General features: G+C 41.4%; 1 protein-coding gene across 1 annotated transcript; it reads right to left on the bottom strand.

Annotated features, from left to right (window-relative positions):
- Positions 1-38,150: 38,150 nt before the first annotated feature.
- RND3 (Rho family GTPase 3) lies at positions 38,151-59,490 on the bottom strand. The gene is made up of 5 exons (XM_075180912.1): positions 59,181-59,490; positions 58,501-58,588; positions 42,489-42,598; positions 41,589-41,723; positions 38,151-39,978 (listed from the first exon to the last, which is right to left on the bottom strand). The coding sequence occupies exons 1-5, from the start codon at positions 59,328-59,330 to the stop codon at positions 39,727-39,729; spliced, it is 735 nt and encodes a 244-aa protein (XP_075037013.1). The 5' UTR covers positions 59,331-59,490; the 3' UTR covers positions 38,151-39,726.
- Between the last annotated feature and the right edge of the window lie 12,599 nt (positions 59,491-72,089).

Below are 72,089 nucleotides of genomic sequence, written 5' to 3'. Positions count from 1 at the left end.
CAATAGGGTTTTGCTTGCTGATAAAAAACAATCTGTGATATCACTGAGAGTATGAAGAAGTTTCCCAGTAGATGATCCATGCATCCACAAAAAGATAACACTGTTTAGTGTTTCACCTTCAGATGACCTTCATTTATTATCTTGTGCTCTCCTTGTGCAATACTTACTAAATACTTTGCTTTGGTTTCTTTAGGTGCATTCAGTTCCTTTGTTTATGTCCGTTGTTCAGAGATGTAAAACTTTCATTTGCTTTGTGTCACAATCCCAGGGCTAAGGGCAATTTGCAAAGCATCAAGTACACCTTATTTTCTGCCCACTTTCCAGTCATCAGAAATTACCCCTGTATACCGGATCTATGTCTACATCTGCAAAGTTGTGGATACTCTGGAACACGTGTATGGTGGAAACCATAAGACATTTGCAACAAAGTCCAATCTACTTACACTTTAGGACCACCCACTTTTGTGTCTTTGAATGTTTGACCAAGAAATGTGCAAGTATAACTGGAAGCTGCAAAACGCGTGGGGTTGGTTTGGTGTCTGTCACCTTAGACCAACCAATGAATTGAAGTCTTTTTGTAGAGAGGAAAAGGCTGTGCACTTACTAGTAAAATGGGGAACATCTTCCTTAATGGACCTTCGAAGCTCATATTGCTAAATAGGCCCCTTAGTATTCAAAAGGAACCTCAGATAAAGATATACTGCATTGGTCAGCTCCACTGCTACTTGTTGTGGTGGGGTCAATACCTGGTTATGTTTTGTAGGTTAGAGCCCATCTGGCTCTGGAGTTTCTCATGGATCATAGGCTGATAAAAATGTTCCCCAGTGGTTTTGTCCAGATACTCATCAAATTGCCTGCAAGATTTGAGGAAAGTTTATGCATTGCAGCTATCTGTATGTGACACATTCCTGACATGTAATGCAAAAGTTTGAAACTTCCTTTACTGTTAGGAGTTTGTATCAGGCAACAACCCAAAGTGTTTAACAAGACAGTTTTGACATTTTAGTCCCAGTAGCCTGTCCAGCGATGTATGCTGCGCTACATTCCCACAATACATGGCCACTAATCAGTACACCTATGTGAAACTGGGATTGTTTGTTATCATCATCATTTATTTAGATGTATTGTACATTATGCTTGTCAGGTGCCGTCTCCGCACTGATACCAGGTGCCGGAGATGGTCACCTGTGCTCTGCCGACAGCTGTGACCCGTTGCCTAGCAAGGGGACGCTTCCTTGTTTCTCCTGCATGCGCAGTAGACCGCGTGTCCTGTTGTTGGGCAACGGGGCGCTTTGCACTTACCTGTCGGCAGTCAGCGTCTCTGTCCACCAAGATCCTTTCACCCAATCAGGGTGCTTCTTGTTGCTTAAATAGAAGCCTCTGGCACCACTAGGATGCCAGAGTATTAGTTCACTACCTTGGTCCAGGACTTACCTGTGGTCCCTGTATCCTTCATACCTTGGTTCTGACTGGACTTGGTTTCTCCTACTATTCTCCTGGTTAACGTTCTGGTGCCTCATTGCTTGTTTGGTTCTGACCTCTACTGACCTCTACCTGTACAAGCCTCTACTGGCTTGTCCTGACAATTCTCTGGATCCTTCCTGTGTACTGTTCTCCTTGGCTGGTTCTGACCCGGATTGTTCGACTACACTTGACTTCTCCCGTCACTATGCCGGTGACTGTCTCGAAGAACCGCCACCTGCGTGTATCCCTTGCAACAAAGCCCAAACTCCCTTGCCGGGGTCCCTGCTGAATATCGAGGGTACGTTAGAGTCTGCACCTCTCTGTTCAGTTGTGACAATACCGGCTAATGGTCACCTCTGCAAATTCCATGACAATGCTTATATTACTAATTAGAAAATCAGGGCACCCAAACCCCATCCATCCAGAAAAGACCAGACCCCTTGAGGAATAAGTACATTGGGACTGTTCCATGAAAATCAGGGCCCATGGCAGATATGTTATTGTACCTTCAAGGGTGCACTACTGCATTTGAGAAGAATAAATATTTGGATGAGTCTTGTGGTTCGCTACCCTTATAAATGCAATGTCCACACAATTTTAGCGTTATATTCTCTCATTAATATCGATAGTCAGTGATTAGCTTACCTTAAACAATTAACAAACAACTTGCAACAGTTCTATTGTGTTGAATAGGGAAGAGAGGAGAGCTCAGACTGATAATTCTTTCAACTGAACTGATACATGTCTCCAAATCACAAGTAGATAAGCCATAAACAGCTGTAATATATTCTTGTTTTTCTACTAGAATGTAAAAGTTCAAGAAATAATTTGAAAATCATCGAATTAGCAACTGAAGGATATAAATTGAATAACATGTATGAAGTACCCTTTAAATAACTAAATCTACAAAACGTGAAATGCAATCTTGTTATCGAACAACTTTCAAATATCATACATTTTTAAACATGGAGAAGGAAATAGTTTTAGACACAGGCTACATTCTTTCCTATAAGCACTGTACCACATCTGTTATTTCTGGAATTGAAATAAAGCAGAACAAACTGTGATATCACAATAACAACTTCCGCTGAATGCTGCACAGATGTGATTAAATTGGCTCACAGAATGGTTTTGCATCGGAGACTGCAGCATTACCCAGGAGTGAGCCGCTCTCCGTCGCTGTCCTATTCTGCTCTCCAAACATGAAGTTATGTCTCTGTTTTCACTTCTAATGGAGACATATTGATTGGTGGCTCTCCACAGGACATTAAAAGGCTGGATTGCTAAACAACAAACAGATCTCTGACCGTTCCTCTGGGTCATATGTTCTTGACAGTATTCTTCATAATGACTTGTGTTATGTCAAACACATTTCCGTCTTCTCTCTTATACTTAAACTAAGCCGGTTTGCAAATAATTACTGTTAACTTTATGCTGCCTTTGTTGGAAAAATAAGAGTATTATACGGGAGTATATGAAACTATAGAGGTATTTTGGTCATGTGGAGCATGTTGGATTGTGGCACAAAACCCCCCAAAACAGTGACTCACTGTGGGACAATAAGAGTTGGCAAGTCTGTAGGCCCCATCCATCATATCAAACAGCCCCCATAGAGATTTGGAGCAACTACCCCCATGTCAGTTACACCTTTTTTATAAGTAAAAAGTCTGGTCATTAATTTAGCACAGACATTTATAAAAAGGATTTGTAAAGAGTAACACTCAATGTTCCACCACTGTTTTTATATAATTGCATAGGGCACTTCTGACAGTGAAAAGTGGAGGTGTTGCCCATAGCAACCAATCAGGTTCTAGCTGTCATTTTGTAGACTGTACTAGATAAAAGCTAGCTAGAATCTGATTGGTTGTAGGCAACCTCTCCAGTTTTTCAAAGCCGCAGCTTGATAAATTTACCTCCAAGTGTCTTTTTCCCCCCTACACTTGTGATTTCCTTGAATGTCAAACTATCTGACAATTGAAAGTATGGGACAATAACCACTGATCGAGACTAAGATAACGTCAGTTTCTTAACGGTCAGATTTTCTGGATATATTTGGTATACAAAACTGGACATATATTTGTTCTTCAACATCCATCGTTCATAAATCTTAATTCACCATAATCATTGAAAATGTATTGAACCAGGCAGACATTAGCAAAATACCAGGGACATCTGATACTCCAATATCATATAACTAATAGTCACACAATCAGGTTCCTCTTCCTCTGCTCTGTAATACACCCAGGCAGCCAAAATACACACATAGCCACGTAACTATTATGTAGCTACATATCCAGTATGCCTCCACACAGCCAATATGTTCTCACTTATCCAATATGTCACATAGTCAATATGCCCAAATAGTTTAATATGTCCCCGAACAGTATATGGAGGCGTATGAGATTACCGCTCACACTTTCCCCTCCCCATGACTCATTGTGCTGTGGGGTCTCCTGGGGAGAAATGGAGGTGACTGTCATAGCTCCTCTCTTCTTCCCCCGATTATACCTCTGCTTATTTAAAAATACGTGAGGGACACATAGAGGATGGGTGACACCATAGGAGACTTGTCCGACTTGGCCAATGGGTGACAAGGTTAATAAATAGTTAACGAGTGGGTACAAATTACTGGGGCTCGGCCTGCCTGGGGGGCCCGAGCCCTGCAGCCAGGTAGTTAAAAATATATTTTTTAATTACTTTCTTTTGTTTTGTTCGCCCAGCGAATAGGGGGGAAAGGGGTGTTAAGGGGGAGGGAGGGATTTGACAGCTGTCAGCAGTTCCCAGGTCCCAGACAGTGTGTGACAGCACAAACTTACCCGGCAGCCTGCAGAGCAAGGAGGAGGAGTTCCTGGAGTTCCTGCTCAGCTTAGGTAGGTATGTGTCGGGATTGGGGTGGGGTATGCTGTGCCTGGAGGCTGGGATGTATAATGTGTCAGGGGGGGGCATGTACTGTGTTCACTTATTATTTTCTATATTTCATGTACCTATATATTTTCCAAAACAGGCCCAACATTCCAGGATCCAGACAAGAATCCAGTACCAGGTTATGAAATCTACAATACCAGGTAGGTGAGAATAACACCATTTTAGTACATAATGGGGGGGATTTAATTGTCCGCGATGTGGCCCATGGACATCGCGCCGCGCACATTACGGTAGAAATCTCCACAAACAGGCGGAGATTTCTGTTAAAATCTCTGTCACAACGTGTCTTACGGACCTTACGGAGACACTTTGTGGCTGATTGAATTCCCCCCATAATGTAATGTGTAAAGAGGCGCAGCCTTAAAAAGTAATAACTGGAAGGGTGCCCAAATGTTTGTGTAAGGAACAGTCACTCTTTTACTTGTTTGCAATATGTTAGGATTATTAGCAAATAAAAAGTAATTGTGTATAATATACAGAGATATGTTATGTTTAAGGTTACTCCCTGTAGAGGTTGTATTAGAATTAGAGATGCTCATGCTTGGCTCCCCGAGAACCAAACACACCCAAACTTTCGCGCGCCCTCGGAATTGAAAACGAGGCAAAACATCATTATTACGCCGTTGGATCTCGGATCTCGCGAGTTTTGGATTCCTTTATAAGATCCAACTTAACAGTGGTGGTGAGGGAGAGCGGTCCCAAGGACAATTCCATCTTGAGAGGAACGGCCGTGTGTTTGAGTCATTGCTCTGTAGCTTACCATCCAGCCAGGTCGCTGCAGTATTTGTTTGAAACTGTATGAAAATAATATTGTGACCTGTGAGGTGGTCAAAATTTACTTCAAATGACTTGAAATTAGTGTTATTGAGTTTAATAATAATGTAGGAACAAAAAAAAAAAGCAAAATTATGTCATTTTAACATATTATATGTTTTTTTTCTAAAAAAAAATACAGATCCAAAACCAAAACACAAAGCTAATCCAGATCCAAAACCAGTTCACGGGGGTCAGTGAGCATCTCTAATTAGAATCTCTTCACTTATAGATTACATAAAGCCTCCGATTAGACCACAGTTGCCCCAACCTTTTGCATATATATATTTTTGCATATATATATATATATATATATATATATATATATATATATATATATATATATATATATATATATATCTTTGTCAGCGCTATTTTAAATGTAAGAGGAGTCCGGCTGTGTGAATCTGATCTGCATTATTACAGATGGAGGACAGAGTGTCTTGCAGTGAATGGTGCATTATGGGTAAGGATGAAGTGTTGTGATGAAAAACAGGTGGCCCTAGGGCCATCAGCGGCCCTCGGCGTCTTCACCTGCAGCCCCCAGCTCCTGCTATATCGATACAGATTTCTTTGTTACATATTGTAATACTTGTTTTAAATGACTGCTCAAATGTTATTACAGATAGGTGTCTCCTTCTTGGATTAAACGTGTTGTTTTAAGCTATTACTGAGATTGAGGGCAATGTCCGGCCTTATTGAAGGTTAGAGAGACGCCCATCAGGCCACTGAAACATCAGTCTGTCTTGTGGTTAACTATAGAATGCAGAGTGAGTATTATAATTTTGCTCTGTTCCGAAAGGATATCTCCTGGGTGTGGCATCGGTAGGTCGGCCAAACCATTGGAAATGTAAATTAAAGTCATAACTTCAGCATCAAACTTTAATGTAACAGATCATAATCATAAGAGTATTGTTTATATTATAATGGTGCATTTAATTCATAACAGCTTCGGTCAATTCCAGCTTCTGCGCCTCTTTTATCCTTCCTAAGACGGGATTAATGCAGATATTTTTTTATATATATATATACAGTATATATGTTTTATTCAGATCCCCCTGTTTGCAAATCATTGTTAGTCATGATGTGCTGTGTTATTGTTAAAAAATAGCATTTCAACTTTCCAGTTTCTCTGCATTACTAAAGTAAAAAGATGTCCATATACAGGAATATCTGGTCACTTGTCCCGAATAGCGAGCGATTGGACCTGTCACCATTTATAGTGGTCACTATAAATTTAATATGCATGGATTGCAAACAGAGACTGGGGAAAACATTGCCTATAGCTTGCACCATTCCCTATTAAGAAAATCAGGAAATTTTAGTCCTGCCCTTGATCAGGGCAATACACAATACAGGGCCGAGCCGTTCCAATTGTAAAAAGAGTCTGTGCAAATGATTTTCAACAGCCCTCAACATCCGCAAATTGAAAATCAAGACATTGAGGCCGCACCCCTGCTCAAAAATGGCCACTCCCCTGATCAGTATAGGTCACTCCCCTGATTAGAAGAGGCCACTCAAACCAAACACCCCAAAATGATGAGGCCAGGCCTACAAACAGCAAAGTCACCCAACGTATAGCAGAAAATGTGACTGTCCCATGAAAAAAACTGTTTTGTTATATTTATGGCTTTATGTATACATTTTAAATACACTTAAATGTGGTGAATTATGCACTTGCTTTAAATTTTTCAGCTTAAGTAAACAGCATGACAAAAATCAGGATCATTTCTACTTTACCTTACTTTGATTTCTTTTAATATCTTGCTGGTTAATTGTAATATTGTGTTAGCAATTTAGATCATACTTGCCTACTCTTCTGGAATGTCCGGGAGACTCCCTTTTTTCAGATAGTTCCCCCAGGACTCCCGGGAGAGCAGAAACTTCCCACAAACTTCCACCGCAAATTGCATCATTTTGGCCCCGATTTGTGGCACCATGCCCCCACCCCCCTCTGTACTTGCCACTTAACCCCCCCCCCCTCAAAGTTGGCATGTATGATTTAGACTTAAAAAAAAACCGCCCATGAAAATTGACATTTCCTTTAACTTTCAGTGTTATCTCTTTTTAATGAGAATCATAAGAATAATTCCAACATCGTAAAAGAAAGTTTGTTAGCTCATTAATAGAACATACATTACACCCAGCGTAGTTGATCTATTATTGATAAATGATGCTTATTATTAAGAGCTGTGTGTCATCAGAGCATTTATTTTTGAAAGCTGAAATTAAAACGTTCTTTTATAAATGAATCAAGCATTAAAAAATGAATTAATTTGACAGAAGGATGCAAGTTGAAAAATGTGGCACATTAGCCTTGGGCCTATGGAAATCTGGGAAGCAATTAAGATCAATTAATTTAAAATGAGTTTGGAAGAAAAGAAACACACTTGTATTATTTGCAAGAAACTTTAACTTTTTTAATTTGTGTGTATATGTCTAGTATATGTACTGATCACATGCTGATCTTACACCTTATTTCCTAAATGCTAACCTCTGAGCTATGTGTCATTGTGTGCTCTCCCCAGATTTAGGGCCTGATCATCTAACAAACTGATTAGACTTTTGGACTAGCACAACATTTTTTAGGGTGCAAAATTGTGACAGGGAGAGATATTAACTGAAATTAAATTTTAAATATAAGAGAATAGTTGTTCTACAAATTAAAAAGAGAATATAAAAGAAAAATGTAGTAAGGTTCTAATCTTGACAAATACCCATGGTAAAGGCTGAAGACAATGAGTCATCCTATGGCGGGCATTGGTGATAAGCAGTAGGGGCTAGATTTACTAAACTGCGGGTTTGGAAAAGTGGAGATGTTGCCTATAGCAACCAATCAGAGTCTAGTTATCATTTATTAAGTGCGTTCTACAAAATTACAGCTAGTATCTGATTGGTTGCTATAGGCAACATCTCCACTTTTCCAAACCCGCAGTTTAATAAATATACCTCTAGAAGTGGGAGAGATAAGGATGGTGATAGATTCGGACAACCCCCTCTATCTACACCCTCAGTGCCGCTCATTCATGAATCTGTTCTGCTACACAGTTCTGACTTCAATGAAAATAAAATGAATGACTAAGATTGCCATGACCCTTGTAAAACCCAAGTGAAGTTGAGTTTCACAAACAAGCGAAGATAAATATTGGGGGTAAGAAGGGGTTGAAGGAAGCCGGATTTTAAATTAAGGACAAGTTTATTTTTATCTATCCCATATAGGCCCGGAGTGGGAGGCGAAGGGGCGCTACGAGTATATTAGCCTAGGGCAGCTGCTAATCAAGCCCTGGCGGCACTCCCTCAACAGGGGTTGGCTGGTAAATTTTAGCCTGGGGCAAAACTCGTTGTCACGGTTCCACACGGGGATCATGGCTTTACGATGCGGATCCTAGGGTTCGTACAGTTTAGGGCTACTCCAGCAGGGCGCGGAGTCTAACGAGGAGACGGTGTTCACCAGGAACCGCCGCAAAGCAGCATGGTCTTAGCTGCGTCTGGCTCGCAGGTCGCGGCCCCTGCTAGAGTACTGAGCGAGACCCTTTGGGGAAGTCAGGAGATAAGGAACAGTCAGCAGCGGTGAAGAATAGATGAAACACCGGAACAGCCCATGGAGCGTCAGCTCCGTAGACAAATAGATAGATATGCAGGTACTTGGATGGAGCGTCAGCTCTGCAGACAAGTAGATAGGTCTGCAGGTACTTGGATGGAGCGTCAGCTCCGTAGACAAATAGATAGATATGCAGGTACTTGGATGGAGCGTCAGCTCTGTAGACAAGTAGATAGGTCTGCAGGTACTTGGATGGAGCGTCAGCTCTGTAGACAAGTAGATAGATCTGCAGGCACTTGGAAGGTGCGTCAGCTCTGCAGACAAGTAGAAATATATGCAGGTACTTGGATGGAGCGTCAGCTCTGTAGACAAGTAGATAGATCTGCAGGCACTTGGATGGAGTGTGATCTCAGCTCAGATTTTGCATTCGATCCCGGGGCCTTTAGCTATGTCACTGGTGCAAATATAATATGAGAGTAACTACTAATCAGATATCATATTTCATGACGGCACTAGTCTGTCAAAACTGATATTTACCTGCTATTGTGTACAGCACATTGCTGCTCTGTGTATTGTGACATATATAATAAAGGCAGTGCCAGTTGTCACCACTCTCATGTCTAATTTAGGATATAAAAGGGCATAAACAGAGCAGTATTCTAGGAGAATAATGGAAAAGCTGAAGATATTGATCAGTGCTGTCCTACAGTGGTCGTAGGATTCTATTGAAAGTAACGAGTTTCACCGTGAACATTATCACTCAGATCTGTAAACCCACGAAAAAGTGGCACAAAGTGCTCTTATGCACTCATCCCAACATTATCCTTGTGTAAATAGGCATATAGAGGCAACCTCTCACAGATGAAGGCAAATTAATATTTTAGGTTAATTTTGTGAACCTAAAATGTCAAGTTACGGCTCTGGTGGCTGCACGCACACAAAGGGGGCATGTTCACACCATTGGGGGGGTGCTGTCCCCCCCAGGGGAGTGTCTAGTCCTTCCGAAAGTGTCAGGCAGCCCCCAACTTCTTGACAGTCAAAACAAAGGCGCAGACTGTCTGAAGCACCAGGGATCGGGCCCATGTCAGTACCCGCCCGTCAATTGCCCCGCTCTTTTATCAGAAGGAGAGGCAGGACCTGGGTGGGAGGCTTACTCCCCCAGGAGGCTGGCAGGACTCCTCAAAAATTGGGTGTCTCCTTGGCGTTCCCGGGGGAGTAGACAAGCATGCACCTGTCCCTAACCTGAACAGTGTCCTTCCCTTCCTGTAAGGACCCTTCTGTGCAAGAGGGAACCCTGATGAAATATGGTCTCCACAAAGACAGAAGTGAATTGTAGAGAACGCGGCAATGGAGCCTAATATCAGACTCATTCCCAGCCAGTTTATTCCACCACATTATCCCGCTGACGTCCCTACATTTCACTTCCTCCGACATCCTCTGTGCCTGTCGTCTGTCTACCCTCCCTATAGGATGTAAGCTCGTATGAGCAGGGACCTCCTCCCTCCTGTCTCGCTACCTTCTCTTCTGCTCCAACCTCCATACACTTGCCTTGCCTGGAGCCTCTGAAGTCTTGGTACTACTTGTTTATTGTATTGTACTGTTATTCCCTGTACTGTCCATTGTTTGTATTGTGTACGGCGCTGCGGAAACCTTGTGGCGCCTTATAAATAAACGATAATAATAATAATTTAATATTCTCAGAGTGTTAACTATTGGTGCCAAAATGTAATTACATAGACAACATACCTCCCAACATCTGCGATCTGCCCTCCGGGAAATACTGGAGGGGAGATCATGCTGCCAAGCCCCAGAGGCCATGGTGCGTGAATTGTGTCATTAAATCATGACCCCCACTTTTTAATGCCTATAACAGTGGGGAGCAGGGCCAGGATGACACGACACCTTGTGAATGACATCATTAAGCACCTCTCCGCCCCCACCCACCCACTTCACTAGGGAAGTGACCAGATGCAGGAGGTTGCACTGGTCTCCCGGGAGTCCGGGAGAACTCCTAGAAATTTGGGGGTCTCCCGGAGAGTTGGGGAGAGCAGGCAACTATGATATACAGGCAGAAGCAGTGAAATAATGAGGCAGGTAGTAGACCTGAACTTACGCTTTATCCTACAAAGCTGTGTGATAATCCCTATTTAGCTTTAGGGCTTTTTATTTAATTTTTTTCTACTGACCATTATTTATTATTATTATTATTATTATTATCACCATTTATTTATATAGCGCCACTAATTCCACAGCGCTGTACAGAGAACTCACTCACATCAGTCCCTGCCCCATTGGGGGTTACATTCTAAATTCCTTAACACCCACACACAGACAGACAGACAAACTAGGGTCAATTTGTTAGCAGCCAATTAACCTACCAGTATGTTTTTGGAGTGTGGGAGGAAACCGGAGCACCCAGAGGAAACCCATACAAACACGGGGAGAACATACAAACTCCTCACAGATAAGGCCATGGTTGGGAATTGAACTCATGACCCCAGTGCTCTAAAGCAGAAGTGATAACCACTGAGCCACCGCGCTGCCTACATATGCTACATATGCACATATGTTAATGTTGTACATCTGGACGCTGCCTACATATGCTACATATGCACATATGTTAATGTTGTACATCTGGACGTATCTTGATATTCATTTGACTGAACCTATGCATGTAAATGTGCATTTTCATGCAATGCCATGGTTGGAAATTGAACTCATGACCCCAGTGTTATAAGGCAGAAGTGCTAACCACTAAGCCACTGTGCTGCCCATTATCAATTACCCAGGATCCAATAGCATTTGCAGGAATAGCATGCAATGACCACGGAAGCATAGGGTGGGTATATTATACTGAACATAGTGACCCAATTTATAACATAAAAAAAAAAAAAGCTGTGTTTGCAATAAATGTGTTTTTAGCAATTCACTGTTTATTTGCATAAAATATCTAGTTCCCCACAATGCTGAGCTAAAGTTGGGGCTATAAGGTCATCCCAAACAATGATTCATTGTGCTGAAGGGTCTCATTGTGTCAGCATGCAAATAACTCCGTCCATAACCTCACTTCAGTCAAATATAAAGGAGTAGGAAATGTTTTTGTGTGCAGGAGTGCACACCTCACCCTCACAATTAATACAATCAGAGAAGTTTCTTGCAGATGAGGATGAGGAATAGTTCCACTCTGAGCTGTCATGCCTGGCGTGCTACATCTGTTATGGAAATGGCTGGTAGTTGGGTGACTTTTTTCAGGCTCATCCCTCCCAACAGGGATTTGACTGCAGAACATTTTCATGTTATTAAACATGATTTCAAGCTAGGAGAGAGCAGATGCTGCCGCTGCAGCTTTTTGGAAGCAATAACCCCATCTTCTAGTATAGGGAGCTCGCAGAGAGGCGGGTCCTGTCTGACAGTCATTTTATATCAAAGATAATGTGTCGGATCGCTTTGCATATACTGTCGATAGATAGAGCTGGCACTGGGCGAAGCTAAGGAGCAATTCAAAAACATACTAGCAGGTTAATTGGCTGCTATTAAATTGCCCTTAGTTTTTCTCAGTCTGTGTGTAAGAGTGTGTGACTTCTCTGTACAGCGCTACGGAAGTAGTGGCGCTATACAAATAAATGCTGATGATGTTGACAGTGTTCCCAGTAACTATCCAGCTCAGTGTCAGTCTGAGATCACTAAGAACAAGGGGCCTGATTCATTAAGGATCTTAAATGAAGAGGTATCTTATTTCAGTCTCCTGGACAAAACCATGTTACAATGCAAGGGGTGCAAACTAGTTTTCTGTTTTGCACATAAGATAAATACTGACTGTTTTTTCATGTAGCACACAAATACCCGATAGCTTATTTGTACACTGAAATTTAAAGATGATATTTGTGTGCTACATGAAAAAACAGTCAGTATTTAACTTATGTGCAAAACAGAAAACTAGTTTGCACCCCTTACATTGTAACATGGTTTTGTCCAGGAGACTGAAATAAGATACCTCTTCATTTAAGATCCTTAATGAATCAGGCCCCAGGATCCTATGTATAGATATAAAATATATATATATTTATGTCGCACTCATATTTTATATCATAAACACAAAATAATCTATAATATGGAAGCATTTTACCAATAATGTTGTGATATTGTATCAGAGAACAATTAAGTCACAATTCTGCTCTCCTAGTACTACATATTTATAGTAGGGGAGCTACAAAAGGTCACTGAGCCAAGGATGCAAAATATGAGCCACAACATCCTAACGTCGTACACAAACACCGCTCACATTACGCTGACTTCATCCACGTATGTTACACCTACAACTTCCATCCTTACTGTTAGCTCTAGAAAATCTGCTCCCACCCCCCATGTATTTTCTTCCACCCCCATGTACCCCCCCACCCCTCATGACGTTACCCCCCCCCCCCTTCCTTTTCTCCTTCATGCCTTCCGTGGGTCGTTGTAGCATGTAGGGATTACAGATCAGTTACAGTGTGTGACAGAACGGAACAGCAGCAGAAGTGAGGACTGTTACTCAATTGATATCAACGTTGGTCTGCAGAGTAAGGAATATTTCACAGAAGTCGCTGATACCGGTCCCTGTTGTCCTCTAGCCGTGATAGTGTTATGCTGCCCAGACTTTCGGGAATGAAATGTTATATTTTTAGGAGAATGCGTTGTGTGCTCTCCCTGACGAGATGATGCTGAGGGCTTCCATAGTGACAGCAGCTCACAGTAATACACTAGAGGCTGCAATCCAGGTTGCCATGGCGACCTGCTAGGTATTTGCTTTAAGCACTTCGGCTATGTGCCGATGTTAAATGCTTATAAATAATATGAGATATAATGGGACTGCCAAGGTCAATATTTTTTTTTTTTACCAGCGTATATAAATTGGATAATTTAATATACTGATACAATCTAATTAAATAGCTGATTACTGTGAATAATAATTGGCCCATGATATAAAAGTTCAAAACAAGCTTTGATCTTAGGGATGTATTAGAGGCAATGTGACAGGGTATAGTTATGCCAAAAATACAGCTATAACGTTGTAACAAGCAGCTAAAAATAGGACTGCGCCCATAAAAAAGAAGCTCTTGGACAGAAGATGCAAATTCATTATAAAATATAGTAAACTAGCGCCTCATATATTCAATTGAGGAATTGTTACACAGGTAATTCTAGCGATGAAACATTTAATTTTATTTAATAATCACATAGGCAGGGCTGCCAAGAAGAATTCAGGGCCCGGGTACAACAAATTCATGGGGCCCCCCTCATAGTGAAGTAAGCCCCAAAATTTTTTTGCGCCGCCTTACGGCGGCGCAAAAAAGATTAGGTATATGGTCATATATTCAGGGGCGTGGCTAGCCAAACGGCAGTGCAAAAATTTTGGGAGGTGCGGTCATGCATTTGGGGGCGTGGCAAACGTGCCATTGGGGCGTGGCTAACATAAAAACCACTAGGCTCTCAATTCGCCGGAGCGTCACATATGTTTAAGCACTCCTGACTTTCAGGACATCTACCACCACAGGGTAGTATACAAACAATGCAGTGTGTACACAAACAGTTCAGTCTTGGCCTACACCTTACATTGGACACAACATTCACCAAAAATTGGTATTGTCCCTACTAGAATCACAACATTTCACACACTGTGCTGCTCTCTCCTACCTGTTCTTCTCACTTTCTCCACCTGTGGCTGCTGCTTTCTTTAGTTGTGGCTTGTCCGGATCCAGAAATGTTGAAGGACCTATTTTGAAAAAAAAATGGCTACATTTAGAAAATTACAGCCAGCCCCAGCGTTAAATCAATAGCACCCACGATTAATAATTAGGCCTTCCTCCAGCTCCAATATTACAATAATGTGCCCCTTCATCATCGCCATGCCTTATGATCACACTGTGCCCTCCATGCTGTTTTTGCCCCCTTCATCTGGCTCCCCTTCATCAGACTATACTATGCTGCTCCCCCCCTTTTTCAATCCCACTGTGCCATGCCTCCCCCCCCCCTTTGTAACCCCACTGTGTCATGCTGCCCACCATTTTTTAACCCCACTGTGCCATGCTGACCCCTGTTTATTAACCCCACTGTGCCATACTGCCCCGTTTTTTAACCCATCTGTGCCCCTCTCATTTTTTCACCCCCTCTGTCATGCTGCTTTCCCATTTTTTAACCCCTCTGTGCTCCCCCCTCAATTTTTAACCCCTCTGACATGCTGCTTTCCCATTTTTTAACCCATCTGTGCCCCTCTCATTTTTTAACCCCTCTGACATGCTGCTTTCCCGTTTTTTAACCCCTCTGTGCTCCCCCCTCAATTTTTAACCCCTCTGACATGCTGCTTTCCCATTTTTTAACCCCTCTGTGCCCCCACTCATTTTTTAACCCCTCTGACATGCTGCTTTCCCATTTTTTAACCCCTCTGTGCTCCCCCTCAATTTTTAACCCCTCTGACATGCTGCTTTCCCATTTTTTAACCCATCTGTGCCCCTCTCATTTTTTAACCCCTCTGACATGCTGCTTTCCCGTTTTTTAACCCCTCTGTGCTCCCCCCTCAATTTTTAACCCCTCTGACATGCTGCTTTCCCATTTTTTAACCCCTCTGTGCCCCCACTCATTTTTTAACCCCTCTGACATGCTGCTTTCCCATTTTTTAACCCCTCTGTGCTCCCCCTCATTTTTTAACCCCTCTGACATGCTGCTTCCCCGTTTTTAACCCCTTTGACATGCTGCTTCCCCGTTTTTTAACCCCTCTGTGCCCCCCCTTATTTTTTAACCCCTCTGTCATGCTGCCCCCCCGTTTTTTAACCCCTTTGTGCCCCCTCATTTTTTAACCCCTCTGTCATGCTGCCCCCCCGTTTTTTAACCCCTTTGTGCTCCCCCTCATTTTTTAACCCCTCTGTCATGTTGCCCCCCCCCCCGTTTTTTAACCCCTCTGTGCCCCCCTCGTTTTCCTCCCTTCACTTACCTTTTCTCCTCTCTTGGTCTTCTCTGCTGCTCTGTGCTCCATTGCTCCAGACTGACTGAATGCTGGGCATGACATGATGACATCACACCCAGCATTCAGACAGTCTGAATAGAGCACAGAGCAGCAGAGAGGAGGGATGCCGGCTCCGCGATCAGGTGAGTATGTTTTTTTTTTTTTTTAAACTAGCCTGCTCCCCCCACCAACGACCGAGCCCCCCCCCCCCCCCCCTGCCAAAAAAAAAAAAAAAAAGGAAAGGAAAAAAAACGTTTTCAAAAAAAAAATTAAAAAATTTAAAAAAATCAGCAGCGCAAGGGCCCGGGCCGGGCCCCCTGACATGCCGGGCCCGGGTAATTAGTACCCGCTCCCCCCCCCTCTCGGCGGCCCTGCACATAGGTACAGAGAACACATGGCCTGTCTAGGCCAGTGGTGCGTGAACCTATAACTTTGTCAACTGCTGTGGGACTACAAGTCCCAGCATGCCCTGCCAGGCAGGGACAACTGTCCTGCCTGTCAGAGGCTGTGCATGTTCCAGAGGCTGACAGAACATGAACATGCTGATCCTTGTAATTCCATAGCAGTTGGGGAGCCGCAGGTTTGCTTATAGGTGGACAAGGCTAGCAAGCGTACAAAATAATTTACGTACAAATAATGAAACAATACAAATGGCAATGCATGTTTAATATATAGCTGACTACTCTCCCGGAATGCCCGGGAGACTCCCGAATTTCTGGGAGAGCAGGGCAATCTACAGGAACCTGACAACTTCATTGGTGAAGTGGGTGGGGGCGGGGCTTAGTGACGCGATTCATGTGTCATCATGGCTCCCCCTTATAATAGGTTAACTTGGTGATGTCCGTATAGGGGGCGGGGCCAAAATTATGCATTGTTCCCCCACGCATCCACCTCCCCGTGGATCTCCCGGAGGCCATTAGAAAAAAGTTGGCAACAATGATTTAATGTCAGTATTTTGTATTAACAAAAACAGACATAGAGCCTCTGCACTCACCATGTACAGACTGGGGTGCAAGAGGGGGTTGCCCACATTGTATAGACAGAAAAACAGGGATACTCTGCACTCTCCAAACACATAATTAATGCTGTACTAAATACTGTTCTATATTAAAAGCAGGGAATGTTAGTTCCACATATTGCAATATATGTTAAGCTGACCAACTCACGCCAAAGTCTTCCCAATCTAGTCAGTCCTAACATGATCAAATGCTATGCTATTTTATCTGGGCTTAAGGCTTACCTGCACACAGCTTTTAAAGGCAAGTCTTTCCCAAGCACTAGCAGCCATGGGAGACCTGGGACTCACCTGACACAAGTTGGAAGTATTTTGTATTAGTTTTGTTTATTTGCGAGGTACTACAGTGCTCCGCAGCGACAAAACAAAGCATATACATAACAAGGACATTCTATGGGTACCGATGCATGCTGGCACCCATAGCTTGCGGATCACCAAGTGCCAGTATGTCCTTGTTAAGTCAGTTCAGTGACATGCAAGGTGGACAAAATAAAATACTTGCCAAATTTTTTATTGCTCCTCCCCCCATCCAAGCTCCTGGGGGGGAATACAATTGTGGAGGGGGCGGAGCATTATTTTGGACCCACCCTCCACCACGCAATGTCATAACCCCATCATTTCATCGTGGGGACAGGGCTAAAATGATGTTATGGATGCCGCCATATCTCCCACTTTATTAGGAAGTGGGCGGCCAGATGCAGGAGAATGTCCTGCTCTCTCGGGGAGAAGTGCAATGTTAGTAGTAATAATAATAATAATAGTAATAGAATAAGACAAGGTTAAACGTTTATGTTACAAACGGGCATAGAGAAGTGTGGCAGCCCGGGGAGTGGAGTGATTACTATTCATACTAGTCTTTCTTGTGCACCAAACTTCACTTAAATATTTTACTTCCACTTTGTTACATTATATCACCCCGCAGTCGTATTAAAGTGAGCCGCCCATGTACTGACAGGTGCATGCTAAGCGTATCACCCTGGATACACAAACATGCGTCTCTAGAACACTATGTTCCGGCCAAGTTTCTTGGAAAAGTCAGCATTTCCCTGCCTGCAGTATACACATAACATCACACACTTCCTGCTACACGCAGAAAGCAGAAGCTTTCCTGAGCCTTGCTGACATTAGAGCAGAGTCGCTCGATAAGTCAGTCACTCAGCGCAACAGTCGCTTCCTGCGGGAAAAGAGGTCGCTCGTGATTCAGCTCAATAACAGAGAAGAAAAAAATAAACACTCTTCAAAGTCTCCCAAATAGGTTGTGATGTTGGATCCTCTTTGCTAAAACACATATCACAATATTGCTAACAATTATATAACTGTAATAGACGTCAATAGACTTTGTCAATTTAATTTTCACTCAATAATATCTGTTTAAACGGTGCATTGTGACGTAAGAACTCGCTGATTATCTTTGTACTGACTTCCTTGGCTGCTTCCCATGATAAATCTTCCTATCAAACATGTGACTTTGCTGTGAATAGAGCCAACGAGTTTTTTTCTTTCAGGGCAGCGTGAAAACAAAATTTAGCAATCAGTAGAAATATCTAACCCAACTGATGATACTAACAAATAACATAATTCACCCCGGCAGTGGTTTAGTGTTGTTAAAATGTGCTTATCACCTAAACACAACTGCGCATTATACATACACGCGCCTCTCGATTTAGTTGGGACAGTCCCGATTTTCGAAGACTGTCGTGCTGTCTTAATTGTTGTGAATGTTGGGTGATATGTCCCGCTCACCATTATGCAGGCAGACAAATTCAATACACATCTTTGCCATTTCAGACATATGCAATATACATATATAGTAAACAAAGCTACGTGTTTCTATTGCAGACTGTACTGACAAAGACGTATGATTAAACAAGCAAACATGCTATACACGTCAATGCAGTAAACAGCTACTCTTGGTTTATCGAAGCACCTAATTACCAATAGAGTGACGTGCGGACTCCGCACCACGTGGGAGAGGTACAGGCATCAGAAATTTACATACACACACCCCCAAAGTAGTCGCAGCTCGGGGAACTATTGCCAGTTGGTCGTGGATCGATCGGAAATTTATTAAAATTACATGATCGCAAGGTGATTGGAACGAGATTATTGAACAGTACGACCAACCAAATGAACCGACAATCTGCATTTTGGGGCGACTTTCAACCATCATGTAATTATACACACTAAGCCAACATACGAACGAACGGTCGTATGTCGGCTGTTTTGCACGACGATTGGACGAAAAAGCTCCAGTGTGTACCTAGCCTTAGTCCTTAACTAAAACGTAGTCCGTTAGATTAAATACCAGGGCTAGCTGCCTAACAGACACCTCCTGCGCTTACAGCACTAAGCATCTATACATTCATATCTCGCAGCTCTCATCTTTGTATTTTTAAGATTTATTTTATAAGGCATCACGGTGCTCAGGAAATATAACTTCCTTCTATTAGACGCTCCTCTCCCCATTAACAAATGTCTTTGGATTCCTGTTTAATGTTGATGCCAGAGGAGGTACATATAAGGAGACTAATCTACCCAGAAGTGACTGGGGTTTCCTGCCTGTCTTCACTGTTCTCCTGACACATTTCACGGATCGAGGGATATTTATAGATATCTTACCGCATCGTTCTGTGACTCATCTACCAGTAATTATAGAGCGAGAGCTAAGCTTTAGTAAACAATAGCTTGGGGGATGCCACAGATAAGATCTATTTCTATGTGTTAATATTTTATACTATGTGATCGCCTGGATACCTACACTAATAACCAAGTATAGGCAAAGTATAATTAAAGACATTTTAAAAATTGACACTGTTTAAACTGAGTTTGAAGCGCGTTATTTTTGCCCACTCCCCACTTTTGACCCTCACCCATTTCCAGGGGGTGCCAGAGCTGGTCATCCATGGAAAGGGAATGCTGTGTTACATGACATGTTATTTGTATCTGCTGACATCTATAAAGTAAAGGTTGGGGGATAGGAATCTGTGCTGATCTCCAGATCTCTAGTCTCACCTGATCCTGTGTCTGCTGATATCTATGAAGTAAAGGTTGGGGGATAGGAATCTCTGCTGCCATCCAGATCTTCTCCACTCATAACTGATCCTGTCTCTGCTGATATCTATGTAGTAAAGGTTGGGGGATAGAGATCTCTGCTGTCATCCAGATCCTCTGCAGTCTCACCTGATCCTGTCTCTGCTGATATCTATGAAGTAAAGGTTGGGGGATAGGAATCTCTGCTGTCATCCAGATCTTCTCCAGTCTCACCTGATCCTGTCTCTGCTGATATCTATGAAGTAAAGGTTGGGGGATAGGAATCTCTGCTGCCATCCAGATCCTCTCCAGTCTCACCCGATCCTGTCTCTGCTGATATCTATGTAGTAAAGGTTGGGGGATAGGAATCCCTGCTACCATCCAGATCTTCTCCACTCATAACTGATCCTGCGTCTGCTGATATCTTTGAAGTAAAGGTTGGGGGATAGGAATCTCTGCTGCCATCCAGATCTTCTCCACTCATAACTGATCCTGCGTCTGCTGATATCTATGAAGTAAAGGTTGGGGGATAGGAATCTCTGCTGCCATCCAGACCTCCTCCAGTCTCACCTGATCCTGTCTCTGCTGATATATATGAAGTAAAGGTTAGGGGATAGGAATCCCTGCTGCCATCCAGATCTTCTCCAGTCTCACCTGATCCTGTCTCTGCTGATATCTATGAAGTAAAGGTTGGGGGATAGGAATCTCTGCTGCCATCCAGACCTTCTCCAGTCTCACCTGATCCTGTCTCTACTGATATCTATGAAGTAAAGGTTGGGGGATAGGAATCTCTGCTGCCATCCAGACCTTCTCCAGTCTCACCTGATCCTGTCTCTGCTGATATCTATGAAGTAAAGGTTGGAGATAGGAATCTCTGCTGCCATCCAGACCCTCTCCAGTCTCACCTGATCCTGTCTCTGCTGATATCTATGAAGTAAAGGTTGGGGGATAGGAATCTCTGCTGCCATCCAGACCTTCTCCAGTCTAACCTGATCCTGTCTCTACTGATATCTATGATGTAAAGGTTGGAGATAGGAATCTATGCTGACCTTCAGGACTTCTCCAGTCTCACCTGATCCCATGACAGATATTGCTAAGGGAGGTCACCCAGGACAGATGTTGCTACCTAGCTGTGATGGTCACAACCTAGCTGTAAATTGGCAACAACAGTGTGTTTCTCAGTTTTCAACACGCAATTTTGTGCATCAGGGGACTCCAGAAAATTGTATTTCTCAGCATAATGACTTTAATTAAGTGAAATCATTTTTTTGGGAATTGTTTTTGAAAATTTAGTATGTTCTCTCTGCATTAAATCAGACCATATTTTCACTGAATTCATTAGTCGTTCTTCCAGGGACTTTAACTGATCCAACATCCTACTTGCTCAAGTCACATTTTCATTCCACGCTTATAATTATGTAATGTGATTAATAATTGAAGTGATATTGCTGATGCCAGCTGCTGAAAAATCATATTAGCATTTTATCCCATGGATATTGGAGTAGTTCCAGAGATGAGATCCGTCCTTGTGACAACTGCTGCAGAGGATTTTATATCTCAGGTCACCTCTCCACATGTATTATACCAGGATGGAAACAGACCTACTTCTCTTATTAGGGCCAGTGAACATGCAACCAAAGACTCAAAGATGAAGCACAAAACTATAGTATTAATATGTAATATAATATAATATACTACTAATATACATAGTCAGGGCTGGTGGAGCATGGTAAGCAACACAGGAGGGCACCACACTTTTCCTTTTTTGGGCACAGGCAATGTGCCACCTGAACTTCTGTGTCCCTGCTCTGTGGTATCGCAACAAGAATCGGGGTATGTAGAGGGGCTTCACGGCACATGCACCAACACTGGCCAGGTGGGGACAGGAGATCCCTGCCCCGGCCCTGTACAAAGCACTACTATGTAATATAAATATATATTTGGAATTTTTCACATTTTCCTTTCTTGGAATCAAGATGGACTTATTTGGGAATTTTCGGGAATTGTCAAACAAGAGCTTCATCACGAATGCCAAAGAATATTCAAAGTGTAACTGAAGTTTATGTGAGTGAATGTCACATCCCTTGTGACAAAAGTATGTATGCTGCCTCCAAGGATGTATATGAGGACATTCATAGGACCCAGGAGTTTAAAAAAGAACAATTTAGGTGCCTGGAAAAAAGAAACCTTGTGCCCAACTAACTGGGCAGAGGAGAATAAGCTGGAGTAAGTGTGAGGCTTAAGTGTGAGCTATGTCACAACCTAAGTGAGTGTCGAAGGAGTGATGTCCAATAACCCCGACTGCTGTGTGATCACCGGGTGATTGTGATGCTGATGGCGATGTGTGTCTGAGTACCGAGAGGGAGGCTCCGGAATGAAGAAATAGAACCAGTGAGGCTTTGAAAAGTCAAGAGTACCACCAGGGTAGAAGGCTGTTCTGGCAGAAAGTTGAGTGATGTGAGCGTGGGTGTTCACTCTGAGAAATACCCGTCAGGTCAAAGACAGCACTCTACAGTGTCTGGAGTGTAGCTTAGCATGAGAGAAGGTGAACCAGTACCCAGTGTAAATGATACAGGATTGGGTAACAAACAGAGGACTAAGACAGCTTCACTACAAGACAATATCAGCTCTTGTGCCAAGAACTGTACTGCCTAATGTAACTACGCTAACGCTGCTGGGGCGTGAAGTCGTAAGATGTAAATAAAGTCTATATTGTTTATTTTCATTGATAGACATGGCCTGGAATTAATATATTTCGACTTGCTGCATCCGCGCTACATGTATAGAGGGCAGGGACACCTGTTTGCTGGCTCACCCAATGAAGCCTGAGGTCAGAGGCTTAGAAGAACTACAGTTGGATGTCTGACCCAGGAATGTTACATAATTAGGTGACATTCTCCACCAGGCAATCATGGGGATAGAATAGCAAATCCAGGAAAAGTTATTGCACAGCACCAATAAGGAATAGGGATACAAGAAGATTTCAAAGACCTTTTAAATCCTCTGGAACCGAGTCAAGTCCATCATAAAGAGATAGAGAGACTATAACACAACTGTCTAGGCTGTCCTCCAAAATTGAGCATCGGTGCAAAAAAAGCACTTGTTATGGAGTCCAAGAGGACTATGACAGAGTTACAGTCTTCCATGGCATAGATGGGAGAAATGTCCAAGACACAACAATATCCTGGACAATTCAGAAATCTGCACTTTATTTGATTGTGTGAGATCGTGTCTAGAGTTGACTTGACCTAGATGCTAAGTTGAGGAAGATCTTATGGTTTGATTAGATGCTCAGAGTTTTGTATGGGCAAGAAAAACTGAACATCATCCCAAGATCGCTATCCCCACAGACTGAAATCTTGACAACATTCGGGGTCAAAATTGATGAAGCAAGAAATAGACACAGATTGGAGGAAAACCAGTTGCAAAAGACTTGGGACATGGAGAACAATTTATATTTCAGCAGAACCATATAAAAGGCCCACAGGTATGGTTTAAATCATACTTGCCTTGCCATACTTGCTAAATCAACATGCGACTTTTAAAACCTATGCATTGCATAGCAGGGGGGTGGGGCTTAATGGCACAATCGCATAATTAAGCCCCACCTCCACAAGGATCTGGGAGGTTGCCTACTCTTCCAGGAGTCCGGAAGGATTCCCTGAAATTCGTGAGTCTCCCAGATATTCTGGGAGAATCGGCAAGTATGGTTTAAATACAAAGAAAATCAAAATTCCACTACAAACCCAGATCTTGAAAATCTGTGGAATTTAAAAATGTAAATATATCCCCATGAATAGTAGCTTGGTCAAGCCTTTTTTTACCTCCTAAATCTTTCAATGAAATAAGAAAATCTATAATATTCAAACTCTGTCTTTCTGGATCCTGGTCCTGCAGATGGAAATATATCACATTACTGCTGCCAATATTTGATGTTCACAGGTTTTATTTTGTATAAACTTGTTCTACATAACCAATATTTCTCATCTCTGTAAAATAAACACTGTACGTGGTAGGGAAGGATGTCTAAATAACATCACACGTCTTCCACACGCCACTAATAATAACTGTATGATATGTTGCACTGCCCTGGTAATATGACTTCAGTATTTGTTCAGTAAGAGACGTGGTGCATGAATATTCAGTCTGGTTCCTCTAAGCTGACCCCGGGCATTGTTAAATGTGAAGAATGTGCCAGTCGGTTTATGAGCAATGTTCACTTGTGCAATTTCCATAACTCAATTAGGTTCTCGTCTAATGACTACTGCCTGCTTGTGATATATTACATTTCCATAAACTCATTACTGTTGGCCTGTCTCTTTCATGCAGCATACTCATTGCTCTGTGCCATCTTTTATTGCTCAATAGTCTTTCTTTCCTCTCAAATTCTGTATTTCTTGTTTTAAATAAATGCTTCACCTCCTTGGAACAATGTTACTTAAATATTTTTTCGGTACTTCTCTGTGCCACCAGACCCAATTCCCAATTCTTACCATTGCAATTATTATCATGTATTTGTATAGTGCCAATGTTATTATGCAGCTCTGTACAGAGAACACAAAATCATTCGCATTAATCCTTGCCCCATTGGAGCCTACGGTGTAAATAAACACACACACATACATACATACATACATACATACATACATACATACATACACATACACACACACATACGTGTCCATTTATGTCAGAAGCCAATTAAACTTCCAGTATGTTTTTGGTACTGTAGGAGGAAACTGGAGCACCAGGAGGAAACCCACACAAACACAGGGAAAACATACAAACTCCACATAGGGCCATGCAATCATACGCATAACCAGAGTGCTTTGAATCAGCAATGCTAACCGATGTGCTACCATGCTGCCTAATTGTAATTTAAAGGGTAATTTGCCTTCAGATGACTTGGTTTGTACATGTCCTCCTGCAATGTTTACTTACCACATTGTTTTACCTTTCTAGCGGTCTTCCTTGGCTTTCAGCAATATGTTCATATTAGCAAATTGCTACTTGGATACGGCTGTATCCAATATTTAGAGTGTAGCTGCTCCGTGTCATATTCAATGGCAATGAAAATAAAATTGGAAACAATATCTTGGCAAAAATTGCCAGGAGGACAAGTACAAACCATTACATAAGGGTCATCAAAAGGTAGACAACCCCCCTACCGGTATACTTACAAAAACAAAATCTAACAACTAATCAAACAAACTTTATTGGCACAAACACTGCACAAAAAGTTATAAAACCTCAACTCCTTATTCAATGTTGATTTTTCTTAGAATGATTCACTAAAATAATGCCCAAACAGATACTTTTTGCTCCAACTTTTTGTATCATTAATAATGCTGGGTATAAATGTTGCCCCTCTGTGTGCTTTTTGCCCTTATCTCTGAACCATGGCCGCAGTCTTCACCCCATCTGACTTGGAAAAGGAAATGAATGGATTATACAAGTAACTACAAAATTATATAAAATAGGTAATATGAATTTAAAAATAAGTTTTTAAGTTGCAAAAAGTTGGTGGGAACGATAAAAAAAACATGCAACAAATGTGGGTAATACTATCAAACAAGGGGCAGTCTTACCTTTCCACGATTCCAAGCCTGAACACTGACATTGCTAAAATAAGCCATTTGCCAATGAAAACGATAACTGGTGTAAAAAAGTGGGCCACAAAATTAGCTAATTGAAGTTATTTGTCATTGATGATTGTCGTGCATGTAAATAATAAGCAGATTAGTTTGTTCAGTCGCATTAAAATCTATTAAGGAAATGTCTCAGTAATTTTGCTTATTGCTGATGCAAGTAGTGTTGAGGAAAGTAATTAAGCTATTTTAGCCGGGCTCAGCAATGAGCTGTGTTTTTGGTATTATTGTACATTTTATACTGAAAAAGTTAAAAGGAATTGAAGTTAAATTAAATAAAGCTGCTTTGCAATAATTACCAATGTTTTGGAACACATCTATGTAATATGTAATAGCCTCAACAGTTATTTAGTATAATTAAGATGCACGTATGACAAACACATGTGCTTAGATTACATTACCCTTATGGTCTGGGATTACGGTGCTTTGAAGGTAGGGTTACATTGAAAGTAGACCTGTCACCGTCACCTATACATAACAGGGGCAAACGCAGGATTTGTAGAGGGGGGTTTCCACACTATGATGCCAGTGGGCATGACCAGCATGCATGGGGGCGTGGCTATAATTTTAGAGCGTGCTTGGCTGTTCTCCAACTCTTCCTATCCCCATAATATACATGGACAATGCTGCATCTTCTACTGTTAGGTACACACAGCTCTCTCTTTTCAAGCAGATCCGTGTGAAGCCACCTCAGTTATACAGTGCCAAGGCTTGGAGGGGGGTTGACAGGCACTAGGAACCCCCCCCCCCTCCCCCTCCGTTTGCCTATGCATAACTACACCTTGAACATATGACTGAACTTATGTTCTCCTTTACGATATTTGGAATATGGATGTGATTCTATTAGGAAACAGATGGGTCCTTTCTATAAGTTTATTTATAAACAGAGAACATCATCATCATCATCATCATCATCATTTATTTATATAGCGCCAACATATTCCGTAGCGCTTTACAATTGGGGACAAACGTAATAAACTAATAAACAAACTGGGTAAAACAGACAAAGAGGTGAGAAGGCCCTGCTCGCAAGCTTACAATCTATGGGACAATGGGAGATTGACACATGAGGTTAAGTATACATTTTGCATCTTGGCCCAGCCAGACTGCAAAGGTAGGGTGACTCATCATCATCATCATCATCATTTATTTATATAGCGCCAACATATTCCGTAGCGCTTTACAATTGGGCAGGAAGCCACATAAAGCTGTGTCTATAAATTAAACTTGTTCCAGGCATTGACCAAAAGATAATATTTCAAAATTAATTTCATTAAAATTGCAAAACTTCCAGTCTCTTTATAAAAAAAATACTGTATCCTTCTCTTTCTTCTACTTTCCTTTGACATAACGTTGTGGTCAACAATATTGGCACCCTTGCACTTTTCTTTTAAATAACTCACAATTTCCTCTAAGCATAAGTTTAAATTAATAACAGCATTTGTTCTCCCTAATTCTTTCTGTTAATGTACAGAACCTTTGTTTGTTGATTCTGATATTTAATATTGTGTATCCTTTTAAAGCCGAAGATGAAAATAAATGGAATTCACAAAATTATTGAGCCTGAACAGGGCCGGATTTACCATTAGGAAACCTAGGCAATTGCCTAGGGCCCAGCTGTCCCCAGAGGGCCCTCCCAGTGCCGGCGGTGAGACCAACCTTTAAAAATATGCCACTACTTATGGGCCAGTGCTATGTGCTTGCCCCCCTGGGCTAAAGTTTGCCAGCCAGCCTCTGAATAGGGTTATATGTTATGCTAAAAAACTATAGTGCTATGGATTTTTTCAGAGAGGGGGGCCCAAACCAGTATCTTGCCTAGGGCCCTATGAGGTCTAAATCCACCTCTGAGCCTGAATATTTGTTAGCACAGCCTTTGATCAGCAAAAATGCAATCAGTCACTTCCAATAGCCACGGATGAGCTTCCTGCACCTCTCTACCAGAAGATTGGTCTACTCGAATTGTGCACTCTGACCCAGTTCTCCCAGATTTGAAGGGTGCCTTCTCCCCACTGCTGTCATCAGGCGTTCTATGAGATTTATAGCTGGACTCATCGCTGGATACTTCAGAACAGTCCAGCATCTTGAGTCGAACCGTTCATGGGTGCTTTTTGTTTGAGGTCATTGTCCTGCTAGAAGACCCATGACCTTCGACAGAGACCCAGCTTTCTGACATTGGTAATCTCCAGATTTCATCATGCTGTGCACACATTGAAGACACTTAGGGGAAAAAGGTATCAAGCTGAGAGTTTTCCAGGCGGGTTTGAAAAACCAATCAGATTCTAGCTATCATTTATTTAGTACATTCTACAAAATGATAGCTAGAATCTGATTGGTTGCTATAGGCAACATCTCCACTTTTCAAACCCGCCGGAAAACTCTCAGCTTGATACATTTACCCCCTAGTGTCAGATGCAGCAAAACAACCTCAAAACATCACTGGACCTCCTCAATGTTTGACTGTAAAATGTTTCTCTTATGGCCACATTCAGTAAAATTGTCTAAAGTGCCATGGACCTTAAACTACCCAATATTACGTACATTGGAAATGGGAGCACCAAGGTCTCTGGAGATTTTTAGCCTTCAGATTGTCCATGCTTGGCTACAATCTTCTGTCTGGCTTTCTTAGAAAATTCTCTAGCTTTCTTTTCTCAGTTCTCATTGGAATGTTCACAGTGACACAAATGAGGAGAATTAGTCACTTGCTCCAGAGATGGTTGTCCTTCTGGAAGGTTCTCCTCTCTCCATAGAGGATTGCTTTAGCTCTGACAATCGGGTTCTTCGTCATCTCCCTGACTAGGGCCCTTCTTCCCCCGATCGCTCAGTTTAGATGGCCGGCCAGCTCTAGGAAGAGTCATGGTGGTTCCGAACTTCTTCCATTTACAGATGATGGAGGCCACTGTGCTCATTGGGATCTGTACCCTTCCCCAGATTTGTGCTTCGAGACAATCCTGTCTCTGAGATCTACAGAAAATTCCTTTGACTTCATGCTTGGTTTGTCTCTGACATGCACTGTCAAGTGTGGGACCGTACATAGACAGGTGTGTGCCTTTGCAAATCCTGTCCAATCAACTGAATTTACCACAGGTGGGGGTAAATGTATCAAGCTGAGAGTTTTCTGGCGGGTTTGAAAAGTAGAGATGTTGCCTGTAGCAACCAATTAGATTCTAGCTGTCATTTTGTAGAATGTACTAACTAAATGATAACTAGAATCTGATTGGTTTTTCAAACCCGCCGGAAAACTCTCAGCTTGATACATTTACCCCGTGATCTCCAATTAAGCTGGAGGAACATCTCAAGGATGATCAGTGGAAACAGGATGCTCAATTTTGAGCTTCATGGCAAAGGCTGTGAATACTTATGTACATGTGATTTCTTAGTTTTTTATTTTTAAGAAATTTGCAAAAATCTCAAAAAAACTTTTTTCACGTTGTCATTATGGGGTATTGTGTGTAGATTTGTGAGGGAAAAAAAGAATTTATTCCATTTTGGAATAAGGCTGTAACATAGCGAAATGTGGAAAAAGTGAAGCGCTGTGAAAACTTTCCAGGTGCACTATATATATAAATATATATATATATATATATATATATATATATATATATATATATATATATATATATATATATATATATACACAAGTTAACCCGTGCATGATACTCATGCATTCTAGTCAAATCAAGCTACTTAAGGTGTTAAAAAGGTTCTTGTCATGCATTTGGGCCATAGCCCAGGACTCAACCACCAACCACTCCCCACTGTCACCCCCGGCAACCACCAACCACTCCCAACTGTCACTTCTCCTTCAAGAAATATATATATATATTTTTTAAATCTTTATAAACACTTTTAACAATTAACAAATTAAATTAACAAATTAAAAACATCTTAGTATTAGTATACCAAATTTCAGCCCTTTCTGAATTTTTTTTTCCACACACACTAAGAATTTAGTAGGTCAGTGTATAACTCTGCCCAGCAGGTGGCGCTGCAGCTTGGTTTTATATTTTCCACACACAGACAGACTAACACACGCCACTAGACATTTATATTATAGATATATACACTGATATCACTCTAAGTGACTCATTTCCACCATCACATATAATCATATAATGTCCCTTTTGTTCTCCCCTCATTATGTGTTGCCTGGATGTATCGTCTACCGTGATGACAGAAGTGGCTTATTGAGACTTTAAAGCCCATGAGACGGCCGTTTCCTCTCTACAGGCATGGGATATCCATCTACGTTAGCAGCTATTATTAGTAGTACCCAGTGGCCACTTCCAAATGTCAGTATGACCAATGATCTAAACTGTGACAAACTTCAATATAACAAATTGGATAATTCCCTGCTCATTCTCACGTCGGCACCTTCTTCATGGCAATTCTATGTACTTGTTCTGTTCTTATGTACGATTTGCTTTTACCTATGATATGTTTTAGGCATGTTTAGTTTTATGTATTATTTGTTCTACCCACTGTCCAGTGCGGCAGAGTTTTGTCGCGCCTTACAAATAAACGACGATGATAATTATGGCGATGGTTTTTTTTCATTTTTATTTTTAACTTGAATAAACACATCAGCTCCATCAGCTGATCCGGCAGTGACAATCTGTACGCACACGCAGACGTGCGTCATTCCAGTACCACAGCTTGCTGCCGTTTCTCTTCCTGTGCCAGGAACAGATCACCCCAATGACAAAGAAAATACCAGCTACTGCCCTTGACATGAAAACAAAAGTTAAGTGTTACTTTGTTATCACTGTTTAATCCAAATTCACTGGAAAAAGACAATGCATTTATTTTTCCTGTAGTATTACACAGGGGCGCTGTCATTTGTTCTTTGGCAAGACGCCACCTAACAACATCTGCTGTCTCAATGGCACTTTCCCGAAGAATATTGAAATCACTGATAGCAGAACTGTCTAGAGATCACGTGAGCGAAATCACTGAGATCTTGCGTTAATTTGCTTCCAATCACATTTTTCCTATCGATGGTGGTCATGGCTCCGGAGAAATTGTTCGTTTCTGCGCAAGTGTGTGTGCAAATGAGATTTGTATCTCTGAGAATGGGAAGGATAAAGTGTTTGTTGCCACACAAAGGGGCACATTTATCAATATTCACATAAAGTAAAAAGTAGTTTTCAATCCTTATCGCAATGATAAGGATTGAACTACTTCTCACATTTATGTACAGCCCTGCACAGAAACAGCAGTTCCGAAAAACTGCTGTTTCAGTGATAAAAAAAATCATACTTACCCCTCTTCGGAAGCGCTGTCTCCGGGTCTTCTCTTCACTCTTCAATTGCGCATGTCCAGTTCCAAGAACTGGACATGCGCACACAGATCCCCTCTCTGTCTCTGCAACGATAGTTGCAGAGAGAGAGAGCTGAGTGACAAGGAGGGATCATGTGATCCTCCACACATGCGCTGTACAGCTCTGCTCTTCGGAGCAGAGCTGACAGCATTCGATTTCTTCAATTCGGATGATGTACGCCAGCTGCAGCTGGCGTACATTAACGTGACAAGTTCCCGAAAAAAATGTTTTTTTGGGACTTGTTAGATTGCGGCCAGGAGCAGTCACCATTCTGTTGAATGGTGACTGCTCCCAAAAACGAAGAGGAATGCAAAGCAGCAGATATCCATGATATCTGCTGCGATGCCCCCTTAATAAATTTGCGGAGGACACTGTGGGACCTTAATGACCCGTTAAAAGCACTATCGTGCTTTATTAAATATGCCCCAAAGCCCTGAAAACATGAATAGAACGGAGAGTTCTAATTCAGACGCTCGATTCATGAAAAAAAAAGTCCTGTATGTGTAGTTTGAGGAGTAGGACTACCGTCTCTGCACCTGTTTGGGGATTTCAAAGAAACACAAATTTACCTAAAAAAAATACTTGGTGGAGAGCAATATCAAATACTAATTCAGAAAAGTTACCTTCATATATTGACACCAATTTACAATTAAGTTGACCGAGCAAACCAATGGCTCGTCTCCTACTGCAGAAATAGGAAACATTAACAATTTGATCCGAGTGAGGATTTTAGATAAAAGATCCCCTCACAAGCTGTGTCCTTATTCCTAAATTGAATGCGTTTAATTTGATGAAGTATAAATTTCGGTCCTTTCATATTAGAGAGGATGATCTCAATTTGCATAATCATATTGGTATACTGGAGGTACAAGCAGTTTATCACACCTGAGGGTGACCAAGCATTTAGGTTGGGTACACTCTATACAAAACTTCTCCCAATGTGACATCCTTAACGATTTTACCAATGGTTAAAAATAAACAAAAAAGTCCTGATCAGCATACTGATTAATGTGTACACACTATACACGTTTTACATGATTTACCGTCAGATCTGAGCTCTTCATCTGTCTAAACTGTCAGCTGAAAAGATGGTGACTCTGCACACTCCATAGAGATCTATGGACACTGCCGGTCCTGAGCGCATACACACTGCAGGATTGGAACAACATTGTTCCAACATTGACCGAGATTTTTAGTTCAGTGAGGTGGTCAAAATTGACTGCAAATGACTTGAAATTAGTGTTATTGAGGTTAATAATAGTAATGTAGGGGGGGAAGCATAAATATGTGATTTTAGCAAAAAAAAAATAGGGATTTTAGAAAAAAATCTGGATCCAAAACCAAAACCAAAACCAAAACACGCAAGGGCGGTTTTGCCAAAACCAAAACATGAAGTTAATCCAGATCCAAAACCAGAACACGGGGGTCAGTGAACATCTCTACCTTAAACACCACTTCATTAACGTCTGTGATTCCCAAACTGAAATGGGAACAGAACCAACACTTTATTGCTCAGCCCCATCACAAGTCTCAGACTACCTTGGGAACCTTGGCTAGTGTTATTGGGAACAGCCTCGGACTGGCCCGCCGGACAGCCGGTCAATCCACCGGTAGGCCCAGCGGGGTTGAAGCTCCGCCCCCTCCATTGTTAGGGCGGAGCTTGATGTTGAACTTTGTTTAGATGGCGGCGGCGGTCACATCTCCTGTAACCACACTACCGCGCAGATGCAGAGAGCCCAGGCGCGGTAGTGTGTTTTTCAGCAGTTTGAGCAGGGGAGGAGGACGTCCTGATATCAACATACTGATCCAAGGTCAGTTTGGTCATCATAGGTTCATGCAACACTGGACGCAATAGACCACGCCCCCTCTGACGCTGCAGAGTTTCCCCGGGTTATCTGAAGCCCAGCCAGTTTGATCGTGGCTGGGATACAGAAGCTGGATACTGCCGTTTGATCGAGGAAACATATGGACTGAAAGATACCTTTTTAACATACAAAATGTGAGTGTTTTTAACCCCATGTTTTAACTTAATAAATAGAGAACGTAAAACACCATGAGATCTTTCTCTGTTCTCTCCCTGGTCTCCCATATGTGCACTCTGGTGAGGAGAAGAAACAGGTTTAGAGGGGAGTAAAAGTACATCGTGGTGGTGCTTTTTGAAGCAAGAGGACACATTATTCAAATACTGTATGGAATAGAAAAGGTCACATTGATGTAAGTTTACCATCTGGGACATCGGTATAGGTGGAACTAGAAGACCAACATCCTTTAATGACTTTGGGACCGTTTTCCCCTTGACTTATTCATTGACCCAATCCTTGTGTTTCTTTACCCTTCCCCCATTTGCGCCCGTCCTTTGATATTTATATTCTCTTTCATACAACACTGGCAGCATACCAGCATATATGGAATAAATGTGACAGGCTTTGGATGGGCTGTATTCTGTTCATTTTTTTGTTTTTTAAAATTTCCCTTCTCAACAAGCATTCATTGGTGAAGTACGCAACCGTAGTAGCACTGATGCTGTGTGTATGGTCTTTGACGAGTGGCATATTCTGTAAGAGTCCTTAAAAAATAATTATAACAAAGAGTCATTTTAATAATCAGACTGTGTATACAAGATCTGGCAAATGAAGGGTGCTTTTCATGTAGTCTAGTATTCCAATTGCATCCAGTTGAAAATATAATCATTCAGGGTTGTATAATATGTTGGTCTATATTGTATGTTAGTGTAGAAAGGCACATGCATAGGAGAACATAATTATATTTATATATTTTTCCTTTTGCCTATTGTGCATTCTTTTTGATGGTTGTCCTGTTTAGAATTTAGGGGTGATATAGTGAAAGTATTATAGGCATATATCAACCGTATTTAAAATGAAATTAGATGGATTTCACTGAGATTAGTTGAGAATTACAATCACTTGTTTTTTTATGAATTGACTTTTATTCCAGGACATGTCACAGCAACAACAGGTTGGTAACCATTGTACTAAAAAATTAATTGTGCAGTTTATGTCTTCTAATTGATGATGTTATTATTTGGTTTGTGTAGCCCTTGTAATGGCTTTTAATAAGCTCAATACATGATGGGCAATAACAACATATGAGGCGAGGGTTGGAGGTAACCAAATGATGCACTTATCATAAGTAACTGTCTTGGTGCATTAGGAGACGACAGGAGCTGGTACTGGAGTTTCTTCCAAACCACAAGTGTTTTATTAATGGGTCCCATGTAGTTCCCTACCAGTAGAATGGGCAGGGTCTAATGCAAAAGGTGCACATTTAAAATAGTGCTATAAGTTGTCCTCCATAGCCTGACCACACCCCCTTTACTGGCCACACCCACTCCTAAAGTTGGCCACACCCCAATATAGTGGGCCCCTATCACTGAATTCCCCCGGTGGGCCCTTCATGCCCCAGTCCGACACTGATTGGGAACATAGTGTCCGTCTCCTTTGGCTGCATTCAGGTTTCACAGAAAGATATCCCCTGGGGCAGGAAGTTCATTCTTCCCTCTTAAGGAAGGGACTAATATTATTTACATGCCAAATTCTTCCTCTTCTCAGTCCATTCCTTTCTCCCAAACATGCCTCTAATTTGGGTCTGAGGACCTTAAGAGCTCAGAGGGAGGGTCAGGTCAAAGGAAGGAGAAAAATATCATCTATATATATATACCAGAGCTCTTTGCAGTATTTCAGAGTCTACAAAATCTAATTAATTAAACTTCTCATATAGTAGTAAAACACAATGGTTGGTAGCTCCTGTCCCTGACACTGCATATCGGGTAAGCATCTCGCAAATTGATTACATAAGATATTGGTTTATATTTTGATCAGAACAAGCGTCTTGGGAGCCACACCCAAAATTCCAACATAAACGTTATCTCATTTTATGCGGATCCTACACAAAAATATTATGCTTCAAACACCATTAAAATCTCTTAAAATCTGTTTTTGTTTCAAAACAGTGCCTAATGCTGTCTTGTCTGATAGGCCTTGTAGATGTGGTTTACAAGCCAGCCCTCGTTAGACATAAGCCCCTATACCTTGGAGGTGAGTGTATCTGATTTTACATGCATTTTAATGGTGTTTGGAGTATAAATATTAGTGTAATACCTGCATACTGGAAATATGAATACATCATGTTTTTCCTTTGCTTAGTACACACTCATATGCAATGTAAAGGACAAGCACTGGCAATAACTCTCCTTTTTTGCTATGTATCATACTTGCCAACCTTTTGAAAAGTGAATTCCGGGAAATCCTCGTGTTTGGAGGGCAGGATGGGGCGGGGCGCGGTCAATCGTGTTATTTTGGACCCACCCCCGTGACAAAAACATCATTTTGTTGCGGGGGCGGGGCCAAAATGCTGAGTAAGTTGCAGTATGCGGGATACTTGCCTGCTCTCCCGGGAGTGCGGGAGACCTACCCGGATTTCGGGGGTCTCCCGGACATTCCGGGAGAGTTGGCAAGTATGCTATGTATACATATAGGGCATTTACATTGCCGTGCATCTACTCACACTCATCTGTGCTGCTGACATGTATTAACTCATCTATTTGTTACTTGCTTCTGTATCCGGCGCTACAGAATCTGTGGCACATTATAAATAAATAAATAAATAATAATAATGTTTGGCATATCCAGATACTTTCCCTTGAACTTCTTTGGTTCCCAAAGTCCTTGAATAAAATTCCGATGGAGAGATTTCAAGACCACCTTGTCACAAATTCTCCATTAAAAATGAGGTCGGCGCTAATACATAACCTGATCTAAAATTCCCCTGGAGTACACAAGACAAGAGAAGACACATTCTCCCATTAATGTGGACAGCGGCCCCAATTGCTTATTCATTAATTCATCTCTATCCCTAAAAGTAATAGACCAATGCTATCATTAACTCAACTTCGTTAGACCATGGACAAAAAAAAAATCAGCGTACTAGCACCCCAGGAGACTTTCATTTAGTCCTCAACAGAGGGACTAAGACTTCTGTAACTGCCTCCCTTTAAGTAGAGCTAGATATCACCAGACACGTGGAATACACTTATGTTTAAAGAGGATCCGTAAATCAGAAGTTCATTTAGGCAGACTGACATGATGGGCAGATTTTGTATAAGTTATGCAAGGTCAATACTACAAGAGGTTGGACTTTATTTGACGTCTTGGGCACCCATTTTCACTTTCATATTTAAAAGGACACTATCAGGGGAGCTGCACACAGTTTCCTTACCAATTGTGAGAGTTGGTAGATGAATTTCCCAGAGAACCTTTATATGTTTTAAGAGATGACAATTCATTTGTGTAATAAGCACTCGCCCTCCAGTTGTTCAATAAGCCTATTGCTTCCATTTATTTTTTAAAGAATATTTTAATGGAGCACGATATGGAAATTGGGGTATACAAGGGTCATCCAACTAACCAAAACAACCTGGAGCAAATCTGCTTGAAAATATGGGCAAAAGTCCCTCCAGCAGTGTACAAACCTGGTACACACTTACCCCAAATGACAGAAAGTTGTAATTGCTGCAAAAGAACCAATTTTAATAGAAAATTTGTTACTTAGTAAAATTTGATAATTGGTCAAGGAAAAAGAATACTTTTTCAAGGCATAATTTGACGGAGGCTCATACAGGAGATCACTGATCTCTACGGATGGATGATGCACATGGATGTCTTTCAAAAGCGGATGATGGAACAAACTACACTTTCCCTCATGCCAACTCCATTATGCACTTTGATGAGATGTCCAGGTCTACTACTACACCGGAGTCTGCCCCATAGAGAGAACCACATAACCCTTGTGTGCTTAGGCCGACACAGGGAAAATCTGCAGGCTGCAAGGAGATTCGGTAGTCCATAAAAAAATCGTAGACGGTTCCCCTTGGCCTGTTCGTACTCTTCCCCTCCTCCTCTCGTCTCTTCTCCCCTTTTAAAAATCAAAATTGAACCGTTGGCTTACGGCTTGTGTGGAAAAGTTGCGCTGCCCAATTCATTACGTTTATCTTATTATATCAAGTGCTGTTCATCTTTATATTCTGTAACTATTCAATTTTGTTATTGTAACATTAAAATATTCTTTAAAAAAAAATAAAAAAATATGGAAGTACTAGGAAGGATCATGCCAACAAGTCAATTATATTTGTCATGCGCCCCATAAAACAACTAGGTGGACCTACTCTAGAATACTCCCCCCCTTCCCTATGTTACCTGAAAATGCGAGCCAGCTGCCGCTGTTTCAGGACTCAGTCTATCTATAGTTCTTCAGTATAATTCTTAACAAAAGTCTACTCTAGAGCTATAGTCCTTGTTGTACATGATAAATAAGCAGACTCATGTTCTATTGATGGGGGTAGGGTGTAAGGGGTCATATCCAAAAGAGGAGAACCCCTTTAAAATTATCTTGCGCCTGTCACCCTATTCACAGTTGAGGCATATTTGTATGCTGAATCAATATTCATAAGATAGTTAATAAATTACATTTTCAGGGACATTACTAATATGGCTTTCATGAGAACTGTTTTGGCTGCCTTCACGGTTAGCAGGTAACGCATGCATCCTAGAGACTTTTTCTAGTCGGGTAACTTGCTCATTTCAATTATTTTATACTTTATAATAATAAAAAAAATAATAATATATTTTACACTTTACTACTAAAGTTTTATGAAAAGAAAATTCCTAATGCTCCAATAACCATGAGCAATTTATCTCATGCTGCGATTCATCAGGATATATGTGATGAATAATTATGCAAATTATAGAACTTTTAAACAAATGATGTTAAAAATGTAAATAACTGTGAATTAACAAAATTACTGCAAGTGCTGTTCATATAGAAGCATTATTCCAAAAGAGCACAAGCGTTGGCAGCCATATTTGAGCATGAGAAAGTAGCCTATCAATTCACTAGGACTTCGTGACATCACTGGTTCCTCGTAAATGGATAGGCCTCAGTCTCCGAACAATGTGTCTGTTCCCCAATTCCTAATGTATTGATACACGGGCAGCATGGTGGCTAAGTGGTTAGCACTTCTGCCTTACAGCACTGGGGTCATGAGTTCAATTCCCGACCATTGCCTTATCTGTGTGGAGTTTGTATGTTCTCCCCGTGTTTGCGTGGGTTTCCTCCGGGTGCTCCGGTTTCCTCCCACACTCCAAAAACATACTAGTATGTTAATTGGCCACTAACAATATATATATATATTAGGGAATTTAGACTGTAAGCCCCAATGGGGCAGGGACTGATGTGAGCGAGTTCTCTGTACAGTGCTGCGGAATTAGTGGTGCTATATAAATAAATGGTAATAATAATGGTAATACACGGCCTTATCCTAATTATTGGTTCAGACCACAAAATAGCAGCCTTCATTATGACACGTACTCTTTAAATGCATTTTTAAAAAACAGGAGACGGAGTAATCTTAAGGAAGCCTTTATTATTCAAAAGGAAAAAACGTAATAAATACAGCAAAAACATTTACAAACCAAACATACAAGGTGACGGACATTGAAAAAAAAATAAAAAAAAATACTAACACTGTCCAGCTGTGAGACAGTTATAAGTTATCTGGTTGTTACAATATTTAAATACAGAGAAAGCATTTGCTAGCTATTTTGTTGTAATACTGCCCAAAGCACATAGTTGCGTTATTGAAAGCGTACGGCTGTGGTTTATCATCGGAACCTGTGGCGAATTACAGAATCCACCCTTGGACACTCCAGCCGACGAAGCGGAGAGCTCACCCCTGTCTGAGGAGCCAGAAAAACAAGACTGGAATGGCAAAAAAAGGGATTGCCTAGTGCTGTAGGACAACTGTGACAGAGCGCTTGTCTACACATGAAACAGAGAGTGTTTAATTGTCATAACACAGACCCATGCTTCAAATAACGAAGCGGTTAATGGAGAGAATGCTCGCATCCAACAAGCATAAGACGGCAAGATATGTCCTAGCTGAAATTCTGTTTATCTAACCAGACCTCCCAAGTTAATGCTCAGAAAAGCCAAATTTGAACGTGGCCATATGTATTGTCATCTGCATCCTGTGCAAAAAAAAAAGGGACTTGAACTTAACCCCTTCTTGGTAGGACGCTCGAACGTCATGGCTGGCAAAAATATTCAATGAAAGGTTCCGGGACATTTGCAGTTTATATCCGTGTACTATGTAAACAATAAGAATATTTTCCGAAGCTATATTTTTAATCATGAACAAAAAAAAAAGTATTCACAATGCAGACCGTGATATCAGATGCTAACTGCTAATTTCTTAACTTCCAGAGAAGTTAAGATAAGAGTCTGGCACTCTTAAATTTAATTTTTTTTTTTTTTTTTTATAATGCAATTAACTGAATGTTCAATGAGTTTCATTGCCTGGGTCAGCTAATACCAGCTAATCATCATATCTTTTAAAAAAAAAAAACTATCACATTAAAAATCTAGGTCATTAAAAAAAGAAGTACCATAAACTACCTGGACTATGTATCTGTGCAATAATGTTATATTAGAGGAAAGCCAGGAAGAAACTTTCCGCAGAACGTTACAATCGACCACTGTGGTCTTCTTGTATAGAACGCTCGGGGTGATGTGATCAAAGGGACTTTTTTTTTTTCCAGAGTGCAAACTCACTATAGTCAAAGTGAATACTTAAGATTGCTCTGAACTTTTTTTTTGGCTTAAGAATGTGAATAGATAAAGGAAACTGAAATTTGAGCTTGATCATTTCTCGAGAGATGAAGACACATTTCCCCTCATCCGTCTACACATGGCAAATCGCTTCTCATTTTTTTCGGCATAGCTTTCTTCAAAAAGAGCGTTTGCCGAAACATCCAACTTTCTCTTCCTCTGTGCGGTCAAGCATGCTCCAACCATAACTACCAAATCGAATGTGAAGAAAATCCTTAACAGCTCTGGTTTTCCCAACAGTAATTTCCCTTGTGGCTGCGCCCATCATAGAGTATTCACTAGATCGCAATAGGATTCCACTATTAAGATCTCTCACATGATGCTGCAGCTTTTCGCTTTGTCCTTTCTCAAGTCCGTGGCAACTGTGGTCAGTTCTGGTCTGCTAGGCATGTGTGAAATTCTTTTTGTGGTTCTCTGAGTTTTATTCCGTTTGAGGTTTTTGTTTGATTTATTGACGCACGCCAGCGTGGCAACGTGGAAAATGTCCCGGACGCTGTTCTCGGACTGTAAGGATGAGCACTCTATGTACGTCGCTGCTCCAATTTGCTTGGCCATGTTTGCGCCCTGTGAATAAGACAAAAAACCAATGTGAGAACCTGGCGAGCCATTAATATTTGTAGTTCCTTTCCCTTAGACCATCCACCAAAAAAATTAAATACTGGCACTGCTGGCCAGCAATCTGGATCATTTACAATTCTTTTTTTCTCTAATCCCAAATACAAACTCAATGTTGGAAAACCTGGCTCATTTCCGTCAAAATTTAAATACATTGTGGGGGTAACTGGAGAATTCATAATGGTCAGGCCAAGCTTTGCCAAAATGGAAACCCTGTCGGTATATAAATCACAGGTATCAAACACCATCAATGTTTTGCTTTATCTGAAGTGTCCCATCTTGAAAACTATTCACAGGTCTGACCTGTGCTAACGGGGGAAGTAAAGGGGGTCAGAAAAAAAAAAACCACCCTAATCAAAATTCAGTAAAACACAATAAGGTTTAAAACAAAATAGCTTGCGACAAACATAAAAATAGGTCAATGTGGGCAATGTATCCTCTCTACAGTAATGTATAAGGATATCAGAAGTCGCCAAGGAATTCTGTGACTATACAGACGGTCATAGGCCGAGTGCATTATAATATAGAACCTTTCTGGGGATTTGGTCTCATAATATCAAAGTTTTAACAAAGAAAGTTGCTTGTACGAGTTGACCCTCACATGCGGGAGCGTTTAACCTTCACCGACGGTGACAGAGGACTTTAAAAAGGTGTCATGTGACACAAGTAACATCACAACTCTACAAATAAAAGTTATATTTTTGCACTACCCATTAAATAGAACAGGTTTTACATCTCTCTCTCATAATTATTATATATATTTATAAATTATTTTTTCACATTAGTGGCGTTATTCTTGCCCACTCTCACGGAATTTCTGGAAGACTCCTGAATTCCGGATAGATTTTCCGAACTCCCGGGAGTGCAGGCCATTTTCACGCATTCCGCCCACTTCCTAGTAAAAGTGGGCAGGATAGGAGCCGCCATGACGCAATTCATCGCAAATCGTGCCATTCTGCCCCTCATGCCAAAATTATGCGATTGCAGGAATGTGTTGCAGGGGGCGCGACCAAAATGGCGCAATTCACCCTGCCACCCTCCATACTTGTACTTCAAACGAAGTTTGCTTGTGTACTATATAGTTATTTCTTCTTATAGCCTTAGTATGGTCTTATTTAAATACAAACAAAGGCAGCTCCAAGTAAACAACCAGGGACAGTCTCAGTCATTATACTTATATAACTGGCCAGTTACATAACATCTACATGAACATTCCTAACTCCTAAGTCACATTGAAGAACTCTCTGTCTTGCTCGTGGCTGAACACTGCAGTACATGCCAATGATAATTACCCAGCGCAGGCTTTGATCCTGATTCTGACTTATGTAAAGCCCTGATGGGTTAGATAACACATTGTGATACATTTTAACTACTACATACAGACAGAGGGAGCCATGTAATTAGTACAGATTGTACTATCTATAATTAGCTATCTGGTGGGAAGAGGGGAATGTAGTCTTCCATAAAGTGTAATACAATCACCCCAAAGAGTACAAATAGGATTTTTTTTTATCATTAATAGACTATTATTTTATAAGCCAGATTATTTCCTTATTTACCTGGTCATATGATACGGGCGTTTGTCTGTGATTGGACAATTCCACCAGCGTTGTGAGGTCTGTTCGTAAATCAGACTTGCAGCCAACTAGCAGCATTTTAGTATTGGGGCAAAACTCCTGAATTTCACCTTTCCACTGCAAAAAAAAATAAAATATTAATACAATTCAACTTTATACAGGATGGAAAGTCTCATTAAAATACAAACAAGTTCTCATATGGACGTGTTTATGTGTGGCTCCTTTAAACAATAAAATATATAAAAAAAAATATATAGTTTTGCATGCATGTAGTAAAACATGTATACAACATGGAGTCATATGCGGAAGCACAGTGGTTAGCATTGCCGAGTTGCAGCGTTGGTATGACATAGGGCCCTGGTCAGAATCTGTGTGGAGTTTGTATGTTCTCCCCGTGTTTGCGTGGGTTTCCTCCGGGTACTCCGGTTTCCTCCCACACTCCAAAAACGTACTGGTAGGTTAACTGGCTTCTGACAAAATGGACCCTAGCCCGTGTGTGTGGGGAAGGGATTTAGACTAAGCTCCAAAAGGGGCAACTATTTTGCAAACCCAACTGGATTGGAAGAGATAATTTTCGAAATCAATGTATGTTATATGCAAAAAATAAAAAAATCCCCACTACAAGAACAAGGAAGAAAAAGAAAAACCCTGAAAAAATTGGATTAGAAAGATACAGTACTTTGCCCTCCAGCCTCATTAATCAAGTTATACAAAAAGTGTGTTTATTTATCACACAATTAAATTTTAGTATTTGATGAGCTCAGTGGAAGAAGCTTTTACTGAATGGAAATGAACAATTAATGTGTCGGAGACTCGGAATTGCAAATTAGGGATCTTTGGTGTCAGCTCCGTAGATCGTGTGCACAGAAAAGGCAACGTTACCTTCTTAAGCACGCTGTCAAGCGTCTCAGGACGACTGATGTCAAAACATATAAGGACGGCATCGGAGTCTGGGTACGAGAGAGGACGGACATTGTCATAATATGGAGAACCTGCAAAGTCAAAGAACATCAGTGTCAAAATTTCACAGTACAAGACATTAAATACATATCACATTACTCAAATACATATGATCAATGATTTTCCCTTGGATTCTATACAAAGCAAAATTCTAATATTCTACATCCAAGAAAATAAAACGCAAACAAAAAACAAAATGAACGCGCAATCTAAATTGGACAATTTTTAACTTATACTGGATGTAGTTTTGAGAACACATTTGTAAATAAATATATCACAAGTTATTTCAATTTGATACCAAGCAAACGCTACTATATACCAATATTAGTCGCAATCTGCCACCGATGGGGCGTGGAACCTTGAAAGCTACCAATGATTTCCTATATAGTTAGCTAGACAAAGAGATCATTACTACCCTATTACTATTGGTCATCAGTCATTTAATGTCCATGGAAATATAATTTATAGTCTCCTAATCTCCCGAAATGTCCAGGAGACTGCCACTGGTTAGGGAGAGATCTCCCGGACTGAGCCAGGCGAACAAAAATGGCCACCAGACACAGGCGCAGTCAGTCTGCTACACAGACACAGGCTCACAGCGCTCAGCATGTCATGTGATGGCAGAGGCGGGAGAAGGAGGATGTCACAGTGCATACAGAGCTCAGAGGGGCATTCCAAAGCCTCTCTGCTCACATTTCTGTGCCCTATGACTGTGGTTGCTATAGTAGTCCAGAACCATAAATTATTAATAACATTACTAACAAGATGTCTAACCAATAACCCTTTAGGCCGACGCTGTCCCAGCTCTGATTAAACATGCAGAATATTTTGCATGGAGCAATAGAAAGTGTATATTTCAGATTGAACATCAACCATCAAATTATGAGGCTTGCGGTTGGCAGTAATTCGGGGACACAAAGCAACACAATCTTGGCATTGCATGGAAACACTAATATTGTATTTTTCAATTTCATAAACTATGTACTTGCTTTATTTTTTCTATGCTTCGTAATTTACAAACATCATTTATCTGTGGGCAGCACAGTGGCCTGTGGACAGCACTTCTGCCTCACAGCACTGGGGTCATGAGTTCGATTCCCGACCATGGCCTTATCTGTGTGGAGTTTGCATGTTCTCCCGTGTTTGCGTGGGTTTCCTCCGGGTGCTCTGGTTTCCTCCGACACTCCAAAAAAATACTAGTAAGTTAATTGGCTGCTATCAAAATTGACCCTAGTCTGTGTGTGTGTGTGTGTTAGGGAATTTAGACTGTAAGCTCCAATGGGGCAGGGACTGATGTGAATGAGTTCTCTGTACAGCGCTGCGTAATTAGTTGCGCTATATAAATAACTGATGATTATGATGATATCTTTTTTAAAAAAAACTTTTTCTACATATTTCTATTAATTACACTGAGAGACAGAGGTCATATTTTCCCACCCGGCTGTAATAAAACGTATCCCCTGCAGAACTGCACTATACATTGGTCATATCACGAAAGACTGGAGAAGGCCGCGATGTACAAACATCTCATACGGGAAGAGAACATACATTTTCCTTAAGAGGCAATTTTTCAGTCTAAAAAGATTTAAAGAACATTCCTCACTAAGCTCCCACATGTCACAGTCCTCACTTCCTCTATGTACTTCTTCCTTGCACAAGAATGAAGCAGATTGTTAATTTGCCTGTTTGTGTGCTGACAAGACTGGAGGGGGCCTTGAGTTGGCTGAAGGGGCCACGTTAATAATAAGTCTACTCATACACACACATGTAAGCGCACTGTCCTTGAAATGGGATTTTATGGAGAGACGGAACATGAAGCTGCTTCAGGAAAGTGTAGAAGACTAATGATCTCAGGCTGGAACATTCCTGACATACTTCTTCTGTCCGTTTCAAATTACTTTAAACAAACTGAGGGCAGGGGGATTATTTTTGGAATCACAACTATTATCTTAAGACCCCCTACCCACAGGCGGCAGTAAGGGTACTATTAACAGGCAGAAAGTCAGGATTATGTGACCTCTCTGGTGAAGGCTTCTCCTGGGCACCCGGGGAGTTGCCGTGAATGGGAGCACCTTCAGCGCAATGCAAAATGTCTATATACAACTTTCTGTATATACTATATTTAAGGCCTGTAGTTCTCCAGCTGTTGTGGAACTACAAGTCCCAGCAGTATCATATACTACAAAGCAATAATTTGCTCCCGATAAAAAAAAAATACAATGATTTTAAATAGAATTTTAAAAACTTGCAAACCGTAAGGAAAAATACTAGAACTTATTATATAAGGTTTTTGTGTAGCATGTGTATGTGTCTTACACTGTGCTGCAGAGGCGGGCAATCTGGAATTTGCCAACTGCTGTAGAACTACATGTCCCCGCACGCCTTACCATCCTCTCCATTTAATGTGTGTGCCGTTAGCAGCAGGCGCGAGCTGACGGACGTCAACCCGGGGCACACACGCCGTCATTGATGACGCGGCCGAATCACATTTATATTGCCCCTCGGCCCAGCCCGCCCCTGGTTAGCAATCTGGGTTACAACATGAAAATCTACCTCATCTATTTCTTTATATTTGCATTACAACAATTGGTATTTACATAGCTCTACTATAAAATAGCATTGCCTCACACAACCAAACAATGAGGCATTTCATTTTATTTAAAGAATTGTGGGGGTTGGGACGTGAAAATTGTTCCTTATATGTCCCAGTAGGCCAACTATGCATCCAGAACCACCGCTTTACAGCATAGATGCAGCCAAATGTGTTATGTCATACATCCAATTTGCATACAGCTGTTTAAAGTTATTCGGCTTTACTGTCACGCAAACTACATCAATACTGTTCTTTCTTATGGTCAATAGATCAGAGGGGAGAGTGACAGGGAGTGAGGCGCCGTCGTGTAGTCCTACAGAGATGGGGTATATAGCAGCCAATCAGCTTCTAGCTCTCATTTATCTAGTACATTCCAGAAAATGATAACAGGAATCTGATTGGTTGCTCTGGGCAACATTTCCATTTTTCTTTTTCAGAAGGTTTGACAAATCTACCTCGTAATAGTAACATATTAGGAAGGAGGACATTAAAAAAAAATAATAATCGGTGGGGCCTACTGGGAAAGTGGTGGGTTTTCGACCAAATATGCCCATTTGTGGGCGGAGTTTGGGCATAATCAGGCGTTTGGGCGGTGCTGGACATTACTAAATATTATCATTTGTCTAGCTTCTTGTTTTTTTTCTACAGACCACTACACTGTTTGTCGTTCACCATTGAAAACTGCCAAAATATATCAATTTTAGCTGGTACAAGGTCAGATTTAGCTCAATTTTTTTTTATTTATTTTTTTTAAAATCGATCTAAAATTTTAGCGATGCCGGTACATTTTCGCACCCATTCGAGAATTGAGATGCGGCAGATTCACGTACCTCTAGTAATGACCACGTCAACAAGTCTAGAAACCAACATAGTCATAAAGAGCAGTGGAATCTCCAACCTTATTTACTAGTAATCATGTTAATCCTACATCAAACTTCAAAGAGAGAATTCCAGCCCTCGTTCTGTGACTGTGCTAAACGTTCATGTATTGTGCAACAAGCTCATTGTGAAGCATCACCTGATTCAACTGTGAGTGAAAATGAATGAATGCCATGTGCCATGTTCACAAGCCTCACCCATAGGCAATAACTCCTAGCTCACATACCTGCTAGCTGAAATCATTGCAGCTTCATCCAATAGACCATATATGTACATAAAACCGGGCTGCACCGGAGACACAACGGTGGCATAAACCAGCGAATTCGTCACGCTAATCACACACAGTCTGTAGACTCTTAAACTCCATTTATGACATCAGCTGAAGGTTTGAATATACATGCTGACGTGTTTTATAGGAAACATACACGACTCAGGTTTTCAGAGCATTATTTGATGAGAAAAGCGGGATTAAAAGTCCCTAGTTAGTGAAAATAGCGCAACATATTTCACAGCAAACATTCCAGCTTCATCATTCCACTGCTTGCGTATCTGCAGAGAAACAAAGTATCTGCTCTTCAAATTATTTTATTCCCTTGGTGTATTACCGGAGAACCTGCGACTTTATTGAAGAGGTAGCACGGTGGCTCAGTGGTTAGCACTTCTGCCTTACAGCACTGGGGTCATGAGTTCAATTCCCGACCATGGCCTTATCTGTGTGGAGTTTGTATGTTCTCCCCGTGTTTGCGTGGGTTTTCTCCGGGTGCTCTGGTTTCCTCCCACACTTCAAAAACATACTAGTAGGTTAATTGGCTGCTATCAAATTGACCCTAGTCTCTGTCTGTCTGTGTGTGTGTGTTAGGGAATTTAGACTGTAAGCTCCAATGGGGCAGGGACTGATGCGAGTTCTCTATACAGCGCTGCGGAATCAGTGGCGCTATTATTATTATTATTATCATTTATTTGTTAGGCGCCACAAGATTTCCGCAGCGCCGTACACAAAGCAAACAGTAGACTATACAGGGTATAACAATACAGAACAATAAACAAAAATACCAATGCTTCAGAAACTCCAGTTGGGTCAATGCAGTAGAGGCGAAGTAGAAGAACAGGTGTGGAGACAAGAGGGAAGAAGGCCCTGCTCATTCGAGCTTACATCCTAAGGGTGGGTGAACGAACAGACACAATTGGAGGAATTTGAAGTGTGGGGAGAGGGACCGGGAGGAGAGAGAGTAGAACGTTTGGAGGAGATGCGGGTTAGGTAGAAGGTTGGTAGGCTTTAAGGAACAGGTGAGTTTTGAGTGCTCGTTTGAAGGAGCACAGATTAGGAGAGAGACGGATGGAGCGAGGGAGGTCGTTCCAGTGGAGGGGGGCGGCACGGGAGAAGTCTTGGATTCTGGAGTGGGAAGTGGTGATAAGAGTGGAGGAGAGGCGGCGGTCATTAGCTGAGCGTAGGGAGCGGGCAGGAGTGTGAATGGAGATGAGGTTAAAGATGTAAGGGGCCGTAGACTGAGAGAGAGCCTTGTACGTGGTGGTAAGGAGTTTGAAAACTCCGCTATATAAATAGATGATGATGATGATGATGATGAAGACACCTTCGCCTCCCCTAAGACACCTCGCGCACACATGCAGCTGGTACACATGGCATTGAAGGGGCGGCTGTCCTGGAATCGGGACAGAAGTCCTCATTCACAGGACAATCCCCAGAAATTGGGACACTTTAAATCTGGAAGTGTAATGCTACATTACCAAGTAATTGTCTGGTTTGATTTTTTTTTTTTTTTTATTCTTATTTTTTTTAAATAAAAACACAAAGAAGATGCAATAAATGCTTTCTGCAGACGGAAGGAGCCACATTAACTATATAGCCATAAAAAATTCATAATAATGCATGACACCAATAGAGATCACCATACAGACACTTCCTGTTTAGAATATTACTCATTCGGAACACATGCCCGTTAGTGTGCTCCCATTACCTCGGACATACTCTGTGTACATTGCAAGTTGTGTCTGTGCTACTCTTATATGTACAGCCGAACTCCCCGGAGGCTTCACATCTCATGTTCACATTCCCTTTCCAGGATCAGCAGGAGAATGCACAGCCAACGTGCCAGCTCTAGGACCCTTCAGGATCCCTGGATGCACGCTGCAAGCATTAAAGCCACCAGCAACAGAGGATTCCCAGCACATTAATCATCCTGTCTCCCCAATTATCTTGTATGGCCTTTTATTAGGAAATCAAGCTGTGTAAATGATTGACAGGGAGATAGGGAGGATGGGTTACACATTTAAACCAATTTCTTTTTATTAAACCAAAACAATGTAAAAAACAGTAAAAAGAACATTTAAAATCCAGCAGAACACATTAGTGCTGGTTGCAAGCTATGCTTTATAGTGCACCTGCCATCTACATACAGCTACACTTTCTTGTGGCCTGAACTAACATTTATGTGTTTAGACAACTGGTATCTTTAACATTTGCACTACCGCCTAGTAAAATAATATTTTACTTCTCCCCCTAGCCGGAGCCCAGGGGGCCGCTGTGTGCAAGAATTTTTACTGGTGATCTTCTGGTCCACCTACAAGCCTCTTCCTCCCTATTTAAAGTTGGTGCTCAGAATGTATAGGCTAGTTCTGTAATCCACAACCAAAGTCACAGGACAGTCTGCCAGGGACCTTGGTGAAAGTCTTGTACCAGTAGTGTAGCTTTATAATGACGCTGGGGGTAACTTCTGAGCCAATCAGGGCAAAGAATATTAAATTAAAATCCAGCATTATTATCTACCTGGCGGACCGAGAGGACAAATATTTTTCTCTTACAAACTATTCATCGTCACCACTTATTTATATAGCGCCACTAATTACGCAGCGCTGTACAGAGAACTCACATCAGTCCCTGACCCATTGGAGCTTACAGTCTAAATTCCCTAACACACACACACACACACACACACACTCTAGGGTCAATTTGATAGCAGCCAATTAACCTACTAGTATGTTTTTGGAGTGTGGGAGGAAACTGGAGCACCCAGAGGAAACCCACGCAAATACGGGGAGAACATATAAACTCCACACAGATAAGGCCATGGTCGGGAATTGAACTCATGACCCCAGTACTGTGAGGCAGAAGTGCTAACCACTGAGCCACCGTGCTATTGCACTTCCTTTCTCAGCTTTCTTTCAAAATATTACCGAATAGAATATTAATGAAAAAAACATGTTTATAGATATTATTCCAGGAAGAAGAAAAAAAAAAACCCCACAATACCACCACAGTGTCAGACTTCCAGTGACAATAGTTATGTAGAAAGTATATGTGGACATTTGCCTAGAACTGAAAATGCTGAGCAGGCGCTCAGGGAACATCCATCATCGTTAAACAGTGGAGTCAGACATTTTGAAAACCGAATGACAATCACTAGAACCAATGACACTGCTGAGGTCGCACGCTTGTACATATTGGCTCCTCCCACAAAATGGCAGTCTACAGTGTCTGGAGAAGACCACTTTAAATTGGCAACAGAGTGGAATGTGAGGACCAATAAGAAGTCGCAATCTCTTAGTAAACATTGGTGTAGACCAGTGTTGGCTAACCTGTGACACTCCAGGTGTTGTGAAACTACAAGTCCCAGCATGCTTTGCCAATATATAACAGGTTATTGCTGGAAGGGTATGCTGGGAATTGTAGTTTCACAACACCTGGAGTGTCACAGGTTAGCCAACACTGGTGTAGACCATGTGCCTTTTATAATATACCACAAGAATTAGCAAACACACACAGTAAGAGGGTAAAAAAAATGTATTACCAAAACAGATTTCAGAGGAATTTCTGCCCTGAAAACATGCTACAATAGCACTAGGACTGTCAATCACTATGATGTAGTTATCGCAGGGAACAGATCCATTCCTAGATGCCTGTCCAGGGTGGATCTTTTCACCTGGACAGGCAAAGGGCAAAAATGTTGATAGATAGCAGGGAGCCAGTAAAATCAGTCGCCATACATGCTTGCAGCGTTTATTAAAAGTTTTTGCATGGTCGAAGGTCCCCTTGAGTCAATTAGGTGTCAAAGTGCCTCCTGAGTCTTTTTTACATTAGTTACTACAATTTAAAAGTACAACTACTGCGAAATTGAACAACCAATAACCGCCTTATGAAAACAAAAGTCCGCTACAAAACAGAATGTGTAGTGTTTTTGGGATGAACTTGTTTTTTTTGTGTGTGGGGGGGGGGGGGTATATTTAACAACACATTTTTATAAGGGTAACTTTTCCTCATAACATCTGTTAAAAAAGCAACTTGGAGAAAGCTGGAACACATTGCAAAAGTCTCCAAATTACAATGTCAAACTCTAAATACCTGCCGGTATAAATTCTAGGCATATGTTCCATACAACACAACGTTATTGGCTTTTTTGGGAACTGCCTCTTGGAACTCAGCCATTGTGTAATGGGAGAGGGACTTTAAGAAGTGGAATCTTATGGTAAAAAAATTCCCTAATTTCTTTAATATTGCCAACATACAGCAACGCAATGCTTTGATCAAAGTGCAGTTACTCCTGATTACTACTTAGAGAAGCCTCTTGTCAGAGCAGCTGATGGGTAGTTTGCACAGAGTGATGATAAACGGACTTCCTTTCACAAAATATTACGTCTCTCTTCTTTTCGCATCTTGCTTCAATAACCTGAATAAATCACTGATGCTTGGGGAATAGCAGACAACTGTGGCCCAATAAAACAGGCATTACTTTTGTATTAAAGATATACACCATATGTTTTCACATGTATATCATCGCCATCATGTTTTTCATAGAAGGAATTCCATACTTTAAAGTGGATTCATTACAGACACACAGTGGGTGCAAGATGACTAAGACAGAGCGTTAAATCCTCTTTGGTGGGGTCATGCAGATTTCTGCCAGAACCATCCAGGTGCACAAAAGCGAGGAGTTATGAGTTGCACCTACAGCGTGCGTCATAAACCAAATTCAATGGAGGCAGCCAACAGTAAAACCCCTAAATAAAATTTTTTTGTTTCAAGCTTTGTCACAATATATACGCCTCCTTCCCCGCTCATTGACCATCCAACTTTAGCTTGCAAGTGCAGGCTAGGCTTACCAGACTGGTCTCCCCCGTCCATTCTTTAGGTCACAAGGGGATAATCACCCCCCCCCCCCTCCCTCTACCGCTCTGCAGGATCCCTCCGACAGATCCTGCGCTGTTTAATATCAGCCGCATGCTAAACGCTGAGTGTCTGCTGTGCGGCTGTCATTGAACACCGCAGGACACCAGAGGAGTCCACGGTAGCTGCGGAGGGAAGGATGTTCTATCCACAGGGCTTCTTGCTGAGGCTCTGCACAATAGAGGGGCGAGTTTATTGTGAGCTGCAGACTTTATTTTTAATTTTAATTTTTTTTTGAGGTTGGGAGAAGGAAGCGTGGAAATGAAGTAACCATTTGTTTATCATATTGTTTTTAATAGAGTTATCCTTTATATACATAAAAGACAAAAAAAAAGTACACCAACTATAAAAACCACTCACACACATATATAAGATAGATCATATGGGCCAATGTTATTGGTATGTAACATAGATTAGATATACACAAAATGAATTTGGCGCTGCAAGATAACCTTTCTGAGAAGAAAATCAGAATACTCATTAGGGCCACACAAACTATTGTTTATAAAAGAACCAGGGGAAAATGAATAAATAAATCTGTGTCTGGAATGTCACAAATAATATATATATATATATATATATTTTTTAATACACACATTATATACAGCCGCTGTACATTTTTGCAGCCTTTTCCTCCTCTCCTGACGGGGGCCCTCAGCATGTCCTAGCAGGGACAGGTTGCGCAATAGAGTCTTGGGACCCAGCCAAATATACTGGGAGCCTAACATTTTTTTGGCAGATCTTTTTAATCATTTCCATGCTTTTCTAGAAACTTCCACCCCCAAACACAAAAGAGCTCTAGCACAACTGGGAGATAGCAAACATTTTTAATTAAAACCCAATATCCTTCCACATATAAATGGCATCAGATTTTTACACAGAAAAAAAATAAATAAATGGAAAGTACAAAGCCTGAGTAACTCTCCACATATAAATTGGAAGGCGAATAATCAAATGTTTACTGAGCCTTTGAAGACAAATGGTTTCAAAAACGGTTTCTAAAACAACCGGGAGAACACACGTCTGGAATCTGCCTTCTGAGAGGGATTTTGTCTGGTTGGGTCTGGATGACAGTAATTGCAAACACTTCACACAAAGTTGGAGATTAATAAGCCTCTGGCTGCTGCTGGCTTTTCAATATAAAGTAGCCATATTAAGCTTACAGAAAATATGCATGATCTATGCCAAGGGTGTCGCTGGATTCAAATGAACATTTTGCCTGCACACTATAGAGGCGGCCATTTTGTCGACTGGGAAGAAGTCCCTAGTGAATTGTTGGGTGTAAGCGACATCACAAAAGCTTGAGGCCCTTCGTGCCTCACACCTCGGTGAGGTCTCTGGACCCTAGTGAATTTTAATTGGGTACTCATGTTTAGAACACAGGTACAGTTTAAAAATAAAAGTTGTAGTCAGTGGTCATGGAGCTTATCTCATACTTGCCAACTCTCCCTGAATGTCCGGATGGGTCTCCCGGACTCCTGGGAGAGTATGGCAGCCTCCCGCATCTGCCCACATCCTAGTGAAGTGGGCAGAATTAAATCCAAAATTCCCGGAGAATCACGGCATATAGCCCCGACCCCCGCTGTAAAATGAGGCGTCATGTCGCGGGGGCGGGGCCAAAAGGACGTGATTTTCTGTGCCCCGCCCTCCACATGCCCACCTCCCCTCCGGCAGCACCCAGACACTGCCATAAGTTGACTAGTATGGTACATCTATAGCAAAATGACAGGAGCCTCCAGATTGTAAACTCTGAAAAGCAGGTATCTCTATACCCCGTTTCTGGTCTCGCCCACAGGTAATTTGCCCCACCCTATGCTCTTGTTGGCATAACTTAAGTGTGTCCAAGATGGCTGCCTTTGGCTACTCCCCGTCTCATGTTTATTTCTCATCTGATTATGTTGACATTGTATGACATGTTGAAAATGTAAAGTGCTTATAGTCCAGTGTTGGCTAACCTGTGACACTCCAGGTGTTGTGAAACTACAAGTCCCAGCATGCTTTGCCAATATATAGCAGCTTATTGCTGGAAGGGTATGCTAGGACTTGTAGTTTCACAACACCTGGAGTGTCACAGGTTAGCCAACACTGTTATAGTCCTACTAAGAGAGAAACGCTATATAAATAAAATTATTAGTTACATGTTCTGCAACATTCAGCCATTACAGACAAGCGCAGTGGTTGAATGTGTGATTACCAGGGCCTAGAATCCATCTCTAGACCAGAGTAAGGGGTAAAATTTATCAAGCTACAGGTTTGAAAAAGAGATGTTGCCTATGGCAACCAGATTCTAATTACCATTCAGTACATTCTACAAAATAACAACTAGAACCTGATTGGTTGCTATAGGCAACACCTCCACAGCTTGATAAAAGTTACCCCTGAATGATTAAAATAGAAAGAAACGCACTGCATTCCCATCTCTAGTAATGCACGGGCACTTGGCAGGCTTTCCCAGAGCAGGATGTATATATAAGGAGTTGCCACACACACAATGCTTCTAGTATGTGAAAAGTATATATTAGGATGTAAATATTTTAGTGAAAGGCGAAGTTGGAATCCTTCCCTATCCAGATCCTTTGCATGCTGTTGTGTATAAGAGGGTAAATCCTGGATTCAAGAGCTTCCATCTGACACTACCCTAAAGCAATATTTACACAGAGGGTCAGAGGGCAAATATGTACAGTACCAGCTCAGATACAAAGGACACACTGAATACCCCAATTTCCCCATATTTTACAAAACGTATCAGTTCACTTTCAACATGAGTCTTTTAGTGATTTGCATGGTACACCCGCCCTATTGCAATGCTGTAACTTTGCTCAAAAGAGCTTACAATCTAAAGACTTCCTTTGAAAAATATGACAAATTAAAAAGTGCAGAGTTTTAAATTCCCATTGCGCTCCTATGTTAAATCATGTCATTGGTAGAACGCCCTCCCTTTGTGTGCTATTTATTCTTGCGCTGTGGGAGGTCTTGGCGTTTTATAAAATTATATTAAAAATATTCCAAATACCATAATACTTTTTTCATTTATATACAGCTATGGAAGGAATATCCTTGCCAGTTGCCAGCTAAGTGCGGTAGCAGATGTTGGCAGCCATATAATACGGGGTCTGTTGGATACGTACACTTTCTTACACAGTCCTTCCTACAAATTTCGACGGTAGGAAACTTCTGGCTACGCACACTTGCTATGACTTGAATGTAATTTCCAGAGACACTTTCCTGCTGGGCCAGTGAATATTTGCATGTCAGATACAGATCTGGAGCACTATAAATAATATGATAAAACTGCTGGATAGGATTATGTAACCGTGGCACTTTGCATATTTCCCTTCAACAATGCGAGTATAGAGATTAAGAAGTGGGTAAGTAAAAATTGTGCAAGTAATACAGAACACCATAAACAATGTTTGCAAATATACTTAAGGGCAACAGAGTGCTGGTAATTGGCCCCGTGACATATAGGCGCCCAGGTTGCAGTAAAATAAATATGGGCCCTGCAAGAGTTATTAATGCAGGATTTGTTAGCAGCAGTTTGTTAGCCAATCAGTAAAGGTATAATGACACATACGGGTGGCGGTGGAGTACTATCCCTTAAAAGGGAGGTGCATCATTAGTAACAGAGAGAGTGGGGCACCGTTGCCTAGAAGTGCCAGAGTACATTTTTCAGTTGCCACAATTTGACGTAGGAATCTCTGGTAGCCGATTGGTCCCGATTTTTTTTCTTTTTCCCCCCCACCATTTTATTTTAAATAAATTTGGTGTCCTTTCTTCGCCAAACAAGCCTCACGTCTCTATTTCTTAGGCAAGATAACTCTTGATAAGGGCATTTATGAAACAGTTAATGTTAAATCAACTGCTAGGCGACCCAGAAGAATAGAGAGGAAATTCTGTACAAACCATACAGAACACAAGAGGTGGGGACTTCCTGGATGGCGCAAATGTCATCATTAAGCCACACCCATTCCAGTGAACGCCAAGTGGGCAGTGGCGTGATGAGGCACATAGCAACATTATAGGATTTCCTCCGCCCACTTGGTGACGCGAATAGGGCGCTCCAGCGTCCCGCCCACTCAGGGCGCTCCAGCGTCCCGCCCTCTTACCACACAAATCATGTCATCAAACCTCCACCATCTATTTTCATACCTGCTCTCCCCCCCAATTTCCTGACAGAAAAGTGTACACAATCGTTATATAATGGAATATAACACATTACACTTACAGTGTGGTTCCATGTACAACAAGAGCTACAGGTTATGATGAACTGATTCATACTATAAATCTCCTTTAATTTCAATTATTCAGCTGCAGTAAAACTATAAAACAAATGATCCTCAGCCAGTCATCCGCACATTTAATGATTAATACACGTGGTCCAAGATCTGGATTAATAAGCATACATAGCAGTAAATTCATAGCAGGGTATGTGTATATACCCAACAAGGTAAAACAGAAGCAGGCCTATCGCAGACTTATAATTAGGTAGAGGATGTAAACAGTACATTGAAGAATAATAATTACAATGAGATTAGACGGAATCCTGCACTGAAATGTAAAGCTCAGTTGTAATCTATAGCGGAGAAAATATTATATATACATATTATTTAACAAGTGATAAACAGATATCACAAAACATAATGCAGGGACAGGGATAGTGGCAATACCCAAATAGATCAGGAGGAGCAGGTGGGAGAAGCAACATGTCAGGACATGAAGCAGCTATATCCGTGTTTCCGATTCCTCTTCCTCCCCCAGGTCCCATTGCCAGAGATCAGCTTTCAACGCCCTGGACAGGGAACCAAGATCTCCCCCCACTCTCTGTCCCTTGAGATCAGCTTACAAGGGCTGGACGGGCAATCAGGATGTCCTTGAATCTGCAGGACCCAGTCTCCCTCCCACTCATCTAGAAAGTGCCTAAGAGGTCATATTAGGTCATTACCCATTTGTCATAATCTGTCTTCTACCCATGGAGATTACAGTGCATTCAGCCAGGAAGAGATTCCTGGAGGATGGTGTTGAAGCCATGTTAAAAGTGTCTAGGTTTCTGTAATATAGTGACACCAGGAACTGCTATAATACTGGTGGTCACCTACCCAGAGTCCTTCAGTGCAACAATGGTTAATATAGCCGCTTGTAGCTACTAAAAACTGAATGGCCCATCTCAAGTCACTGCTCCCCCTGCAGTCACTACTTCCACAGTCAGCAGACCAGCTGCCTGAAATCTAAGGAATGTCAACTATTTCTATAGGAGCCACCACATCCATTCTACAATCAACAGACAGTATGGAACGAATGACTGTTAGGGGTTAATGAGGTGCAGAGACTCATGACCAGAGATGTGGAATAAGCAACAAAGAAGATTAAAAACACCAACTCCCTATCCTTTACACTGGTGGAGAAGTGGAAAACATTAGAAATTTAATACTATAGCACCATCATAAACACACACATATATATATATATATATATACATATACACACACACTGTTTGCATCATTCAGTAGCGAAGTCAAAATAACCATGTTTAAGATGATGAAAGAAGCTACTTTAAAAAAAGGCAAAACAGACCTCTAGATATACATACAGTATGTATAGGATGCATATTAAAATACTAGTTGTTATGCCTTATCCTTTATTTATAAAGAGCTAACTTATTCCACAGAGCTGAACAACCAGGGAGCCAAACTGAATCTACAATGAAATAACAGGACAGGGCCCTACTTAATACAGCTTTCAGACAAAAGAAGCACATACACGGCTTGACCACCTAACCACCAGATCTCTGCCAGATTTGGCTATACAGTTGTGGAACACAACTTGTGAAAAAAAATTAAAATAAATAGAAAACACACACACAAAAATATTTAGAGATTCCTGATGAAATATAGGTTTGCATACATGACATTTTGGTATTATAATAAACATTATTTTAAGCTAAGCAATCGGATCCCTCTTTCCCCCTTTCATTGTGGTCTCCTGCATCACGGAATGCTCATTATGTCTCCAGTATTGTAAAGCTCTGAGGAATAGGATTGTTCTACATTAAAAGGACAACAATAAATATGTTTGCTGAATCTCTAAACCAGATCACAATACTGTATATAGGATTTGTGAAACTGTAAAGGGTATAGTTAAATAAATATACTAAAGAAAGTTACAAAATAATACAGCAGCAATCGGAGCATCACATAATATTATTTAATTCTTATTTGAAATTCACATTATGCAGTACTGTACAGCGTACATGAATAACATTTATATTGTAGCAGCCTAAAGTAGACGTGATGTTTTACTGTAACGATGGTTCAGTAGTCTGACCTGTCGACTAGTAAGGAACAGCACGCTTGGCTGTGTTGTAAGACTGTTCCCAGGACCTGCTCGGACACCTGTATCATCAAATTACAGACCCATTGTAGGGTCAGTGTCATAGACAACTGGCTGCGTTTGTCTTGGAAAGTTTCATTATACAAATGTGAATCAGCAACTGTATTGCATGCATATCTAGTATTTCACAGGCAAGGTGATCCCTGGGAAATATTTTAAGCTGTACATCATAGCATACCACATTGCCACCCTCCTGTGACTCCCTGGCAGTGATCACAGAAATGAAACATGCATTGCGTATGTGTAATGGAATAGTCCTGTATGTTACATCATAATAAACGAAACAGAACAGAGATTTGCAAATTTATATTCTGAAGGTCTCTCTAACACAGCGTGGAAATTATATAATGGTTTCTGACCCCCTAGGGCTGATTAAACTGAAATTTTACATAATAGACTACAGTACATTAGATAAATTGCCATTGAAGAGATATCTGAATGGAATAACCATGACTCTCATTGCGTCAGTTTGTTAAGAGAAATTTAGAATCAGATGAAGATAGATTAGGCTGGGTCTTAGGACCAATTACACCTAGGGATGTGACTTTAATTATCTGACCCTACCGTGGCAGGACACTGAGTAGTACCATCTGGAGGTCAGGCCCTAGAATCGGAGTTTGGGGTTCCCCATTTGCAGTGATTGGGATCCTGAAATAAAAGTACACTGACGCATGCAGTCCCAGCTCCCAGGCAAAAAGGGATAATCTACTAGAGGGATAATCTTATGATTCCCCAAACAACACAGCAACATGACGCCTCAGATTTTAAATCGTCCACAGATCAACAGCAACGCCTTGAAACCAAATCAATATTGCACAACATCACATATCAGGAATGGTCAACAAAAGGCACATAGGATATATACGAATATTTTGTTCTGAAAACGTCTCTCTTACCAGATGTATCCCATAGACTCAGTTCTATCCTCTGGGTGTCAATTTCAAAACTGGCCGTGTAATTTTCAAATACAGTGGGGACATAATTCTGAACAGAAAAAGACAAAAAGAGATTAGATCACTTCTCATGATGTTACGCCCGCCTGACGGTTCAACACACATTTTGAAAGTTATGGCTAAATGTTTCTAAAGAGATCATCAGGTTTCAGAGCAAATCCTTAGTTTTATGATGTATAACCTCATACAAACTGCAACAGAGGTTTAATGTGCAACCACACATGAAGGGGCTTTATAGGATAGATATATTACACTAAATTACATATGCACATTGAGTTTATAACCAGCATGCACAGACATAGGAAAGTTAAAATCTTTGTGTAAGCCAGGACATAAAGACAATCGAAAAATCCACTCTGACCCACAGAGCTTGCAATCTGTGCTCAACAGTCATCTAAGCAAACCTGCAACTTATATATATATATATATATCAGTGTATTAGTGAAGTTGACAGATTTAACCAGGGGACTGTGGAGTAATTCTATATCCCTGAGAACAGTGGAGGGTGGGGGGAGAGTGAGAGATTAGGTCTGGGGAGTGAATTAATTAACCCCACCGGAGCTAGAAGGAGCACTAAGCCCCTATGGCATTCAGGAAGGGGTGTGGGTGCAACATGGACTTACCTCTGGGAAGGAGTCCTTGGCAAAGACGTGCAATAAAGCCGTCTTGCCACACTGGCTGTCTCCAACAACCACAATTTTGCATTTAACATTCTGGTTTGGATCCATCATAGATTTGCTAGATAGTTTCTGGCTGGTTCGTCTCTCCTTCATTGATGAGAACTTATTCCTCTTTCCGAATACAATAGAAGTTGTGCAGAGAGAAGAGGCGCAGCTTGTCCCCAGCGATCCCCGCAGCTGCTATATCCTCCCACAGCCGAGCTGCGCTCACACATCCAATAGAGAGATGACTGAGCTTTGTTTCACTATTCCTACTTGGTTTTATGTGTCCTCCCCCCTACTCTATTCTTCTGCCACAGACCCACCCTCTCTCCTTGTAGGGAGCCTGCAAAGAATGCTGAGCTGCAGCCTGCTATGGATTTGTGTTGTAGGCAGGGCGCCATCTAGGGGTCACTAGCGGAACAGTGACTGCTGTATGATTGTATATGGCAGTAGATTCTTTATAGCTGAACTATAAAGCTGGGTACACAGTACAGAATATTACTGCAGATGCGATTTCTGTAACGATTGTACCAACCACTGATTGAGTATACAGATTTATGTGTAGGCACCTACACTATTTATCTTCAGATCTGTGATCTTCATCTCTCATAACCATATGCTGAAAAGATTGTGACTGAACACTCTACAGATATCTGACTACGTTGCTGGTCGTGGGTGTGTGCACACTTTCACATTTGCCCGACATCGTTCCACCTTGACTCGTGATTTTTAGGAAGTTTATAAAACCAAATCAAATGATGCGATAACCTATGGTACCATAAGGCTGGGGACACACAACAGAAAATTTCTCCCGATGTGACATCTTTAACGATTTTACCAATGACAGACCAAAAAAAGAGTCCCACTCAGCATGTCGATGCATGCGTACACAGTATACGTGTTTTACACGATTTACCTTCAGATCTGTGCTCATCATCTGTTATAACCATCGGCTGAAAAGATCCTGACTCTGCACATTCCATAGAACATACTTGCCAACTCTCCCGGAATGTCTGGAGAACTCCCGATTCGGGTAGGTCTCCCGGGCTCCTGAGAGAGCAGGCAAATATCCCCCATATGGCATCTTGCTCCTCAAAATGATTCGATTCGCTGTGAATCGCGTAATTTTGGCCCCACCACCGCAACAAAAACGGTATTTTGTCATGGGGGGCGGAGCCAAAATGACGCGAATTACCGCGCCTCGCCCCTCCTGCCCTCCAACCACACCCCCCTGCCTGGAATCTCCCGAAATTAACTTACCAAAGGTTAGCAAGTATGCCATAGAGATCTATGGACACTGCAGGTCCTGAGTGCATACACACTGCAGAATTAGAATGACATTGTTTCATCGTTGAACAACATTTTTAGTTCTGTTTAAAAATCAAAGGAAACGATACGATGTGATCTGGAACAATAATCGTTCATTGTTGCAGTGTACACACTAATGCAATATCTTACCAAACTGTCGTTTATCGTTTGGTTGGCTCAATAATCGGCTGAAAACACTGTACTGTGTACAGAGCCTAAAACATGATGGTGGGAGCGTACACACTAATGCGATATCTTCCCAAACTGCCGTTTATCGTGTGATCGCACAGAAGTTGGGTGAAAAACTTGTAGTGTGTACCCAGCTCTAGTCTACTGCAAATAAACGAGATTTGTATTTTTTAAAATGACAGAGAGGTATACAATGACAGATAGCCCTATAGTTGTTATGGTAACGATTTATTCACCGCAAGATGACAGCAGAATTGTGCATTACTAAGAACAACCAATTTTGAGGTAAAATTTAGTTTAATGACACCAGTTCAAATATGACACTAAGATGTTGCCTATAGTAACCAATCAGATTCTAGTTATCATTTATTTAGTACATTCTACAAAATGAGAGCTAGAATCTGATTGGTTGCTATAGGCAATATCTCCAGTGGTCCAAAGGCCTGTGTGTTTCTACAGCCGCCCTACAAGAGAAACTTAGAAAAAGACTTTATTATACCATAAAGCCTCAAAACTCTTCCACAATTAACTTTCTATGATGTTTTATACTTAAAATACACAATGTTTTTTTTTACCTAAAATATAATTATTTCAAATCAGCAATGGGCTTTTATAATGAACTTATAACACAATTAAAATATTTTCGTAAGCATTTTTATTTTATTGAACTGTGCTTTATAATTATATATTGTTTTGTTAATGTGTTGTTTGAGAGCATTTTAGGATATGCCCTTAGTACACTGATTGATTAAAATAAACTGGTTTACATGTATGCACATTTGAGCATGTTATTAACTACTTTGACGTGACCTGACTGTTTTTCAGATTCCACGTAGCGTGCTGAGATTTTTGGAACCAAATTCTTCCTTGTGTTTAGGTTTGCTTTATCAGAAATAAGATTGAAGCTAATGTGGGCACATACATATTACCTGTGGTTTACCCGCGTACAAAAATGTACAAATATATATTTTAGTTTATAATTGTTAGGTAGTACCTGGGAACTCTCTGGGGTTGACACCAAGGCTAATGATTTTTGGATAGTCTCAGGGTCTATGGATTTATTTCTGTAGTCTCAAGATCACTCAACCAAAAACCCCTTTACTCCATGTCAAGTCATTGACTATCGTCATAGTCTATGTTTTACAATTATTGGCAGCTTTTAGAGCCTCCATAGTGTGTAATTGTTTTATACTTTTAATTTAAGCACACTGTACATTCCCACTTTTTGCCATGGTTACAATCAATAGTTTTAACATTTTATAATCTACAATGTAAATTGCAGGACCTGATGTAACTGCCTTAACAATAACATGGTCCTCTACCATTGTGCTCCTTTAATTTGTGTTACGGAACTTCTCCAAATCGTTAAATCAAAGAATTCTTTGCCAGGAAGACGAGATTAAGAAAAGTATAAAAATTGTTTCGGAGTATCAAATGTACCGATATGTACTGTGAAAAGTGTAAAATAAATATTGTACTGCAATAAAACCCTAACACGCCTTTTGAGAGTATCCTTCCATGTTTCGTCAGCTCACAAAAAGTCTAAAAAGAACAACACGGGTCAGTCTGATAACGCAGAGCCCAACGTATCACCCAAGGTAAAGATGGCAGATTGGCCACTCCTTTGAACCATTTACCAAATCCCATCATTACTACTTACATATTACCCAATGGTACCCACGCACCTTAGTCCTAGCAGTGACCACTCACATTATATTCAAAGGGAACCCCAAATAATATATCTGTAGAGTGACCCTTAAAGGCGTTTCTGTAAAGAGTGTAAAATACAGGCCCCTTTCTCCGTGGACTAATACAGAGCATATTGCTTGTTGCCTAATATACAATTCAGAGCCTGTTGCTTGGTAGCTAATATAGAGAATCATTTTCCTGTTGACATTGCAAAGCCCCTGTAACAACAATGTAATACAGAGCCCATTTCCAGGTGGTCATTCTGCAAAATAGCCCAATTCTTGGATGCAAGTTTGCAAAGTAGCCCATTTGTTTGTGCCCATTCCCCATTGGCCTTAATCTGATCTTCTACATATCTACCTGGTTTCCAGTAGGGAAACTCCTGTTACGTTTTAAAGTAGCTAAATAGAATCTGAAATCTCTAATACGTCGTTCACACTGCCGCCCCGGCAATATAACGGATTTATGGACCCAGAATATTGCCGTGTCACAGAGCATCCCAGCTCATCAGACCACGTTCACACTGCACCTTGGACCCGGGAAATTCCCGGGTTGACCCTATCCATACTGAACCCGGGTTTGCCCTGGCAATTGTGTGAGTCATCACAAGAGGAGCTTTGATTGGCTCACAAAGATGCCTTATCCTCCCAGTCAGCTCCTCTCCTTGAGACCCGGGTGGACCAGTATAGAACGGTACCCATTCCATGGTGGACCAGTATAGAATGGTTTCCAATTCATGGTGGACCAGTATAGAATGGTACCCATTCCATGGTGGACCAGTATAGAACATAGCCAATTCCATGGTGGACCAGTATAGAACATAGCCCATTCCATGGTGGACCAGTATAGAACATAGCCCATTCCATGGTGGACCAGTATAGAACAGTACCCATTCCATGGTGGACCAGTATAGAACATAGCCCATTCCATGGTGCACCAGTATAGAACATAGCCCATTCCATGGTGGACCAGTATAGAACAGAGCCCATTCCATGGTGGACCAGTATAGAACAGTACCCATTCCATGGTGGACCAGTGTAGAACAGTACCCATTCCATGGTGGACCAGTATAGAACATAGCCCATTCCATGGTGGACCAGTATAGAACAGAGCCCATTCCATGGTGGACCAGTATAGAACATAGCCCATTCCATGGTGGACCAGTATAGAACAGAGCCTATTCCATGGTGGACCAGTATAGAACATAGCCCATTCCATGGTGGACCAGTATAGTACGGTGCCCATTCCATGGTGGACCAGTATAGAACAGTACCCATTCCATGGTGGACCAGTATAGAACAGTACCCATTCCATGGTGGACCAGTATAGAACGGTACCCATTCCATTGTGGACCAGTATAGAACAGTATCCATTCCATGGTGGACCAGTATAGAACGGTACCCATTCCATGGTGGACCAGTATAGAACGGTACCCATTCCATGGTGGACCAGTATAGAACGGTACCCATTCCATGGTGGACCAGTATAGAACAGTACCCATTCCATGGTGGACCAGTATAGAACGGTACCCATTCCATTGTGGACCAGTATAGAACAGTATCCATTCCATGGTGGACCAGTATAGAACAGTACCCATTCCATGGTGGACCAGTATAGAACGGTACCCATTCCATGGTGGACCAGTATAGAACGGTACCCATTCCATGGTGGACCAGCATAGAACGGTACCCATTCCATGGTGGACGAGTATAGAACGGTACCTATTCCATGGTGGACCAGTATAGAACGGTACCCATTCCATGGTGGACCAGTATAGAACTGAGTCCATTTCATGCTGGCCCAATAGAGCCCTTTTCCTGTTAGCTCAGTAGACCATATAACCATTCCTTTGTGGTCCAGTAGACAATATATCCATTCCCTGGTGTCCCAGTAGACAATGCAATGCCTATAACTAGGCAGGAGCACTCATGAGGTGGAAAAAATCACGTAGCTTAAGTGCTCACACTGGTTCGCGCAGACCAGTACCAGCCTATTGTCTCTTTTTCCTCTCCCCCACTGAACTCCGTCAGCTTTTCATTGGAAGACAGGAAACTGAACACTATCAAAACATTTAAATTTTGCTGTTTAGTGGTTCTTTAAGGGCCTAATACTTCTTCAGTGTTGCTGCCCTAATTCCTGCCTCCACCCCCGAAAAAAAAAATCCTAGAGACCTGCCACGGCTGCTGTATACTACAGTGCCGATATGTAGGGCACTTTTTAGCGGAGGGGGGGTTTCTGGAGACCCAGAAACCCCCCCTGCGTGCGCCACTGATGAGGGTGCATTACGGGGCAGCACGGTGGCTCAGTGGTTAGCACTTCTGCCTTACAGCACTGGGGTCATGAGTTCAATTCCCGACCATGGCCTTATCTGTGAGGAGTTTGTATGTTCTCCCCATGTTTGCGTGGGTTTCCTCTGGGTGCTCCGGTTTCCTCCCACACTCCAAAAACATACCAGTAGGTTAATTGGCTGCTATTAAAATTGACCTTTGTCTGTGTGTGTGTGTTAGGGAATTTAGACTGTAAGCTCCAATGGGGCAGGGACTGATGTGAGTGAGTTCTGCAGAATTAGTGGCGCTATATAAATAAACGGTGGTGATGATAATGATGATGCATTAGTGTCCATACTATAGGTATAGGGTAGGCTTTAATAAAGAAGTGGGTTTTCAGAAAGCGTCTAAAGATATGAAGGCTGTGGGAGAGTCTGATTGGGTGTGAGAGGGAATTCCATAAGTAGGGTATTTGATTCATAAGGACGTGGGTGGATGTAAACTGTGTTACTATTTTAGCTTATATGGAAGACGCCTAATGTATAGACAGTGATTTCAGTTGCACCTCATTGACTAGACCAATGTTTTTCATTTTTCACTGTCACTTTCCTTGCATTAGAACTTTTTACCAGGGTAGATCTTAAAAATCCACGATACAAATGTTGAATTCCTGTGGTTAATATACTATTACCCTGTAGTGTTATATTAGTTGGTGTATATAATTTATTAAGCTGGCACAATCAGACATGAGCCCCCACCTATTTTATGCTCACGACATTTCCCAGCAGTTTCACAGCCAACTGCATTAGCGTTTAATGTAAATTCAATAGTAATATCATATATTGTGGTTACATTCCAGGCATCGGTAATGACTCCTTCTGAAGCGACATTACTTCTCTCCTTGTTCCTCTGTTGTATGATGTATTACTGTATATGAGATACACCCCCAGCTCTTCAGGCATGGAGACGCAGATGCCCGTCAGTAGCCGTATCATTTGTGATGATGATGACGGTCACCAGCACTATTATTATTATTAATTTTTATTTATAGGGCGCCACTAGCTATCGGTAGCGCCATACAGGGACAGACAGCACGGTAGAGTTAACAAAAAAGCACAGTAACTCTGAAGCTCAAAGAACAGCTAGATGAAAGGTTAGAGCCCCCAGCAGGGTAGAGAGAGGGGTAGAAGGGCAGAAGGACCTCACGGAAGAGACAAGGAGCTGGAGAGCAGAGTTAAGGTAGTGGAGAACAGGAGGAGAGGAGGCCCTGCTCGTAGGAGGAAAAGGGGAGAACGGAGGCAGAGACGGAGATGGGGAGAGAGGAGAATGACGAGGAGGGAGGTAGAAGGGGGACAGGAAGGAGGGCAGTTAAGTGGGGGACTGGAAGGCTTTAAGGAAGAGGTGGGTTTTTAAGGCCCGTTTGAAGCTGGACAAGTTGGGGGATGTTCTGATGGAGCAGGGGAGCTGGTTCCAGTGGAGGGGGAGCTAGCCAATTCTGTTGCCCAGGCTAGCCACTAGCTAGCCAATTCTGATTGACTGATTGTGGATTCACCTCTGAAGTGGATAGGTGCTTTCTGTATTGATTGTGCATATATTATATGATTTTGTATAGTCAGGCTCTAGGAGACTCCAGTAGAATCTAATAGTAACTCATATAGTAAAAAATAAAGACAACAGTGATAAATAATAGGTCAATAAGTAAATAATATAGCAGCAATCATTAGATCAAGTTGAACATGGATAGTGCTGACTTGCATGGGACGTCTAAGTCAGGTCTCCTATGTATCTACCTACTTTCTAGAAAGAAATCTCCTAGTAATACAGAATTGGATCTAAAATGTCTTAGGCTTCTTTAATGGATTGCCAAAGATGAGTTCAGAGGATTCATTGTTTAATGTGTGGTCTCACCCTCGTGGCTCCCCCTGCTGGGCATAAATGTTTCTGCTGATCCCTGAGGACATCGCATTAGGGACTGACCTTTAGTAATATGGAGCGCCTGGAGATGGAGATTTGCCAGAGGAGCTCACAGCCGCCTCGTATAACACTGAAATGTTAATAAAACACATGAAATTTGGGATGTAAGCCATAAGGGTCACTTCACCGTTTAAATGTCAACCCAAATTAACATTCTTAATTGACCTTATATGGACTCTATGGATGTAGTTATACCAACTTCCTCCCAAACATAAAAAAAAGTGATTTTCATTATTTAGAACCAGAAATCATTGGCTGTAAAATTCAATTTCCAGCTTAACTTACAAAGTGACCTCAATATTAGATATTATATGGGAATAATCTCGATTTATTTAGTAGCAGCAAAGCAAAGGTCATTCAGGGGCAGGCTGGGCAGGGGGGCATATGCCCCCCCAGACTGATCCCATAGTGGGCTACCTTGGCTGGATCACTGGGCTACCTGCTTTTTTTTCCTTTAAAATATTCCTAATAGGCTGCTGAGCTGAGTCTAGACCCCCCAGGGTAAAATTTGCCAGCCCTCCCCTGAGGTCATTATTACACAAACAATAAATAATAATTTTTAAAGCAAGAGGTGCAGGGGTGACTTTGACCTACAATTATTTGCATGTGACGTTTACTTCGTGTTTGGAACATTTGTAACGGACAGTAATAGCAACTCATGGAAATCTGATAGAGCGTTGGGAGAGCATGCACGTATAACTGATCCTGTACGGTGATGACCGTTACTTATTTACAGATGGGATGCATGCACACCAGCAGTCACAGCTCAAAACTGCTCTAGTAGCCCAGACCCTATCTTGTAATCCTTGTCTGTGGATACAGAGGTGGGAGATCGACCCCCCCCCCCCCCTCCATCAGGAACCGTACTGGTTCAATATTCATGTTTTTGATCCGCGACGCAGACAGATGATACTGATACAGTAGCCGGGCAACATCCACTGCCTGCTTCTCAGCCGCCAGGCACAGCGATGCAGTGTGTGGCCACACAGTCACTGGGCATGACAGTGTACACTGATTGGTGGATGCCACTGCCCGTTAACCAATCAGAGTAGTGGTACGTCTCCACACTCTGATTTGTGTTTGGCTGGAACTATCCGCCAGAGTGCAGATTGTTGTCACATGGCTGATGTGAGTGAGTTCTCTGTACAGCGCTTCGGAATTGGTGGCGCTATATAAATAGATGATGATGATGATGATGATGGGTCCTGAATAGCTAGCCAAGAGGTGAGGGACACCAATAAAGATTAGGAGGGTGGAGGGGGAGAGGAGGGGACTCTGCTAAACCACTCTCCTCCCCCTAAAAGAAAAATCTAGTCCTGCCCCCTGGTCTGTGTGTATGTGTTTTGTTTATATAAGAGTTTTATGTCTCCATACAGCGTAACAGTGTCAAAAGCATCCCTAAAACGACCAGATAATTAGCGACACCGCATCATATGCTGAATGTAAAATGTGACTGAGGTTATTTGAGATGGCTTTTTTCAACACGAAGGGAGAACACTATTGTAGTTAAAAGTCCTAACCTAAAAAAACAAAACAAAATCTCTACAAACAAAATACATTCCTGAGTATTAACACTGGGCTGTTACTGTTTTCCTGTGTTCCAGTTCTATACCATTCATACAATGATTGAGATGCGCTTTAGAGGAAATGATTAATTAAAAAGGTTCTACCTGAAACACTAACTCTCGTGATCCACCCAGTAGTTTGGAAAGGTTTCAGTTGTATGAGGCAATAGTAATGTATTGAAAGATAATGTCATGGAATTAGCTGGACAGGGTGTGGTAGAAATTGTGCCAACAAAGATATATAAAGCTGGTTTATAGGTAAGAGTATGGATACACTTGATCAAGGTGTGTTCTGTCTTTCTGCTTCCTGAACCCGTAAATGAAATAGGTTCTTTTTATCCCTTTCACAAATCAACACTAACAATTGTAAAACGCTACGGAATTTGCTGGTGCTATATAACTAAATGTTGATGATGATGATGATTTGTATATAAGTAGTGTATACCAGAAATGATGAATATTGCTATTTGAATCATGACATTTTGCAACAAGATTGCAACTACTAGTTATCATTTTACAATAAAGAAAATTTGCATGTTAAAAAATTGGTTCCCCATGTCTTGGTGCACACAAAGCGTGCTGCCTTGGACAACTGCCTCCCTTTACATCATTAGGGGAAGAGGGGAGAAAACTAGCTTTGTTTATCAGTGAGGTATTTAATGGAGTTATTACAATATATCTAATTGGGTTTCAAAGTTTTACAAACATACATTTTAAACTTTTTTGATCTCTATTTACGACCTGTTCATGCCGTGGAATTATGGATCCACCCCAAGAAGGTTGAAATGATTGAGACCTCGGATAGCTCAGCGAAGGGCTCAGTAGAAGGTGTGAGGCTTTTGTGTATCCTGCTCATGGTCTCAGACAGAGGACCCCTTGACCAGAGGGCGTCCTGTCCCTGTAACGTGGAACCATAGTGACTGTCTGATAAGGACCTCAGGTATGCAAAGAATGTGTACTTGTGTGTTCAACCACTAAAGAGAAAAGGGATCAGCAGCCTAGATGCCCCACACTGGAACTTAGGGGATCCGAGTACCGAGCCCTCGGTACTGTCGCGCGCCATCGGAATTTAAAACGAGGCAAAACGTCATTGTGATGTTATCGGATCTTGGATTCTCCACCAATATACCACCTGCTGCTATATCGGCCCAGTTGCTTATTTCATGTTTTATTGTTAACCAATAAACATGATGTTCTTTTCAGTTATATTTAACAGACCAAAGTACACCTTGATTCTGTCAAGGGCAGCACGGTGGCTCAGTGGTTAGCACTTCTGCCTGGGGTCATGAGTTCAATTCCCGACCATGGCCTTATCTGTGTGGAGTTTGTATGTTCTCCCCATGTTTGCGTGGGTTTCCTCCGGGTGCTCCGGTTTCCTCCCACGCTCCAAAAACATACTAGTAGGTTAATTGGAGGCTATCTAAATTGACCCTAGTCTCTCTGTCTGTCTGTGTATGTTAAGGAATTTAGACTGTAAGCTCCAATGGAGCAGGGACTGATGTGAATGAGTTTTCTGTACAGCGCTGCGGAATCAGTAGCGCTATATAAATAAATGATGATGATGATGAAAGTACCCTTAGGGCACACATACCAGAGGTTAAGAACCCAGGGCCTGATTCATTAAGGATCTTAACTTAAGAAACTTCTTATTTCAGTCTCCTGGACAAAACCATGTTACAATGCAAGGGGTGCAAATTAGTATTCTGTTTTGCACATAATTTAAATACTGACTTCATGTAGCACACAAATATCAACTTTAAATTTCAGTGTACAAATAAGCTATCAAGTATTTGTGTGCTACAGGAAAAAAAACAGTCAGTATTTAACTTATGTGCAAAACAGAATACTAATTTGCACCCCTTGCATTGTAACATGGTTTTGTCCAGGAGACTGAAATAAGAAGTTTCTTAAGTTAAGATCCTTAATGAATCAGGCCCCTAGCGATTAAAGGTATTCTATGACATTGTATAAACACATTAACTGAATTCATTCTTGTGCTCAGTTTTTAATTCCGCCATTGCAAAGGCAACACTAGGTAGCATGCAATTATACCAGCAATGGCACAAAGAGACAAAATAATATTGCTGCGAGATACATTTAGAACAGGTTACTAAATCACGCCTAGAGTTAATTCACAGCAGTGGAATATAATTTGAAATTGACACACGAACCCCAAGTCATAAAAACATCACAACAACTTATTTCCGAAGAACAGAAATCATTTTGTCACTGAATCCTATGTCTTCTATAGTATCAGCATTTGTAATAACAGTATACAAATTCATTATTTCTTTACATAAAATGTAATGAAAATACTTATGTATTTCTATTAGGTTTAGAATTTTTGGAACAATAGATGCTAAATATCCCGTAATATATGTATCCCTAGTGACACCTCTTGCAATCCATCAGCAGAGATGAGCTGTAATGATTCCGCCTCTATTGCTCGGCCTTCAGAGCTTTCTGCGTTGTAGTTGCCATAGCGACGATTGTAACAGAAACTGTGAGGAGAGATGACATTTTCTGTCCTGGCTACAATCCCATGTCATCAATTTCAACTCAAAAAGGGGGGGTTGGTGGTGACAAAACAAATGTGCAATTTGTATTTCCCCCTTTATTTCAGCCTCCTCGGGGCTGACCAATTGTTTAGCTAATTAAGTGCAAACCACAGGAACTCATAACATTCACACATTAGGCCGTGGAATTATGGCAAACCATCATACACTGATTGGTGATTAATGCTCATTTAATGGGAGCCAGACACAGAATGCATCTTCATATCAATAAGCACACTGTTACAATATATCGGTGTGTTACTTGTTCTCTAATGTCTTCTTAAATTCATTGTACCCAGTATTACTATAGAAGGTAAAGTCTTATTAAGTATTCTGTTATTAGACTTTGCTGCAGAAGGTATTGAGAAATCACAGTGGTGTTCTATAAATTACACAATGCTTCACTGTTTAGTAAATAAGAAATATTATTCTGGTCATTATAAACATCCTATAATGTTTACAGAAGTCCTGAGATGGATTTACATAACTGGAGGCTCTAGGTATACCATTTTTAGCACCCTAAGGGGTATATTTACTAAACTGCGGGTTTGAAACAGTGGAGATGTTGCCTATAGCGACCAATTAGATTCTAGCTGTCATTTTGTAGAATGTACTAAATAAATGGCAGCTAGAATCTGATTGGTTGCTATAGGCAACATCTCCACTTTTTCAAACCCGCAGTTTAGTAAATATACCCCTAAGGGGCAAATTTATCAAGCTGCGGGTTTGAAAAAGTGGAGATGTTGCCTATAGCAACCAATCAGATTCTAGCTGTCATTTTGTAGAGTGTACTAGATAAATTATAGATAGCATGTGATTGGTTGCTATGGGCAACATCTCCTCTTTTCCTTTTTATAAGGTTTGATAAATCTTCCCCTTGGTACTCTACATGCTGTAATTTTGATGACCAATTAAGCCATTTTAGACGAAATTGGACACAAATGGCATGTATGGCCCCTAAAAAGGCCACCGGTCACAATTAACATCTATTGATCAGTTTGAACAGTTAAACTGGTGAGACAACGAGTGCATCTGGCTGTGTATACACAAGCTGATGGTGCCCTGTTACCTATAATTGTACCTAGTCCGCAAAGAAAATTTCTATATTCCTTCAAACGCCATCAATTTGCTTTGCAGCACGGCGTACTGTGTATAAACGTGGGCATGTGACATCACAAAAAAGCATTTGCATTGCACATATGTACCGTAGTTTGCCAGCTTCAGAAATGACATTAAGGGTGGATTCAATTCAGCACTACGTGTCTCCGGAACAGTCCCCACAGGCACATTGCATCAATATTGAGGCTGAAATAGAGGTATTTA

This window comes from Mixophyes fleayi, chromosome 7 (genome assembly GCF_038048845.1).
Source record: "Mixophyes fleayi isolate aMixFle1 chromosome 7, aMixFle1.hap1, whole genome shotgun sequence".
Taxonomy (NCBI): Eukaryota; Metazoa; Chordata; class Amphibia; order Anura; family Limnodynastidae; genus Mixophyes; species Mixophyes fleayi.
Note: the sequence above shows the minus strand (reverse complement) of the source record. Positions and strands in the feature narration are given on the sequence as shown.

Bases quoted from the DNA above. Each gene is read 5' to 3' on its own strand.
- RND3 (XM_075180912.1), bottom strand. From the start codon at position 59,330: ATGAAGGAGAGACGAACCAGCCAGAAACTATCTAGCAAATCTATGATG. The intron at 58,589-59,180 runs GTAAGTCCATGT...TTTTCTGTTCAG, and splicing joins CCAAGGACTCCTTCCCAGAG to AATTATGTCCCCACTGTATT. The intron at 39,979-41,588 runs GTAAATAAGGAA...TCTTATTCACAG, and splicing joins CGCCCGTATCATATGACCAG to GGCGCAAACATGGCCAAGCA.